General features: G+C 41.3%; 1 protein-coding gene across 1 annotated transcript; it reads right to left on the bottom strand.

Annotated features, from left to right (window-relative positions):
- Nucleotides 1-21267: 21267 nt before the first annotated feature.
- LOC306921096 (uncharacterized protein) lies at nt 21268-34221 on the bottom strand. Its single transcript, XM_079498209.1, has 5 exons — nt 33906-34221; nt 30235-30356; nt 29295-29379; nt 27665-28003; nt 21268-24662 (listed from the first exon to the last, which is right to left on the bottom strand). The coding sequence occupies exons 1-5, from the start codon at nt 34096-34098 to the stop codon at nt 24217-24219; spliced, it is 1185 nt and encodes a 394-aa protein (XP_079354335.1). The 5' UTR covers nt 34099-34221; the 3' UTR covers nt 21268-24216.
- Between the last annotated feature and the right edge of the window lie 37868 nt (nt 34222-72089).

The raw sequence follows: 72089 nt of genomic DNA, 5'->3' as shown, positions 1-72089 counted from the left end.
ATGGAAAGCTGAAGAGGTTCTCAAAGAGCCTGTTGGCTGTCTGGGTTAAGACACTGTCCATATGAGCCACAGGTCGTGGGTTCAAGTCCCGCCCATGTCCGTCTGCTCAACACATGTTTTAAAGAGTGAAGTCCAGAAGAACACCCTAAAACTGTGATAGGTTACAGAGAGCATGGTGGCTCCCTCTATTAAGACACTGGGTATATGATCCTCAGGTTGTGGGTTTGAATCCAGACAAGACTCATCATTTTTTTAAATCCTCGAAAATCATTAAAAACTACATACTATAGTATGCCGTCCGAAACCATGAACTATAGTATGTCGTTCTTTCATGATTTTCATCTTTTTTTCAAATCCTCCAAAATCACGAAAAACGACATGCTATAGTATGCCGTCCGAAACCAAAAGAGAAATGTATAACTTTGGCATGCTACTAGTCCTACATACTTACACCTAGAAACCCCATTCAAACCTATTTAGGTTCATCTTACGGTGGACATGTTTGCCTGAAAAGGAATCTTTGAAATGTTTCATAGTTTTAGAAATATAGTGCTTTAAATTTGAGAAATTTATAATGGCAGATAGTGGCATGTCAAAAAATCACTTTCACCTAGAAACTCCATTCACACTTTTTATAATTCAGCTTACTGTGGAGACACATGCTGGAACTTTTTACTTTGAAATGTTTTGTAGTTTCTGAGTTATTTAACTTAAACGCCCAATGCATTCTCAATGGCAATAGCACAAACTTTGGCATGCTACTAGTCCTACATACTTACACCTAGAAACCCCATTCAAACGTATGTAGGTTCATCTTACGGTGGACAGGTTTGCCTGAAAAGAAATCTTTGAAATGTGTCATAGTTTTAGAAATATAGAGCTTTCAAATTTTAGACATTTATAATGGGTCTCAATGGCAGCTCTATGGCACGTCAAAAAGTAACTTTCACCTAGAAACTCCATTCACACTTTTTATAATTCAGCTTACTGTGGAGACACATGCTGGAACTTTTTACTTTGAAATGTTTTGTAGTTTCTGAGTTATTTAACTTAAACGCCCAATGCATTCTCAATGGCAATAGCACAAACTTTGGCATGCTACAAGTCCTACATACTTACACCTAGAAACCCCATTCAAACTTATTTAGGTTCATCTTACGGTGGACATGTTTGCCTGAAAAGGAATCTTTGAAATGTTTCATAGTTTTAGAAATATAGTGCTTTTTAATTTGAGAAATTCAGAATGGGGGTCAATGGCAGATTTTGGCAATTAAATATTTGAGTGGGGTTTGAACCCACAATCTCCAGATCATGCAGCCAGTGTGCTAAGTCACTGATCTACTTGGTACCTGCCACAACACAGTCTGCTGTTCCCTTTGAGTACAACATTGATACAAAAATAAAATACAAAAAATAAAATAACAGGAGATTTGTCTATTGTTTCTTTTGCTGTTGTTTATCTCTAGACGTTCGAATGTTTATGAACCACAATGGAAACAAGTCTCTGGCTCTTCTGTCATTATCTATTCGGCCTTTTAAGAACAGCATGCACAGCGGCTCACTGGGTACAGAGCCTGCCTGGGAATCAGGAGGCTGCAGGTTCAAGTCCTGGCTCTGACATAGTGTCCCAAAATCATGAAAATATGACAAAATATATTATGACGTCCCAAACCATGGACTATAGTATGTCGTTTTTTCATGATTTTCATATTTTTTTCAAATCCTCCAAAATCATGAAAAACGACATGCTATAGTATGCCGTCCGAAAAAAATTATAACTTTGGCATGCTACTAGTCCTACATACTTAAACCTAGAATCCCCATTCAAACCTATTTAGGTTCATCTTACGGTGGACATGTTTGCCTGAAAAGGAATCTTTGAAACGTTTCATAGTTTTAGAAATATAGTGCTTTAAACTTGATAAATGTATAATGGCAGATAATGGCACATCAAAAAAAACATTCACCTAGAAACTCTATTCACACTTTTTATAAGTCAGCTTTCTGTGGAGACACATGCTGGAACTTTTTACTTTGAAATGTTTTGTAGTTTCTGAGTTATTTAAGTTAAACGCCCAATGCATTCCCAATGGCAATAGCAAAAACTTTGGCATGCTACTAGTCCTACATACTTACACCTAGAAACCCCATTCAAACCTATTTAGGTTCATCTTACGGTGGACATGTTTGCCTGAAAAGGAATCTTTGAAATGTTTCATCGTTTTAGAAATATAGTGCTTTTAAATTTGAGAAATTCAGAATGGGGGTCAATGGCAGATTTTGGCAAGTAAAGATTTGAGTGGGGTTTGAACCCACAATCTCCAGATCATGCAGCCAGTGTGCTAAGTCACTGATCTACTTGGTACCTGCCACAACACAGTCTGCTGTTCCCTTTGAGTACAACATTGATACAAAAATAAAATACAAAAAATAAAATAACAGGAGATTTGTCTATTGTTTCTTTTGCTGTTGTTTATCTCTAGACGTTCGAATGTTTATGAACCACAATGGAAACAAGTCTCTGGCTCTTCTGTCATTATCTATTCGGCCTTTTAAGAACAGCATGCACAGCGGCTCACTGGGTACAGAGCCTGCCTGGGAATCAGGAGGCTGCAGGTTCAAGTCCTGGCTCTGACATAGTGTCCTAAAATCATGAAAATATGACAAAATATATTATGCCGTCCCAAACCATGGACTATAGTATGTCGTTTTTTCATGATTTTCATCTTTTTTTCAAATCCTCCAAAATCATGAAAAACGACATGCTATAGTATGCCGTCCGAAGCCATGAACTATAGTATGTAGTTTTTTCATGATTTTCATCTTTTTTTCAAATAGTCCAAAATCACGAAAAACGACATGCTATAGTATGCCGTCCAAAAAAAATTATAACTTATGGCATGCTACTAGTCCTACATACTTACACCTAGAATCCCCATTCAAACCTATTTAGGTTCATCTTACGGTGGACATGTTTGCCTGAAAAGGAATCTTTGAAACGTTTCATAGTTTTAGAAATATAGTGCTTTAAACTTGAGAAATGTATAATGGCAGATAATGGCACATCAAAAAAACATTCACCTAGAAACTCCATTCACACTTTTTATAATTCAGCTTTCTGTGGAGACACATGCTGGAACTTTTTACTTTGAAATGTTTTGTAGTTTCTGAGTTATTTAAGTTAAACGCCCAATGCATTCCCAATGGCAATAGCACAAACTTTGGCATGCTACTAGTCCTACATACTTACACCTAGAAACCCCATTCAAACCTATTTAGGTTCATCTTACGGTGGACATGTTTGCCTGAAAAGGAATCTTTGAAATGTTTCATCGTTTTAGAAATATAGTGCTTTTAAATTTGAGAAATTCAGAATGGGGGTCAATGGCAGATTTTGGCAAGTAAAGATTTGAGTAGGGTTTGAACCTACAATCTCCAGATCATGCAGCCAGTGTGCTAAGTCACTGATCTACTTGGTACCTGCCACAACACAGTCTGCTGTTCCCTTTGAGTACAACATTGATACAAAAATAAAATACAAAAAATAAAATAACAGGAGATTTGTCTATTGTTTCTTTTGCTGTTGTTTATCTCTAGACGTTCGAATGTTTATGAACCACAATGGAAACAAGTCTCTGGCTCTTCTGTCATTATCTATTCGGCCTTTTAAGAACAGCATGCACAGCGGCTCACTGGGTACAGAGCCTGCCTGGGAATCAGGAGGCTGCAGGTTCAAGTCCTGGCTCTGACATAGTGTCCCAAAATCATGAAAATATGACAAAATATATTATGCCGTCCCAAACCATGGACTATAGTATGTCGTTTTTTCATGATTTTCATCTTTTTTTCAAATCCTCCAAAATCATGAAAAACGACATGCTATAGTATGCCGTCCGAAAAAAAATATAACTTTGGCATGCTACTAGTCCTACATACTTACACCTAGAATCCCCATTCAAACCTATTTAGGTTCATTTTACGGTGGACATGTTTGCCTGAAAAGGAATCTTTGAAACGTTTCATAGTTTTAGAAATATAGTGCTTTAAACTTGAGAAATGTATAATGGCAGATAATGGCACATCAAAAAAACATTCACCTAGAAACTCTATTCACACTTTTTATAAGTCAGCTTTCTGTGGAGACACATGCTGGAACTTTTTACTTTGAAATGTTTTGTAGTTTCTGAGTTATTTAAGTTAAACGCCCAATGCATTCCCAATGGCAATAGCAAAAACTTTGGCATGCTACTAGTCCTACATACTTACACCTAGAAACCCCATTCAAACCTATTTAGGTTCATCTTACGGTGGACATGTTTGCCTGAAAAGGAATCTTTGAAATGTTTCATCGTTTTAGAAATATATTGCTTTTAAATTTGAGAAATTCAGAATGGGGGTCAATGGCAGATTTTGGCAAGTAAAGATTTGAGTGGGGTTTGAACCCACAATCTCCAGATCATGCAGCCAGTGTGCTAAGTCACTGATCTACTTGGTACCTGCCACAACACAGTCTGCTGTTCCCTTTGAGTACAACATTGATACAAAAATAAAATACAAAAAATAAAATAACAGGAGATTTGTCTATTGTTTATTTTGCTGTTGTTTATCTCTAGACGTTCGAATGTTTATGAACCACAATGGAAACAAGTCTCTGGCTCTTCTGTCATTATCTATTCGGCCTTTTAAGAACAGCATGCACAGCGGATCACTGGGTACAGAGCCTGCCTGGGAATCAGGAGGCTGCAGGTTCAAGTCCTGGCTCTGACATAGTGTCCCAAAATCATGAAAATATGACAAAATATATTATGCCGTCCCAAACCATGGACTATAGTATGTCGTTTTTTCATGATTTTCATCTTTTTTTCAAATCCTCCAAAATCATGAAAAACGACATGCTATAGTATGCCGTCCGAAGCCATGAACTATAGTATGTAGTTTTTTCATGATTTTCATCTTTTTTTCAAATAGTCCAAAATCACGAAAAACGACATGCTATAGTATGCCGTCCAAAAAAAATTATAACTTTGGCATGCTACTAGTCCTACATACTTACACCTAGAATCCCCATTCAAACCTATTTAGGTTCATCTTACGGTGGACATGTTTGCCTGAAAAGGAATCTTTGAAACGTTTCATAGTTTTAGAAATATAGTGCTTTAAACTTGAGAAATGTATAATGGCAGATAATGGCACATCAAAAAAACATTCACCTAGAAACTCCATTCACACTTTTTCTAATTCAGCTTTCTGTGGAGACACATGCTGGAACTTTTTACTTTGAAATGTTTTGTAGTTTCTGAGTTATTTAAGTTAAACGCCCAATGCATTCCCAATGGCAATAGCACAAACTTTGGCATGCTACTAGTCCTACATACTTACACCTAGAAACCCCATTCAAACCTATTTAGGTTCATCTTACGGTGGACATGTTTGCCTGAAAAGGAATCTTTGAAATGTTTCATCGTTTTAGAAATATAGTGCTTTTAAATTTGAGAAATTCAGAATGGGGGTCCATGGCAGATTTTGGCAAGTAAAGATTTGAGTAGGGTTTGAACCTACAATCTCCAGATCATGCAGCCAGTGTGCTAAGTCACTGATCTACTTGGTACCTGCCACAACACAGTCTGCTGTTCCCTTTGAGTACAACATTGATACAAAAATAAAATACAAAAAATAAAATAACAGGAGATTTGTCTATTGTTTCTTTTGCTGTTGTTTATCTCTAGACGTTCGAATGTTTATGAACCACAATGGAAACAAGTCTCTGGCTCTTCTGTCATTATCTATTCCGCCTTTTAAGAACAGCATGCACAGCGGCTCACTGGGTACAGAGCCTGCCTGGGAATCAGGAGGCTGCAGGTTCAAGTCCTGGCTCTGCTATGTCCCAAAATCATGAAAATATGACAAAATATATTATGCCGTCCCAAACCATGGACTATAGTATGTCGTTTTTTCATGATTTTCATCTTTTTTTCAAATCCTCCAAAATCATGAAAAACGACATGCTATAGTATGCCGTCCGAAAAAAAATTATAACTTTGGCATGCTACTAGTCCTACATACTTACACCTAGAATCCCCATTCAAACCTATTTAGGTTCATCTTACGGTGGACATGTTTGCCTGAAAAGGAATCTTTGAAACGTTTCATAGTTTTAGAAATATAGTGCTTTAAACTTGAGAAATGTATAATGGCAGATAATGGCACATCAAAAAAACATTCACCTAGAAACTCTATTCACACTTTTTATAAGTCAGCTTTCTGTGGAGACACATGCTGGAACTTTTTACTTTGAAATGTTTTGTAGTTTCTGAGTTATTTAAGTTAAACGCCCAATGCATTCCCAATGGCAATAGCAAAAACTTTGGCATGCTACTAGTCCTACATACTTACACCTAGAAACCCCATTCAAACCTATTTAGGTTCATCTTACGGTGGACATGTTTGCCTGAAAAGGAATCTTTGAAATGTTTCATCGTTTTAGAAATATAGTGCTTTTAAATTTGAGAAATTCAGAATGGGGGTCAATGGCAGATTTTGGCAAGTAAAGATTTGAGTGGGGTTTGAACCCACAATCTCCAGATCATGCAGCCAGTGTGCTAAGTCACTGATCTACTTGGTACCTGCCACAACACAGTCTGCTGTTCCCTTTGAGTACAACATTGATACAAAAATAAAGTACAAAAAATAAAATAACAGGAGATTTGTCTATTGTTTCTTTTGCTGTTGTTTATCTCTAGACGTTCGAATGTTTATGAACCACAATGGAAACAAGTCTCTGGCTCTTCTGTCATTATCTATTCGGCCTTTTAAGAACAGCATGCACAGCGGATCACTGGGTACAGAGCCTGCCTGGGAATCAGGAGGCTGCAGGTTCAAGTCCTGGCTCTGACATAGTGTCCCAAAATCATGAAAATATGACAAAATATATTATGCCGTCCCAAACCATGGACTATAGTATGTCGTTTTTTATGATTTTCATCTTTTTTTCAAATCCTCCAAAATCATGAAAAACGACATGCTATAGTATGCCGTCCGAAGCCATGAACTATAGTATGTAGTTTTTTCATGATTTTCATCTTTTTTTCAAATAGTCCAAAATCACGAAAAACGACATGCTATAGTATGCCGTCCAAAACAAATTATAACTTTGGCATGCTACTAGTCCTACATACTTACACCTAGAATCCCCATTCAAACCTATTTAGGTTCATCTTACGGTGGACATGTTTGCCTGAAAAGGAATCTTTGAAACGTTTCATAGTTTTAGAAATATAGTGCTTTAAACTTGAGAAATGTATAATGGCAGATAATGGCACATCAAAAAAACATTCACCTAGAAACTCCATTCACACTTTTTATAATTCAGCTTTCTGTGGAGACACATGCTGGAACTTTTTACTTTGAAATGTTTTGTAGTTTCTGAGTTATTTAAGTTAAACGCCCAATGCATTCCCAATGGCAATAGCACAAACTTTGGCATGCTACTAGTCCTACATACTTACACCTAGAAACCCCATTCAAACCTATTTAGGTTCATCTTACGGTGGACATGTTTGCCTGAAAAGGAATATTTGAAATGTTTCATCGTTTTAGAAATATAGTGCTTTTAAATTTGAGAAATTCAGAATGGGGGTCAATGGCAGATTTTGGCAAGTAAAGATTTGAGTGGGGTTTGAACCTACAATCTCCAGATCATGCAGCCAGTGTGCTAAGTCACTGATCTACTTGGTACCTGCCACAACACAGTCTGCTGTTCCCTTTGAGTACAACATTGATACAAAAATAAAATACAAAAAATAAAATAACAGGAGATTTGTCTATTGTTTCTTTTGCTGTTGTTTATCTCTAGACGTTCGAATGTTTATGAACCACAATGGAAACAAGTCTCTGGCTCTTCTGTCATTATCTATTCCGCCTTTTAAGAACAGCATGCACAGCGGCTCACTGGGTACAGAGCCTGCCTGGGAATCAGGAGGCTGCAGGTTCAAGTCCTGGCTCTGACATAGTGTCCCAAAATCATGAAAATATGACAAAATATATTATGCCGTCCCAAATCATGGACTATAGTATGTCGTTTTTTCATGATTTTCATCTTTTTTTCAAATCCTCCAAAATCATGAAAAACGACATGCTATAGTATGCCGTCCGAAGCCATGAACTATAGTATGTAGTTTTTTCATGATTTTCATCTTTTTTTCAAATCCTCCAAAATCATGAAAAACGACATGCTATAGTATGCCGTCCGAAAAAAATTATAACTTTGGCATGCTACTAGTCCTACATACTTACACCTAGAATCCCCATTCAAACCTATTTAGGTTCATCTTACGGTGGACATGTTTGCCTGAAAAGGAATCTTTGAAACGTTTCATAGTTTTAGAAATATAGTGCTTTAAACTTGAGAAATGTATAATGGCAGATAATGGCACATCAAAAAAACATTCACCTAGAAACTCTATTCACACTTTTTATAAGTCAGCTTTCTGTGGAGACACATGCTGGAACTTTTTACTTTGAAATGTTTTGTAGTTTCTGAGTTATTTAAGTTAAACGCCCAATGCATTCCCAATGGCAATAGCAAAAACTTTGGCATGCTACTAGTCCTACATACTTACACCTAGAAACCCCATTCAAACCTATTTAGGTTCATCTTACGGTGGACATGTTTGCCTGAAAAGGAATCTTTGAAATGTTTCATCGTTTTAGAAATATAGTGCTTTTAAATTTGAGAAATTCAGAATGGGGGTCAATGGCAGATGTTTGGCAAGTAAAGATTTGAGTGGGGTTTGAACCCACAATCTCCAGATCATGCAGCCAGTGTGCTAAGTCACTGATCTACTTGGTACCTGCCACAACACAGTCTGCTGTTCCCTTTGAGTACAACATTGATACAAAAATAAAATACAAAAAATAAAATAACAGGAGATTTGTCTATTGTTTCTTTTGCTGTTGTTTATCTCTAGACGTTCGAATGTTTATGAACAACAATGGAAACAAGTCTCTGGCTCTTCTGTCATTATCTATTCGGCCTTTTAAGAACAGCATGCACAGCGGCTCACTGTGTACAGAGCCTGCCTGGGAATCAGGAGGCTGCAGGTTCAAGTCCTGGCTCTGACATAGTGTCCCAAAATCATGAAAATATGACAAAATATATTATGCCGTCCCAAACCATGGACTATAGTATGTCGTTTTTTCATGATTTTCATCTTTTTTTCAAATCCTCCAAAATCATGAAAAACGACATGCTATAGTATGCCGTCCGAAGCCATGAACTATAGTATGTCGTTTTTTCATGATTTTCATCTTTTTTTCAAATAGTCCAAAATCACGAAAAACGACATGCTATAGTATGCCGTCCAAAAAATTTTATAACTTTGGCATGCTACTAGTCCTACATACTTACACCTAGAATCCCCATTCAAACCTATTTAGGTTCATCTTACGGTGGACATGTTTGCCTGAAAAGGAATCTTTGAAACGTTTCATAGTTTTAGAAATATAGTGCTTTAAACTTGAGAAATGTATAATGGCAGATAATGGCACATCAAAAAAACATTCACCTAGAAACTCCATTCACACTTTTTATAATTCAGCTTTCTGTGGAGACACATGCTGGAACTTTTTACTTTGAAATGTTTTGTAGTTTCTGAGTTATTTAAGTTAAACGCCCAATGCATTCCCAATGGCAATAGCACAAACTTTGGCATGCTACTAGTCCTACATACTTACACCTAGAAACCCCATTCAAACCTATTTAGGTTCATCTTACGGTGGACATGTTTGCCTGAAAAGGAATCTTTGAAATGTTTCATCGTTTTAGAAATATAGTGCTTTTAAATTTGAGAAATTCAGAATGGGGGTCAATGGCAGATTTTGGCAAGTAAAGATTTGAGTGGGGTTTGAACCTACAATCTCCAGATCATGCAGCCAGTGTGCTAAGTCACTGATCTACTTGGTACCTGCCACAACACAGTCTGCTGTTCCCTTTGAGTACAACATTGATACAAAAATAAAATACAAAAAATAAAATAACAGGAGATTTGTCTATTGTTTCTTTTGCTGTTGTTTATCTCTAGACGTTCGAATGTTTATGAACCACAATGGAAACAAGTCTCTGGCTCTTCTGTCATTATCTATTCCGCCTTTTAAGAACAGCATGCACAGCGGCTCACTGGGTACAGAGCCTGCCTGGGAATCAGGAGGCTGCAGGTTCAAGTCCTGGCTCTGACATAGTGTCCCAAAATCATGAAAATATGACAAAATATATTATGCCGTCCCAAATCATGGACTATAGTATGTCGTTTTTTCATGATTTTCATCTTTTTTTCAAATCCTCCAAAATCATGAAAAACGACATGCTATAGTATGCCGTCCGAAAAAAATTATGACTTTGGCATGCTACTAGTCCTACATACTTACACCTAGAATCCCCATTCAAACCTATTTAGGTTCATCTTACCGTGGACATGTTTGCCTGAAAAGGAATCGTTGAAACGTTTCATAGTTTTAGAAATATAGTGCTTTAAACTTGAGAAATGTATAATGGCAGATAATGGCACATCAAAAAAACATTCACCTAGAAACTCTATTCACACTTTTTACAAGTCAGCTTTCTGTGGAGACACATGCTGGAACTTTTTACTTTGAAATGTTTTGTAGTTTCTGAGTTATTTAAGTTAAACGCCCAATGCATTCCCAATGGCAATAGCACAAACTTTGGCATGCTACTAGTCCTACATACTTACACCTAGAAACCCCATTCAAACCTATTTAGGTTCATCTTACGGTGGACATGTTTGCCTGAAAAGGAATCTTTGAAATGTTTCATCGTTTTAGAAATATAGTGCTTTTAAATTTGAGAAATTCAGAATGGGGGTCAATGGCAGATTTTGGCAAGTAAAGATTTGAGTGGGGTTTGAACCCACAATCTCCAGATCATGCAGCCAGTGTGCTAAGTCACTGATCTACTTGGTACCTGCCACAACACAGTCTGCTGTTCCCTTTGAGTACAACATTGATACAAAAATAAAATACAAAAAATAAAATAACAGGAGATTTGTCTATTGTTTCTTTTGCTGTTGTTTATCTCTAGACGTTCGAATGTTTATGAACCACAATGGAAACAAGTCTCTGGCTCTTCTGTCATTATCTATTCGGCCTTTTAAGAACAGCATGCACAGCGGCTCACTGGGTACAGAGCCTGCCTGGGAATCAGGAGGCTGCAGGTTCAAGTCCTGGCTCTGACATAGTGTCCCAAAATCATGAAAATATGACAAAATATATTATGCCGTCCCAAACCATGGACTATAGTATGTCGTTTTTTCATGATTTTCATCTTTTTTTCAAATCCTCCAAAATCATGAAAAACGACATGCTATAGTATGCCGTCCGAAAAAAATTATAACTTTGGCATGCTACTAGTCCTACATACTTACACCTAGAATCCCCATTCAAACCTATTTAGGTTCATCTTACGGTGGACATGTTTGCCTGAAAAGGAATCTTTGAAATGTTTCATCGTTTTAGAAATATAGTGCTTTTAAATTTGAGAAATTCAGAATGGGGGTCAATGGCAGATTTTGGCAAGTAAAGATTTGAGTGGGGTTTGTACCCACAATCTCCAGATCATGCAGCCAGTGTGCTAAGTCACTGATCTACTTGGTACCTGCCACAACACAGTCTGCTGTTCCCTTTGAGTACAACATTGATACAAAAATAAAATACAAAAAATAAAATAACAGGAGATTTGTCTATTGTTTCTTTTGCTGTTGTTTATCTCTAGACGTTCGAATGTTTATGAACCACAATGGAAACAAGTCTCTGGCTCTTCTGTCATTATCTATTCGGCCTTTTAAGAACATCAAGCACAGCGGCTCACTGGGTACAGAGCCTGCCTGGGAATCAGGAGGCTGCAGGTTCAAGTCCTGGCTCTGACATAGTGTCCCAAAATCATGAAAATATGACAAAATATATTATGCCGTCCCAAACCATGGACTATAGTATGTCGTTTTTTCATGATTTTCATCTTTTTTTCAAATCCTCCAAAATCATGAAAAACGACATGCTATAGTATGCCGTCCGAAGCCATGAACTATAGTATGTAGTTTTTTCATGATTTTCATATTTTTTTCAAATAGTCCAAAATCACGAAAAACGACATGCTATAGTATGCCGTCCAATACAAATTATAACTTTGGCATGCTACTAGTCCTACATACTTACACCTAGAATCCCCATTCAAACCTATTTAGGTTCATCTTACGGTGGACATGTTTGCCTGAAAAGGAATCTTTGAAACGTTTCATAGTTTTAGAAATATAGTGCTTTAAACTTGAGAAATGTATAATGGCAGATAATGGCACATCAAAAAAACATTCACCTAGAAACTCCATTCACACTTTTTATAATTCAGCTTTCTGTGGAGACACATGCTGGAACTTTTTACTTTGAAATGTTTTGTAGTTTCTGAGTTATTTAAGTTAAACGCCCAATGCATTCCCAATGGCAATAGCACAATTTTTGGCATGCTACTAGTCCTACATACTTACACCTAGAAACCCCATTCAAACCTATTTAGGTTCATCTTATGGTGGACATGTTTGCCTGAAAAGGAATCTTTGAAATGTTTCATCGTTTTAGAAATATAGTGCTTTTAAATTTGAGAAATTCAGAATGGGGGTCAATGGCAGATTTTGGCAAGTAAAGATTTGAGAGGGGTTTGAACCCACAATCTCCAGATCATGCAGCCAGTGTGCTAAGTCACTGATCTACTTGGTACCTGCCACAACACAGTCTGCTGTTCCCTTTGAGTACAACATTGATACAAAAAAAAAATACAAAAAATAAAATAACAGGAGATTTGTCTATTATTTCTTTTGCTGTTGTTTATCTCTAGACGTTCGAATGTTTATGAACCACAATGGAAACAAGTCTCTGGCTCTTCTGTCATTATCTATTCGGCCTTTTAAGAACAGCATGCACAGCGGCTCACTGGGTACAGAGCCTGCCTGGGAATCAGGAGGCTGCAGGTTCAAGTCCTGGCTCTGACATAGTGTCCCAAAATCATGAAAATATGACAAAATATATTATGCCGTCCCAAACCATGGACTATAGTATGTCGTTTTTTCATGATTTTCATCTTTTTTTTCAAATCCTCCAAAATCATGAAAAACGACATGCTATAGTATGCCGTCCGAAAAAAATTATAACTTTGGCATGCTACTAGTCCTACATACTTACACCTAGAATCCCCATTCAAACCTATTAAGGTTCATCTTACGGTGGACATGTTTGCCTGAAAAGGAATCTTTGAAACGTTTCATAGTTTTAGAAATATAGTGCTTTAAACTTGATAAATGTATAATGGCAGATAATGGCACATCAAAAAAACATTCACCTAGAAACTCTATTCACACTTTTTATAAGTCAGCTTTCTGGGGAGACACATGCTGGAACTTTTTACTTTGAAATGTTTTGTAGTTTCTGAGTTATTTAAGTTAAACGCCCAATGCATTCCCAATGGCAATAGCAAAAACTTTGGCATGCTACTAGTCCTACATACTTACACCTAGAAACCCCATTCAAACCTATTTAGGTTCATCTTACGGTGGACATGTTTGCCTGAAAAGGAATCTTTGAAATGTTTCATCGTTTTAGAAATATAGTGCTTTTAAATTTGAGAAATTCAGAATGGGGGTCAATGGCAGATTTTGGCAAGTAAAGATTTGAGTGGGGTTTGAACCCACAATCTCCAGATCATGCAGCCAGTGTGCTAAGTCACTGATCTACTTGGTACCTGCCACAACACAGTCTGCTGTTCCCTTTGAGTACAACATTGATACAAAAATAAAATACAAAAAATAAAATAACAGGAGATTTGTCTATTGTTTCTTTTGCTGTTGTTTATCTCTAGACGTTCGAATGTTTATGAACCACAATGGAAACAAGTCTCAGGCTCTTCTGTCATTATCTATTCGGCCTTTTAAGAACAGCATGCACAGCGGCTCACTGGGTACAGAGCCTGCCTGGGAATCAGGAGGCTGCAGGTTCAAGTCCTGGCTCTGACATAGTGTCCCAAAATCATGAAAATATGACAAAATATATTATGCCGTCCCAAACCATGGACTATAGTATGTCGTTTTTTCATGATTTTCATCTTTTTTTCAAATCCTCCAAAATCATGAAAAACGACATGCTATAGTATGCCGTCCGAAGCCATGAACTATAGTATGTAGTTTTTTCATGATTTTCATCTTTTTTTCAAATAGTCCAAAATCACGAAAAACGACATGCTATAGTATGCCGTCCAAAAAAATGTATAACTTTGGCATGCTACTAGTCCTACATACTTACACCTAGAATCCCCATTCAAACCTATTTAGGTTCATCTTACGGTGGACATGTTTGCCTGAAAAGGAATCTTTGAAACGTTTCATAGTTTTAGAAATATAGTGCTTTAAACTTGAGAAATGTATAATGGCAGATAATGGCACATCAAAAAAACATTCACCTAGAAACTCCATTCACACTTTTTATAATTCAGCTTTCTGTGGAGACACATGCTGGAACTTTTTACTTTGAAATGTTTTGTAGTTTCTGAGTTATTTAAGTTAAACGCCCAATGCATTCCCAATGGCAATAGCACAAACTTTGGCATGCTACTAGTCCTACATACTTACACCTAGAAACCCCATTCAAACCTATTTAGGTTCATCTTACGGTGGACATGTTTGCCTGAAAAGGAATCTTTGAAATGTTTCATCGTTTTAGAAATATAGTGCTTTTAAATTTGAGAAATTCAGAATGGGGGTCAATGGCAGATTTTGGCAAGTAAAGATTTGAGTGGGGTTTGAACCTACAATCTCCGGCGCGCGGCCGTCGCGTATTGTTTAGCTAAACGGCCCTAAACGAGGTCCCGTTCATTCTCTATGGTAGTGAATTTTCACTACGGGCGCAGTACCGCTTCCGGCCGCAACGTGGGTGCGGACGGCGGCCGCGGCGCTGTCCTAAACTTCGGTACCGATGTAATATATGTCTGGCCACAGAGTGGGTGTGGATGGGCTGGCTGTGGCGCTGTCCTAATCTCACTGCCGATGTAATATACGTCTGGCCACAGAGTGGGTGTGGATGGGCTGGCTGTGGCGCTGTAACTGAATGTCACTGCCAAATGCCTCTGTTCTTCTTCTCTCGAGTTATGTTTATCCTCTCGTCTCGTTGCCTGTATTTTGTCCTGCTCATCATCATCATCACCTTTGTGTTACTTTATCACAGCGAACAATCACATCAAGGTCTGTGAAATATTTTGTAATGAATAGCTGACTCTCTCGCGATTTTGGCGTTTACGTTTTATATATTTTTGGACGAGATTAATGCCTGGATTCATATATGTCTCTCTGCCTGTTTAATGTTTACGTCATATACATGAAGTCCCGAGCAGCAGCAGAAACTGACAGGTCGGTACAATGCATTGTCTCGACCACAGAAACGCCGATAAAGACGTGTAACATAATGTGTATACATTGACAGATTTTTTATTTTGCACGTCTTTGACAAAGGAAGGGCTGCTAATCGAATTAGCGTGTTAGCGTCATCGTAAACAGACGTTGTATGGCTCAATGGGGCACGAACAGATCACTTTCTGACTTGTCAAAGGAAACGTTTTAATGCTTATGTCTTGGTGATTTGGTGAATGTAGTGGATTAGTTTTTAGATCGATCAGGGATCTGTTAATTATGTACTGTGCTGAGCTGTTACTGTACATGGAGCTGAACCCTATAGCAACCAGCAGACAAAATAATAACGCACTGTATCAGTGTTTACTCCTGCTTAGACCCTACAAAAGACCCGATGTTATATTTCAGGGTGTAACATTTATTTGACTGAGTTTAATGGTCTGATTTGTTGAAAATAGCTGATCAACAAGCTCGTAGATCGCCTAGTTTCAAATAGCCGATGTATAGGCTTTATAGTTGCTTTAGCTGATGTTGATGCTATTTAAAAAACAAAACACAAAATCTGGGGGTCCCCGGACCCCTCACTGTGCTATTGGAAGCTATATTGTTATTATAGGTCAGTCAGTAAACACTGAAGTTGGTGCTTTCATTTAAGTACATTGATTCACAATACCAGAATGCACTTTTAATTATAATACATGAAGCAGACAGCCATGTGATTAAATCTTTAGCATTACACTGCAACCACACTGTGGTTAATATGTTTTATTCACAATGTAAAGTTATTGTACTCCTATCATGGTGTAGTCAAGCACAGTGGATTCATATCGTAATAGATCTGGGATGTTAACATGTTAACAGCAAAACTGTGTTCAATGAATTGCCTCATCAACTGTTATTGCTACTCCTAGAGCATGTTGACAGCTTAGTTATCTCTGTGTTATAATTAATGGGCTTGGTTGGTTACATTCTTTTATTAGACAAATGTAGAACAGTATAAGTACAGTCAAAACAATTCACATGCAAGTAAAGACATGGTGTTGCAAAGCAAAAAAAGCACTGGTAGAGTACTATCCGAGGTTCTGCCTCGATATAGGGTTCGAAGCCCTACAGCGCTGTGACCTGCTGACTGCCTCACCTTAGTCCTGTTGGTATATTTACATTAAATATGAAATGCACTATTTCACTAGAGTGTAAAGACGCTGTGTTCAGATTACCACACTTGAAACCCAAATATATTGTCTACCATACAACAACATAATTTGTGTGATATAGCAATGCAATTTTAATTGTCATATCAATATTTATAACACCCAGACAGCTAATGCAGTGTTTTCCAAACTGTGGGTCTCTCACTCAACAGTAAACAAGCCAACATACAGTTTAAGTGTACACTTGAGTTTTGGTGTTTAGTAAGAGTCATGACTGTACTTTTCAAGGTGTATACTGTAGCTTGCTGCAAGCAGATGACTGTCTTTTTATTTTATTTGATACTTTATTTAGTATTTTCAACAGTTGTAGACCTGAGGACGATTCTACAAGTGTCTTCTAAATCATGACAATTTTCTGAAAAATCTATGCTTTCATGTCAGTGGTGCTCAACCTTTTTCATGTCATGGACCCCCAGAATGATCTGTATTTCGCCGCTGACCACCATCTAAAAACGTGTGTCTAATATTTGCGCCACATTTTCAAGATTTTCCAAACATAGCAGATCTACAAGCTCATAGTGCGGCACTCGGTGCCGCACTATGAGCTTGTAGATCTGCTATTTTTCAATAGCTAAAGTATAACATAATCCTTAAAACACCAAAAGGGGTTCCCGGCCAGAATGGGTTAACCATACAACAAGTCCCTGTGCCCCTTTGCCACACACGCCCAGGAACTGCTTCACACAACACCAGCTGACACCGCCAAGGCTTCCTGGGTGATGGCGAGATGGAGGGACCAGTGGAAGGCAGCAGAACATCCAGGCTTCACCACTACATCAAGGATCCCACAGATGTTCATGGCCAGCCAGCACCTGCCCCGCATGGAGTGGACAACCCTCAATCGTCTGAGGACAGGTGTGGGACGTTTCAGTACAGCAATGCAGAAGTGGGGTCTGACAGATGTGTAGGCAGGGCAGGAGAGAGAGAGAGAGAGAGAGAGAGAGAGATGAATAGAGTATATAATTGCAATACATACAATCACTAGCAGGCAACTTTTATCTAATCTCACTTTTATTTGCACTGTTGCAAGGTCAACCTGTACACACTGCCCACGCTTGATGACTTGAATACATAGAACCAGAATGGAAACAAGGCCTGTTATCCTTTTAGCATTATCTGTATCTCTGTACTTCTTTGCAAACTATTCAATCAATTAAACAAACCATAAGAAGAATCCCTTCTGTATTTCTACTCAGCCGACACGTTTTGTGATTTGTGATTTGATGCATGAATTATAGGGACAATGCAGATCTTTCTAATCAAACTAACCGGTCATTTTAAAAACATTATGCTTTCCCTGCCTGTTTCAGGTGTTTCAGTTAACGAGTGAGTGAGTGGCAGACCTTGGTGACGCAGTGCAGGAGCTGGGTGCTGCCTTCATGGACGCACAGGTCAAAGTGTCCTTCTGGAGGCGAGGAGAAGGAGGGCCACCACATCACAGTCCACATCACCTCACAGTCCAACTGTCTGTACGCCTCTACTGTGCCTGAGGAACACACGCGTGCGCACACACACACACACACACACACACACACACACACACACACACACACACACACACACACACACACACACACACACACACACACACACACACACCAGTGTTGATAAAAACAAATGACTAAAACATTTTTCATAGAGAGAGAGAATGGACTCTGAATGGAATGGAATGGAAGCACCTTAAGGAATACAAATCATTGTGTACACTGTTTATACTCCTACACTGCTTACAGCAAATTACATCTGTATATAGAAATTCTGTTAAATAAACAAGCAATACATTCTTCATTTGTTTTATTTTTAGAATGGGATTTCAACTGCTGCTAGCCGATACATTTGCACTATATATTGTATCCCACATTTTTTTGATATTTTATCTATTTTCTAATACTATTTCTTTGTCTTTGTATGTATATTCCATTATGATGAATTCCTGTTCTGTTTTTTGTCTATATAGAAGTGTCTATTTGTACGTCTCTAAATGTTTTGATGAATTGAACATGGTGGACCCTGTTGGAAACAAGTGTAATGCTTAATTGGGTCATCCACTCACAGTTAACAGCCTTTGTATTGAGTTTGTGCTCTAAATGTACTGTAATTCTGCAAACTGTTAATACATATTTCAATCAATCAAAAAATATAAGAGTTGTGTAATTTCAGAGTTCAACAGAAATGTTTTGTTGCTGTGCTATGCTATGCTTTATAACAGCCACTAGATGGCAATGATGATGACTATACTACTGCTATATAGACCAATGGTTCCCAAACTTTTTCATGTCAAGGACCCCAAATTACACTAATTAGCCTGCGGACCCCCATTTGAAAACATATGCCAGGGACCCCCCATAAGAGATTATTATTATTATATATTTTTTACGGCTATAGCAGTGATTCTCAACCCGTTTAATTTCAAGGACCCCCAGTTTGACATGCATTATAGTCTAATTTAAATGCCATTTAATGGCATTTCTATATCTGGGCAATTTATATTTTCAAATCAATGTTAATTTAACTCTGAGAGTGTACAAATGGAACCAACGGGTCCATTTGGTTCCCTTTGTACACTCATTACACATTTGGTTACTAACTATCATTTAGCTGGGGACCCCCTGGAACTCCCTCAAGGACCCCTGAGGGTCCCCGGACCCCACTTGGTTATCTAGATGGAAAGAATTTATCCAAATTCATGAATTCAATCATAACTACTGACAATGTAAATATAAGCAGTATAGAAAATCAAGGGCAGAGAAAAATAAGTCACAGACACAGTGGTACAATTATAACTCAACATATTGTATTATTTTACATCCAGGTATGCCATTACCAGGCCGTTAACTGGTCAATAACTAACTTTAACTATGGATGCATCTTCCATGAGGGGGAATCGAACTCCAGTCTCCAAATCCCCTACAAAGAAAAGTGAAAAATTCTGATTGGGTGAAAAAGATGGCAAAACTGCCTGGCAACAAAGGCAAGCCTTCGTTTCATTGGCTGTCCGGCTGTGCCGACTATACACGACCGGCCGATCAGTGCAGCCAGTGTGCTAAGTCACTGATCTACTTGGTACCTGCCACAACACAGTCTGCTGTTCCCTTTGAGTACAACATTGACACAAAAAAAATAAAAAAAATAACAGGAGATTTGTCTATTGTTTCTTTTGCTGTTGTTTATCTCTAGACGTTTGAATGTTTATGAACCACAATGGAAACAAGTCTCTGGCTCTTCTGTCATTATCTATTCGGCCTTTTAAGAACAGCATGCACAGTGTCTTATGGGTACAGAGCCTGCCTGGGAATCAGGAGGCTGCAGGTTCAAGTCCTGGCTCTGACATAGTGTCCCAAAATCATGAAAATATGACGAAATATATTATGCCGTCTCAAACCATGGACTATAGTATGTCGTTTTTTCATGATTTTCATCTTTTTTTCAAATCCTCCAAAATCATGAAAAACGACATGCTATAATGCCGTCCGAAGCCATGAACTATAGTATGTCGTTTTTTCATGATTTTCATCTTTTTTTCAAATACTCCAAAATCACGAAAAACGACATGCCGTCCGAAAAAAAATTATAACTTTAGTCCTACATACTTACACCTAGAATCCCCATTCAAACCTATTTAGGTTCATCTTACGGTGGATCTTTGAAATGTTTCATATTTTTAGAAATATAGTGCTTTCAAATTTGAAAGGGGTTCAACTCCCTGCGGTGCCCTCAATTTGTTTTTACATGGTTCATTTTCAGCTCATCGTGTTGCCTTTTCATAGATGATAACCCCCAGGTTCTTTACTGTACTTGTACTCCCTACAGTTGGGTTACAAGTCTATTTAGGGACCATGCCCGAAGGGACTCTTGGTCCCATTTTCACTTCTCCTACCACCAAAAATGGCAGTTCTGGCTGAACTGTGCTGTCGGGTCAGTTCTGACTGAACTGTGCTGTCGGGTCAGTTCTGACTGAACTGTGCTGTCGGGTCAGTTCTCGCTGAACTGTGCTGTCGGGCTTTTGCGAAACTTGGCAATATAGTAGCACTCTACTTTTTTTTTTTTTTTGGCTCCCGATTCCAATCATTTGAAAATAGCGATTGGCCCTGATTTCCGATCGGACAACCTCTAGAGGGCAATGCCAAACGGTGAGGACACGGAGCCCACAACCATTGGCCAATGGGTGGCGCTATAGCACTCAACTGAAAATGCAAACTTTAAACGGGCATAGCTTATGAACCGTTTGACCGTGAGCAATACAACGTTGATACCATGTGTCGTGTTCTTTTGACCTTTAGATCACCCGCCATCTTGAATTGTATTTCTCTCCTATTTCGTTTTTTGTGATCAATTCATTTTTTATAGACTAGTAAAAAAGAAATATTTCACTTTATATGCACAATGAATCTACAATATATGAAAGTTTCACTTTTCAAATTATATTACAGGCAAAAAAAGTTTTACACAATATATTTTTTTAGATGCACCTGTAAGTGTATGACTGTATTCTTTCTTTCACTGCAAAACTAAACTCAAACTCAACCCAACTTTATTGACACATCACATGCTCACAAAGTGGGTTAAAATCTTTGTTGTACACAAGCTGCTCAATCATCAGTTGCCATTTCAAGAAAGGTAGAAAGCGATAAAGGAACAAACACACACACATGTAATATATACAGTATATTTGAGGTCATGAATATGCAACAATACTGTTAAATTTCAGTTCATGTAATGGGGGCAATAAAATACCCAATAGCGTGGGCCAATAATATGCAAATAAACTAGCATACAATACTATCATACAATATTTTTTAAAAACAATTAAAAAAAGGTTTCACATAGAATATTTAATTATTACAAAAAAAAAAAACATTTTAACAGTACTGTGTTGTACATCCATGACAACATCTTGTCATGGTTCATTCAACCAACATTGGCCAACTTCACAATTCCTCAGTCCAAAGTACCTAGAGAGTGAAATAAAGGTTTACAGTACCAATGCAATACCAGTTGGTACAACATTGCATTTGTTTTCTGCTTAAGGTTGCCCATTCAAATCTGTTACAGCTATTCACCCAGATTGAATTACATTGAATCCTGTACATTTTAAAAGTTACTTCCCATCAAAAGGAAAACAATTTGCTGAAACCAATAATACAAAATGTGTGTGTAGTACATCATTCGCGAACCTTTCCCCTGTTCAACTGGCGAGGAAGCCATTTGGAAAACCTGTTTTCCACCTGTTTTAAGGCAATTTTGTCTGTCTATTAAGTACTAACCCATTTAGGCCTGACGTCGAAATAAAAAAAACGTTCTCTCTGAAAGAATATATACCTATTCAAAGATTTGTGCCGCATTTTTACGATTTTTCAAAAATAGCAGACCTACCAGCTCATAGCGCGCCACCGAGTGGCGCGCTATGAGCTTGTAGATCTGCTATTTTTCAATAGCTAAAGTATAACAGAATGCTTGAAACACCAAAAGGGGTTCAACTTACTGGACACATCAACAGCTAAATAAAACGTTTCAGTCACGACAGGAGGTGGCTTTATACTTTCTGTAAATGCATCAATTGTACAGTGAATTTGAATCAGATTATGGCAAAAAGTTATTCTGAAATAGAAGTTTGTCGACCGAGGAATCACATTTGCAACTTTGCATTAAAAATATAGACAACCTTAAAGTGGCTGCGATAGTACACTTAGGTTAGAAAGAGTCCGGATGCATACCAACTTTACACTGTACCTGTAGGCGCACAGTGACTGAAATGTTTACTGTTTGTTAAATGTTTAAGGTTTACTAAGCCTTATCTTGTCACCGAACACACACACACACACACACACACACACACACACACACACACACACACACACACACACACACACACACACACACACACACACACACACACACACACACACACACACACACACACACACACACACACACACACACACACACGTGTCTCAGGGTAGTTACAGTACATGTTATCACGACACATAAATCAATCCTTGGCTCATATTCTTGTAAAATGTGACACAAAAATCTTATGTTAACTATAGCAACTAGTCACCGACTAGTCAATACATTCAAATGTTTTTTTCTTTTTTCAAAGAAGAACACGTTCAACAAGCCACTTTTCTCAATCATAAAAAAAACGAACCAATTTAGGAGCAAAAGCTGATCTTGAATCACAGTTTTCCAAAACCAAGTCATTGACTAGAGATGTCCCGATACTGTATCGGTATCGGGAAAAGTATCGGATCGGCTGTTATTTGTCAACCACCGATCCGACACAGGGGTAAGGGGTTGACACTACAGGTAAATAAAATGTTGGGTCATGTGGAGTTTGCTTTGGAGTTGCCCAAACTGCAAGTGCACATTTGAGTGAGGAGTCTGCTATAAACACAACACGAGATATATAGCTAGATAGCTATAAACACAACATGATATCACGACACTGGTATCGGTATTCTGTATCGGTATCGGCTAACACAGAAATTGAGGTATCGGGATCGGATCGGAAGCGAAAAAGTGTATCGGGAGTCGGGACATCCCTATGCAGAACCGATACTCAGGGCTAGAGTGGCCAGATGGTAACCGCCAGGTTCCCAGTTCGATCCCTGTGGGCTCCCCCAGAGTTAGAGTCGAAGTGTCCTTGAGCAAGACTCTGAACCCCTAATTGCTCCCGATGAGCAGATTTGGTTCCTTGCATGGTTTCCTCCGCCATCGGTGTATGAATGTGTATTTGAACATTTATGCACAATCTATGTAAAGCGATTTGGATAAAAGCGCTAAATAAATGCACCATTTCACATAATATGGCTCCCGGACAGAGAATACCATTGCTACTATGAACGTAGCAATGGTAGATGGATGTGTTACACTAGCCATGTGGACGTCTGGGCGATACCAGATTATTAACAGACCTTTTGCCAATAGCAATGTGCGAAAAAGGAGAAAAATATCACCTTACTTTTTTTTACCGTTTCATTTGATCTTATTCATCAATATCTTTGACAGAATCCCTTTCAGTCAGATTCAGTCATGATGTGGCATGGGGCGTCCCCTGCATCTACCAGTGACCTACTTATACAATTATACATACACACAAAATAAAACTAAATTATCTTCAACGTAGACGTAGGTCTGCTATTTTAAAAAAATCATGAAAATGTGGTGCAAATCTTTGAATATAGAGTGCCCGTTTGTAACTCAAATCTTTGCTTCTGGAGGTGGGGGGGGGGGGGTCCCTGGAACAACACATTTTCAGATGGGGGGGGGGGGGGGGGGGGGGGGAGTCGGCGGCCAAATACAGATAATTCTGGGCGGTCCTTGACGTGAACATTTTTGAGAACCACTGGACATAGAAACGTGTTTTTTTTGTCAGGAATTTTAGAAGTCATTTTGTAGAATCATCCCTCATGGTTCTAAATTAACGTTAGACCGCGTTAACACAGGTGCGTCTTCATGTGCCTCTCGAGGTGCGTTAACACAGGTGCGTCTTCATGTGCCTCTCGAGGCGCGTTAACACAGGTGCGTCTTCATGTGCCTCTCGAGGTGCGTTAACACAGGTGCGTCTTCATGTGCCTCTCGAGGTGCGAGGTGCGGGAGAAGCGACGGTAGCAGATGGGGCAGGTGAACGGCCGGAAGCCCGTGTGCAGCAGCTTGTGGCGCAGCAGGTGGCTGCGGCGGATGAAGCTCTTGCCGCACTGCTCGCAGTGCTGCGTGCGCTCGCCCGTGTGCGTGACCGCGTGCCGCTTCAGCTCGCTCTGGTAGGCGAAGCCCTTGCCGCAGAACTCGCAGACCACCTTGAACGGAGCGCCGTCGTTGTTGTTGTTGTTGTTGTTGCTCCGTTGCGCCTGGTGGTGGTGCTGGTGGCCGAAGATGATGCCTTCGTCCGAGGCGTGGTGGTGTCCTCCTCCTCCTCTCCGCAGCAGAGACAGGTCAGGCAGCATGTCGCACGCGCCTCCGTAGTCGCCCCCGGGGTACATTTGGTGGCCCGCGGCTCCTGCACATGGATGGGTGTCAGTGTTTCATTTAGTCATGGGGCTATATCTTGCACCACCCCTTAACCCTTATTCCTAAACTAATTTGCCATTTTCTTTTACTATTTAAAAAAAAAACCCTTGTAAAATAGTTCAAATAGCCGATCTACAAGCTCACAATGTCTCGATGTAGATCGGCTAGTTGAACTATTTTAAAATGTTTTTCAAAATAGTAACTAATAGTTGGAATACAACTTCATTTAGTTTTTTTAGTCATCTGAAATGTTTTAGTTGCTAGTCTAGGTTTAGTCGACTAAATACAGTATATGATTTTAGTCGACTAAATCTGCAGTTGTTTTTTTGTCGACAAGAATGCATTTTTGTGGTCCTTGGTGCCGCGTCGTAATGGGTGATTTTACACTCGCTATTTGCAGCATGCAACCAAGTGTAATATGACTACCGGTATACTGGATCTCTTGTCCACTAACTCAGGGGTTCTCAACCCGTGGGTCGCGACCCCTCGGGGGGTCGCCAAGTTATTTTAGGGGGTCCCCAAATTATTTTCAAAAAAAAAAAAAAAAAAAAGATTTTTTTTTAAATTTTATTTTCACGATTTTTCAAAAATAGCAGACCTACAAGCTCGTAGCGCGCCACTCGGTGGCGCGCTACGAGCTTGTAGGTCTGCTATTTTTCAATAGCTAAATTATAACATAATGCTTAAAACACCAAAAGGGGTTCCCGCCCAAAATGGTTTAAGGTTATTGTAGCAGTCAATTTATATTGGGGGTCGGGAAGGGGCGGGCGGGACATTGCCAAAGCATTTCCGGGGGTCCCCGGCCAAAAACGTTGAGAACCCCTGCACTAACTAGTACCTTCCTAACGTTTTAGTCAAATTTGTATGTGTTGACGAAATTGTCTCAGCTTTAGTCGTCATAGCTCCGTTTTCATTTAGTTTTTGTCAGTGAAAAAAAAGGTAGTCGACGAACATTTTAATATACCTGGATTAGAGATGTCCGATCGGCCCTTATTTGGTCATATCGGGTCATATCGGTATCGGCGAATATGCCAGTCTAACCACAGATCCGACACAGGGGTAAGGGGTTGACACTATGCCAGTCTAACCACAGATCCGACACAGGGGTAAGGGGTTGACACTATGCCAGTCTAACCACAGATCCGACACAGGGGTAAGGGGTTGACACTATGCCAGTCTAACCAGCGATCCGACACAGGGGTAAGGGGTTGACACTATGGCAGTCTAACCACAGATCCGACACAGGGGTAAGGGGTTGACACTATGCCAGTCTAACCACAGATCCGACACAGGGGTAAGGGGTTGACACTATGCCAGTCTAACCAGCGATCCGACACAGGGGTAAGGGGTTGACACTATGCCAGTCTAACCACAGATCCGACACAGGGGTAAGGGGTTGACACTATGCCAGTCTAACCACCGATCCGACACAGGGGTAAGGGGTTGACACTATGCCAGTCTAACCACCGATCCGACACAGGGGTAAGGGGTTGACACTATGCCAGTCTAACCAGCGATCCGACACAGGGGTAAGGGGTTGACACTATGCCAGTCTAACCACAGATCCGACACAGGGGTAAGGGGTTGACACTATGCCAGTCTAACCACAGATCCGACACAGGGGTAAGGGGTTGACACTATGCCAGTCTAACCAGCGATCCGACACAGGGGTAAGGGGTTGACACTATGCCAGTCTAACCACAGATCCGACACAGGGGTAAGGGGTTGACACTATGCCAGTCTAACCAGCGATCCGACACAGGGGTAAGGGGTTGACACTATGCCAGTCTAACCACAGATCCGACACAGGGGTAAGGGGTTGACACTATGCCAGTCTAACCAGCGATCCGACACAGGGGTAAGGGGTTGACACTATGCCAGTCTAACCACAGATCCGACACAGGGGTAAGGGGTTGACACTATGCCAGTCTAACCACCGATCCGACACAGGGGTAAGGGGTTGACACTATGCCAGTCTAACCACCGATCCGACACAGGGGTAAGGGGTTGACACTATGCCAGTCTAACCAGCGATCCGACACAGGGGTAAGGGGTTGACACTATGCCAGTCTAACCACAGATCCGACACAGGGGTAAGGGGTTGACACTATGCCAGTCTAACCACAGATCCGACACAGGGGTAAGGGGTTGACACTATGCCAGTCTAACCAGCGATCCGACACAGGGGTAAGGGGTTGACACTATGCCAGTCTAACCACAGATCCGACACAGGGGTAAGGGGTTGACACTATGCCAGTCTAACCAGCGATCCGACACAGGGGTAAGGGGTTGACACTATGCCAGTCTAACCACAGATCCGACACAGGGGTAAGGGGTTGACACTATGCCAGTCTAACCACAGATCCGACACAGGGGTAAGGGGTTGACACTATGCCAGTCTAACCACAGATCCGACACAGGGGTAAGGGGTTGACACTATGCCAGTCTAACCACAGATCCGACACAGGGGTAAGGGGTTGACACTATGCCAGTCTAACCACAGATCCGACACAGGGGTAAGGGGTTGACACTATGCCAGTCTAACCACAGATCCGACACAGGGGTAAGGGGTTGACACTATGCCAGTCTAACCACAGATCCGACACAGGGGTAAGGGGTTGACACTATGCCAGTCTAACCACAGATCCGACACAGGGGTAAGGGGTTGACACTATGCCAGTCTAACCACAGATCCGACACAGGGGTAAGGGGTTGACACTATGCCAGTCTAACCACAGATCCGACACAGGGGTAAGGGGTTGACACTATGCCAGTCTGCTATAAACACAATACGAGATATATAGCTAGATAAACACTATTCCCAGTCGGTGGACTTCAAAATAAGTTGAAGTTAATCTTTTTTTATTATAAATATTATTCTCTGGTATCGGTATTCGGTATCCGTATCGGCTAACACAGAAATCGTGGTATCGGGATTGGATCGGAAAGGGAAAAAAGTGTATACTATGGGCCTATCGGGACATCCCTAACCTGGGTGGAGCTGGAAGGCCAGATGTAGGGACGGATCGTCCTGATCCTCCAGGGAGGACGGCGGGTCGAGGTCGATGCTCTCCGGCTCCCTCTTGATGAGGATGCCCACGTCGTCGTCGTCGTCGTCGTCGCCCAGCTGGTCTAGACACGCCGCGATGTTGAGCTGCTGCTGCTGAGCTTCCGTGGGCTGATGGAGGTCGCCTGGATGGTGCTGCTCTTTGCTCTCCTCCGGAAGGTGGAACTGCCACTCTGCCGGGGAGCCCCCCATGCTCAGCTCGGCTGGGTGGTGGTGGTGGTGGTGCTGTTGTTGGGATACCAGCGGAGAGGCACAGGATTGTGCTGCAGAAAGAGAGATGATTGATGATGACAGTGATCAGAAAATCATGGCTATTCTGACAAGATAGTAATCAGAAACATGGTAAGGTAATGTTCGTCTGGCAGTTCATGACCTGGTTTAAATGGTGGAGGAATGGAAGGGTGGGGTTGAGAATAATGGACCGATTTCACCCAACACCGAATGGCACCCACGGTTGCGGACATGGGTGGAGGGTCCGACAGTGGAGGCATCAATATTGAGTGAAGTCTTGGGCAGAGTGAGTGAGGGAGTTGGGGCCGAAGATTTGATTTATTGCAGTCAAGTTGAAAATCCACACTCCTCTCAATTGGTCCGTCAACAAATAAAAACCCAAGGCATACAGTTGGAGGCCATCGATATTGTCCTTTTCTTTTTGCTGAGGTTTGCGTGATCTGCGCAAAAGGACAGTTAACCCATTTTGGGCGGGAACCCCTTTTGGTGTTTTAAACATTATGTTATAATTTAGCTATTGAAAAATAGCAGATCTACAAGCTCGTAGCGTGCCACCGAGTGGCGCGCTACGAGCTTGTAGGTCTGCTATTTTTGAAAAATCGTGAAAATATTTATTTCAGAAAACTGGAGGATTTAGAAGGATTTTTTAAAATTTTGAGGTCAGGCCTAAATGGGTCAAATGATAAGGGACAATATCGGTGGCACCCAACTGTATCCTACCACTGACCAAGTTGCTCAGTTTCTATAACTTTTTCATAATATTTGATATTGTGCCAATTCATGAGAAGAACATCATTTTTTAAATTGGCTGCAACAACAGAAAACACCGGTATTGTTTACCCATTTAGGACTGAGGCAGATTCTAAAAGAAAATGTCTCCCAAATCCTAAAGGTTTTCAGAAACAAAAACCTATGTTTCTATGTCAGTGGTGCTAAATTTTTTTCATGCCAAGAAGGACCCCCAGAATTTCCTGAATTTGGCCGTGGACACCACATCTGAAAATATGTTGTTCCAGGGACCCTCCCAGAAGCAAAGATTTTAGTTAAAAACGTTTGCTCTGAAAGAATATATATTCAAAGATTTGCGGCACATTTTCACGATTTTTTTAAAATAGCAGATCTACAAGCTCGTAGCGCGGCACTGTAGATCTGCTATTTTCAATAGCTAAAGTATAACATAATGCTTAAAACACCCAAAAGGGGTTAACATGATGATTGTCAGTGATGCGAATGACTGGATATGGACAACAATAACAATATTGGATAATAATAATAAGCCGAAATCATGTTTGAAATGAAATGGCTCTTCCTCTCCTGTCACACCTTTCTCCGCTGCCTTGTTGCCACGAAGTCGCTCATTTTTGACGGTTCCCAGTTCAGTTTTATAGTCCGACGGTGTCACACTTCCCTGCGCCACACAAACAAACAAACAAGCACAATATTGAGCATGCACAATTTAGACATTCTTTAATTCATTGTGCTCATAGAGTAGAGATGGAGCTCGATAACGGATACCCAAAAAAGAAAAAAAAAAAACCTTATTGAGAACCCAAAATCAATAAGCTATGGGCTTACCAAGCCTGTTTTAGAGCGCATAGCGGCCCATGATGTCATGTTTAAACAATCAAGACAAGAGGCGATCAAGAAATAAATGTAATCATCCACGCTGGCACAAACATGTCGGTCTAAAAGTGTATTGATACACCTGCCAACCAGCTGTCCGGGGGGGAAAAATGTAAAGTGGTAAAGAGGTCAATTAGAAAAGGTCAATCTGCATTATTTGAAGGCCCAAAAATAATACACTATACTGGTTATGTTCAGAAGTTATTGTCTCTCGTCTTTCCACAGAATAATAGAAAATGGTCGATAGTGGTGCTCGATAAGCCTGATCGATAAGGTGCTCGTTATCAATAAATAAAAATCACACCTGTGTGAAGTGAGGGGCGCTAACTAAAGTCTAAAGTTAACTGTTGATTAGGTGATGTAATGGTGATGTAAAACAAACGGTGTAAACAAACAGACAAAGAGACAATATGACGTAATGAGGCACATTATGACGTACATTTTCCCTTCATTGTCAACGGCGTTTACAAAACAAACATTGAACTAAAGACAAACATTAAACCTGTGTATAGGAGGGGCTTAGCGCCCCTCAAAAATAACGAGCTCCATCCCCAGTTCCACTCATAGGTAACCCATCATTATGAAATTCATAACATAAACGTATGATAAATCAATCAAATGAATTAACAGTAGAACATACATCTTCTTCGGTTTGCGTTGCGGCCACCACCTTGTTATGGCGCCAGCCAGCAGGGGGCGCTGGGGGACAGCGAGCTGCGCTGCTTTGTGTCAAAGCTGCCAGTAGACCTGCTTCGTTGTTTCCTACGACAGAGGAGTACAGTGATGGAAACAGGTTTTCAATGTAATGCCCAGGGCCAGGACCCAGGGGTGGTGTTTTAGATGGGACCCAGGACCAGGGGTGGTCTTTTAGGGCCAATATACACAAGGACGTCGCGGGCTGTTCCCCGCCTAAGTTTGTGAACGATATAAAATTTTACTGCGTCTACATTGTGGTTATGTTAATTATGTATGCTGTACACACAGACCGGTAAACTTTTTAACACGCATCTCTCTCTCTCTCTCTCTCTGTGACTGTGAGACTGACACAGACGCGGTCAATAATATATAGCATAAATAATAGGCCAAATATAACACTTTCCCACTATCTGTGATCAGCTCCTCACACACATAACTCCTCTCTCGTGCATGCCTGCTCGATCTCAGCAACTGTTTGCGTGCGTGCGGGCTGCAGATCGGCTATTTATGGAGAAGAAATGTATAGACATCATGTGCAAATATAAAATAGCTGTGATACTTATATGTAAGTGGTTATGGTGAAATAAACCATTAACACTGGTTAGTTTGGAGGGGGCGAGGGGACTATGACATCACCGTTTCAGCAAATTAGGCGGCATTTGCTATACACACGGAGACGAGAAAGTCGCGTCTCCAAACTTTCCCACTCTGGAAGGTAGTTTCAAAATTAGCCGTTTAAGTCCCCCAAAACGCCGTCTCCGTGTGACAAAAAGGGCAGATCGGCTAATTACTTGCCCGAGAAACACAGAAATCGTCCTCGTCTGTACACCACCTTAGATGGGACCCAGGACCAGGGGTGGTCTTTTAGATGGGACCCAGGGGTGGTCTTTTAGATGGGACCCAGGACCAGGGGTGGTCTTTTAGATGGGACCCAGGACCAGGGGTGGTCTTTTAGATGGGACCCAGGACCAGGGGTGGTCTTTTAGATGGGACCCAGGACCAGGGGTGGTCTTTTAGATGGGACCCAGGGGTGGTCTTTTAGATGGGACCCAGGACCAGGGGTGGTCTTTTAGATGGGACCCAGGACCAGGGGTGGTCTTTTAGATGGGACCCAGAGGTGGTCTTTTAGATGGGACCTAGGACCAGGGGTGGTCTTTTAGATGGGACCCAGGGGTGGTCTTTTAGATGGGTCCCAGGGGTGGTCTTTTAGATGGGACCCAGGTATTTTAAATGGGACCCAGGTCTTTTAGATGGGACCCAGGTCTTTTAGATGGGACCCAGGGGTGGTCTTTTGGATGGGACCCAGGGGTGGTCTTTTAGATGGGACCCAGGGGTGGTCTTTTAGATGGGACCCTGGTCTTTTAGATGGGACCCAGGACCAGGGGTGGTCTTTTAGATGGGACCCAGGTCTTTTAGATGGGACCCGGGTCTTTTAGATGGGACCCAGGGGTGGTATTTTAGATGGGACCCAGGGGTGGTCTTTTAGATGGGACCCAGGTCTTTTAGATGGGACCCAGGGGTGGTCTTTTAGATGGGACCCAGGTCTTTTAGATGGGACCCAGGGGTGGTCTTTTAGATGGGACCCAGGGGTGGTCTTTTAGATGGGACCCAGGACCAGGGGTGGTCTTTTAGATGGGACCCAGGACCAGGGGTGGTCTTTTAGATGGGACCCAGGTCTTTTAGATGGGACCCAGGTCTTTTAGATGGGACCCAGAGGTGGTCTTTTAGATGGGACCCAGGGGCGGTCTTTTAGATGGGACCCAGGGGTGGTCTTTTAGATGGGACCCAGGGACATTTTATGAGTCCTACTTCAACAACATTAGAGTACAGTAATGAATACAGTATTGCATCCCAGGAGCCAGGACCCCCGGAGGGTGACATGATTGCGTCCTTTCTCAATTTACTGAGTCTAAGGATGCAGTATGCACGCTGTAGAGCGCCAAAGTCCTGACGTCACTCGCTCATCCCCTCGATTCCCCTGGTTCACAGGAGTAATTTCTCTATGGAGAATAACATGGGGTGATCTTAATATCGTCTACTATAAGCATTGTGGTCCAAAAATAAACAAGCTGTCTCTGCGTTATTGTCAGGGAGGTGTCTCTGTATCGTTACTCATATGATACAGTCTGTTTCTAGCGAAAATGTAACTAATTCAGTAGCAGTAACATTAGCGTTTTCTCACAGTCAGTTGATTCTTCATATCCATATGAGTGAAGCGGCCTTGATGATTTGTTTATTTTTCAAACACAGTTCTTATATGAGGCGATCTAAAATCCTCCTATGGGGATTACAATGCAAATAAAAAGTACATGAACCCGTGGATTTGCGCCCTCTACCGATATTAACGTCAGACTTCGGTGCTCTATTTGCATCACTGCAGTGGTGGGAAAAAGTACTCCAAGATGTCTTATACACTTGAAAACATGTAATGAGACATTCTGCATAATTTCGATGCCAATACATTCGTACTTTTAGTCAAAGTACACATATTGGAAAAACAGGTAAACCGGCTTTGGAAATAATGAGGAAATAGCATGATGTTGGCTAACTTCAGGCGTTAAGATGGACTTTGATCTCTGCCAGGGCTGATGACGCATACTGTCCTGGCTATGGTACAGATAGACATGTTGATTGATTGATTGATTGATTGATTGATTGATTGAACATTTTATGAAATGACCAGGGTACATTTCAAACCAAAGCGCAGGTCAATGCAAACACCGCTACTTGAGGATAGACCCAGAAAAGGCACAAAGACTATGTTGGAATGTATTGTGATGATCATTAATTGCCTGTGTATATATGTATATCGTTGTATGTGTATTTATATATATACCTTTATTATATATATATATACCTTTATACTGAAGGCATGTGACCGGATGCCGGATGTGCCAATTGTGTCTGGCGTGTATATAATGACGTGAAATAAACACACTCGCTCTCGGCCATGGACTAAAGAGCAAAGGCATATCTATTCTCTGTGTCAATTTGTTCATCCTCTGTTAGTATGTATTTGTTCATCCTCTGTTAGTATGTATTTGTTCATCCTCTGTTAGTATGTATTTGTTCATCCTCTGTTAGTATGTATTTGTTCATCCTCTGTTAGTATGTATTTGTTCATCCTCTGTTAGTATGTATTTGTTCATCCTCTGTTAGTATGTATTCCGGCTAGCTCAGAACTACTGTGGATTTGACGCTATATGCGCTAGCTTGATTTAACAGACTATACATTTTCAATTCATCATAGATGCATTTGATCAAGTATGACTTTTGCTTTAGTATCATAGATACGAAAGCCAAAAGTCAGACTTCATTACGAAAGTCTTGACCCATGCAGGGGGGGGGGGGGGGGCAGGGCTATATATTGTTCATAATAATCACACACCACACACACACACACACACCCACACTTTTGATTGATAATTGAAATATGTATTAACAGTTTGCAGAATTGCAGTACAATTACACAAAGACTGTTAACTGTGAGTTACACACACACACACACACACACACCACAAAACGTGTGCTTTTGCATGTCCTGCTGCCTTAACTGCTCTTACAACCAGGCTTATTGCTACACAATAGTGTATTACTATTTCATTGGTGTAATACCTATCGTGGTGTTCCTGTGCGCCTCTTCGTGGGCAGGCTGGTGCACTGAGTGGTACCTGGTCTTCAGCTGGTCCTTGAGGATGACAGCAGCACAATAGTCACTGACCAGTTTGTTGATCTCCGACACGGCAGAGATCACCAGCTTCTCCATGATGGAGGACAGCTGCGAGTGGAAGATCAGCGTCTCTGACATGGTTGCAGAAACAGAAAAATATAACGGAACACCAGGAAACCAAATAACAGACCGATAACAGCAATTAACTGTAGTTTTTTTTATTATTATTTTAGGGGTAAAACACGATGCGCCGCCGCGGCCTGTGAGGTAAACACAGCCCAGACTGCCTGCTGGAAAATATGGCTTTTCTTGTTCTTTTGGAGTTGTACTGTCGGTTGGCAAACCAGTTAGATGTACATTACCGCCACCACATGGCTGGAGACAGGTAGTGCATGCATGGTGCTGAGAGGAGAGGAGAGGAGAGGAGAGGAAAGGAAAGGAAAGGAAAGGAAAGGAAATTGAATGCAATTATAAAGAATTAAGATTCATAATAATCTTATATTGTCACAGATCACAGTAAACAAGTGGGTGAAAGTCGATCGTTATGTGATAGCGAGAGTTCCCATCGTGTTATTTGTCCAAGAAACAATTAATAATATTGAGAGGGGGGTAGGAGATCAAGGCAATAACGAATTAGTAGGTAATTAGTGGTTATATTGTTAAGTAAAGTAAGTAAGCTGTTGTTAAAGATTGTTAAAGATGTCTCTTTTATTGCTTTATCCTTTTGTCTGATGGTCTGAGGACTTGACTTGTTTCTCTGGCAGCAAAACACAACATCGCTGACAGACTGTTGACCTGGATGTGACGTCATACACAAGACACTGAACCGAGGAGGATTTGAACCCACATCCTTCAGATCACAGACACAGCCTGGGCACACCTGAACTTCCATCAGCCCATGGGCACACCTGAACTTCCATCAGCCTGGGCACACCTGAACTTCCATCAGCCCAAGGGCACACCTGAACTTCCATCAGCCCAAGGGCACACCTGAACTTCCATCAGCCCATGGGCACACCTGAACTTCCATCAGCCCATGGGCACACCTGAACTTCCATGCCTTCAGATCAGACACAGCCTGGGCACACCTGGACTTCCATGCCTTCAGATCAGACACAGCCTGGGCACACCTGGACTTCCATCAGCCTGGGCACACCTGAACTTCCATCAGCCTGGGCACACCTGAACTTCCATCAGCCTGGGCACACCTGAACTTCCATCAGCCTGGGCACACCTGAACTTCCATGCCTTCAGATCAGACACAGCCTGGGCAAACCTGAACTGCCATGCACGGCCAAAAGAAGCTGTCTGCCAGCGTCTCTTCTGGGTTTTTAGACAGCTGGTGACAGTGAGCCTGAGTCACCATATGTTGTGTCCGTCCTGGATTTTCGGCTGTAAAAAATAAAAACTTTAAACCAACATAGCTCCTGAACTATACATCCGACAGAAACCATTCACTCCATCTTATGTTCGTCTTTGCACGATGAATTGATTGATATGAAGATTGGCCATGGTTCCATCATGTGTAGTGCATAGAAATCAAAATAAACACAACAAATGTAAGAATTCGCCTAAACTGGATCACAACAACTCCTCCCCCAGGCACCCTATTGATATATTTTTTCTAAAATTTACATTTTTACAATTTTCAAGATGTATAGTAAACAAATGTTGATGTTCCCAACTTGAAATATTGGCACATGTATGTTTAATCTGGCATATTGGTTGCCATAGTGAATTTCCACAAATACAAAAAAGATCATGTAAAATCTACATAAGGTCTTAACTATACATAATTCTGAGACAAATGTCCAGTTTTTCTGTTTCATTTTGGCATGAGGCATTGAGGGAGATAACAGGAACATTTATGGAACATTAATGCTCAATTAAATGCTAAAAGTAGGCAAATCAATTAAACATTAAATAATACTGAAATGAAAGTGACTTTACTTTGGAGGACAAGCATCTAGTAACTAACCCTTAACTAAACATTAATTAAACATTAATTAATAATGAAATGAAAGTGACTTTACTTTGGAGGACAAGCATCTAGTAACTAACCCTTAACTAAACATTAATTAAACATTCATTAATAATGAAATGAAAGTGACTTTACTTTGGAGGACAAGCATCTAGTAACTAACCCTTCACTAAAAGTTAATTAACTGGTAGTTAATTAAAGTTAATTAACTGGTAGTTAACCTGGGGGTCCTCCTGCGACCCCCAGGTGAGCCAGCCCAACATGCGAGACCCCCGGAAGTTTTAGAACCAGTTTCGGAGACCGAGTCAACTCACTAATCCTACCCACATATGAGCACCCATCCTGGGCATAGAACTGACCGATAATAACAGATCTACAAACACACCACATTAAGTAACAGGCTTAACTACTGATAGATTAACGGAGGTTAAGTAATGGTTAAGTAATGGGTTACTTAAGCATTAATTGATTGAAGAAGACAAGGAATTAATGATGATTTAATGATAGTTCATGATAACTAATGCATCACCCAAGCCTTAATTAAGCCTTAATTAAGGCCTAATTAGGCCTTAATTACATGTATGAATTTGTCCCTTAAAGTAAAGTGTTACCCCATTAAGAATGCATTGGGCGTTTAAGTTAAATAACTCAGAAACTACAAAACATTTCAAAGTAAAAAGTTCCAGCATGTCTCCACAGTAAGCTGAATTATAAAAAGTGTGAATGGAGTTTCTAGGTGAAAGTGATTTTTTGTACGTGCCTATAGAGCTGCCATTGAGCCCCATTATAAATGTCTCAAATTTGAAAGCACTATATTTCTAAAACTCTGAAACATTTCAAAGATTCCTTTTCAGGCAAACATGTCCACTGTAAGATGAACCTAAATAGGTTTGAATGGGGTTTCTAGGCATAAGTATGTAGGACTAGTAGCATGCCAAAGTTTGTGCTATTGCCATTAAGAATGCATTGGGCGTTTAAGTTAAATAACTCAGAAACTACAAAACATTTCAAAGTAAAAAGTTCCAGCATGTGTCTCCACAGTAAGCTGAATCATAAAAAGTGTGAATGGAGTTTCTAGGTGAAAGCTATTTTTTGACGTGCCTATAGAGCTGCCATTGAGCCCCATTATAAATGTCTCAAATTTGAAAGCACTATAAAACTATGAAACATTTCAAAGATTCCCTTTCAGGCAAACATGTCCACCGTAAGATGAACCTACATAGGTTTGAATGGGGTTTCTAGGTGTAAGTATGTAGGACTAGTAGCATGCCAAAGTTTATGTATAAGTTTCCCAAGGGAGTTGGGTTATGGAACACATTTTTCTGTGATAGTAGACACCTTTATGAACACATCTGTGAAAAAAGCTAGTGGTAAGCATTCTTTTGCAGATTTGCCACAACTTAAGCTAACTTTACCTAACTAAGAGCCGACTCCCATCCCGAGTTGTAACCCAATAGCACAAAATCGTAAATAATGTCAAACCTGATCTCACCCAAACACGGTGAAAAGGCACACGGATTGGCAATTCCGTACTTACAGTACTAGTGAAAGCCGCCTTATCTACACCTCCCGTATATATGCATGGATTTTGGGGTTTTCTAGTATAGGCGTATACTAGAAAAGCGTGTATGTACGGAATTGCAGTCCAAAGTATTTTTGTGAGATGGGTTGTAGGCAGCTGCAGTGAGGCTGTCTGGGGTTTGTGATGTCACAAGGTGAAAGGTCAGCTAGTTTCAGAACCAGTTGACTGAGGGGCAGTGGTGCTCATATTTGTTTTACTTCAACACCACAAGTACAAGAAGGTCCGGAATTAAAGGGTAAAAGTAGGCCTACAAAAGTATTGGTATCAGTAAAAATCACACCCGTGTGAACTGAGCAAGGTCTTATATAGTCTGATCAGCTATGTCAGTGAAGTCACACACTAACCATAGCAACCATGCTCGTTGTTTTGGTACGAACACGTGTACACGGGTACAAAGCCAGTCGTTGGAGTGGTTTTCACCACTCAAAAAAGTAGAAAATACTCACAAGTTTTGAACTGTATAAAAAATCACACCCGTGTGAACTGAGTGGTGTAAGGTCTTATATAGACTGATCAGCTGTGGTCTGACGTAATGTCTGACGTAATGAAATCACACACCCGTGTGAACTGGGTGACGATAGCAACCATGCTCATTTTTTTTGGTACGGACAGACTAACAAAGCCAGTTGTAGGAGTGGTTTACACCACTCAAAAATATTTGAAACTAGAACTGCACTCTGGCGAGTGCCTACTTGCTTGTTGCACAGGCGCAAGCAGAGCGCGCAAGTACTGCTGACGTATATGTCGATCAGTGTCGGGTGGATTAAAGGAAATGCCTCTATGTATTATGTATTTTGTAAGTTGATTAGCGGTATACTGTGGTTACTTTGCGTATGCGTATGTATCGTAGCAGCATATGACGTCAGGGTATAACTGGTATAACTAGCTCACTTATAGCATGTTACGTAGACAGCACTAGAATTGTGTGTGTGTGTGTGTGTGTGTGTGTGTGTGTGTGTGTGTGTGTGTGTGTGTGTGTGTGTGTGTGTGTGTGTGTGTGTGTGTGTGGTGCGTGCGCACAATAAGTGCCCAGTCTGTTGCTATCTGTGACAGTTTTAAATATTTGGAATTTTAGTCCATGAGCCGGACAAGTTTTCATTACGAAATGAGTGGGCAAAACCATACCTATATTAAATTGTTTAGAATGTCAATATAAGTAAATTAATATATGATAACACTTCCACAGGAGCAGCTTTTTCATATTTATCACACATTTTGTTATTTTCACCTATATACATGATGGGTGAATAGGATGAAAAAAATTAAGAACTAGTGATCACCATGAAACTTCCCTAGTTGATTAATTACATAAAAACAATGATTTATTGTATTACAAGTTTTCTGAAATTGTCTTTAAATATGCAAATTAGGCATTATATAGGAAAATATGCCTGATTTCACCTAACTTTCCCGAATCAATATTCAATCCAAATATTGGATTGAATGTTGACAGTCAACATTCTTATTTAATTTTGTTAACATGTCAAAGGTTTTAAACGAGGGAATATTCAATGTCCATATAGTAGCCAATGTATCATCTAACTATAAATGCAAATTCTGTCTGTACAGCTGTACGTTTGTAATCCATGTAACTCCAGAACCGTTCGCCCCACCTACTTCAAATTCGACACACGTGTTCCACACCCCCACAGGGAGTGCAGTGCCCGGTGTCGAGTTGGTCGGACCCATGGTTGTCCAGAACCGCCACAAAAGGCCTCTGCCCGGGCCACTGACATCACAAGGCTCTGCCTCTGCAACTCCATATTTGGGCATGCCTAAATACGGGTTCGTCCCACCGACTTCTGACATCTGCATAGACCCCATATTTGGGCATGCCTGACAAAGATGGGCATAAATGGTGATACCGCTGACATCACTTCTGACATCACGAGCTCAACAGCCAGCTAATAGATGGCAGTTACAGAATACAGATCACCTTTTTTACATGCCAATATGCCCAAAGGTACCCGAGACTACCGCAACTGGATGCGTGACGCACAACAACGTGCACGGAGAGCTGAGTCAGACAAAACACGAGATGCACGCCTAAAGCTGCAAGATCTGTGATTGGTGTCAAATTTGCACACTCAGTCCACGCATCACCCTGTGTCCAACCGACATCATCTATCCATTCACTCTGCCCCGCCAACAGTTTCCAGTCCGACCCTGCTTCGGCATGACTGTCAATATGTCTCAGGGCCAGACACTACACTGTGTTGGGGTCTTCTGCATGAGGGACTTCTTCAGCCATGGCCAGTTCTATGTGGTGGCCAGTAGGGTTAGCAAATCAAGCAGGCATTCTTGCTCGAGATGAAGAGACAAACAAGAAGTGCCAGTTTATCAGCAATGTTGTTTTTAAAGAGGTCCTTACAATATAAGTGCAGTGCCCGGTGTCGAGTCGGTCAGACCCATGGTTGTCCAAAACCGCCACAAAAGTCCTCTGCCCGGGCTCTGTGCAGGGCCCCTGCCCAGGCTCCCACGGACTGGTAAATTCAGTCCTTTATTTCCGAGTGATAATCAGGCCCTCTTCTTGGGGTTGGTTATTGCATGTTTGTAATTTGCACATTGATGTGCATTTCAAGCCATGTCAAGCACGTGCATCCTGGGAGCTTGCATTTTCGACTGCAGCAGCTGCAACACTACATCAGGAGCTGGAGATCCCTGCATCCATTCGACAGTGCGCCAACCATCATCATTTCTGGCCCAGCCATGCTGAACTGGGCTTGGGACTTGCAGGTGTTGTTGAAGACTCCCTCTCCAAATGCCAGCCTGGTAGTTGGCATGCATGGCATGCATGAAAAGACAGTCCTTGCATGGTGTCAGCTGGCTCGACTCAAGTGCCCCACGTTGTGCACAGAAAAGCTGGTTAGTCCGGGAGCCGTGGGGCTGAACGTGGTTTCGTCAGATAAAGTTTCTTTCTCAACTGATTCTTGTAGCTTGGGGTCACCTCTCACAAATTCAAAAGGGTGCCCAGTGATATCCCTTGGGCAAATTTAGTTATTAACCCCTTAATGCCTGAAATACTAACAAATCCCTGAAAATAAAGTTTTATGGTATTTCATGCGAATTACTTGGTCTAAATGCATCAAATTTGCTTTCTACATGCGGATTTGTGGATGTGGATAGGCACAATGTAGTAGATTTATGATGAATGCATTATTAACTAGAACTGCACTCTGTCGAGTGCCTACTTGCTTGTTGCACACAAGTAGGCCTGGCCTACTAGTGCGCAAGCAGAGCGTGCAAGTACTGTCGACCGCTACAAACGTTCAAATCTCAGCCTCTCTGTGAAAGAACGTTTGCAATATTGAATTATTAGGTTTAGCTATTTGCTACGTACCTTGCTTTTGGAGGAAGAAAAGTAGTATTTTGTATGGTAATGGTAAAGTATGGTAATGATTACTTAAGCCTGTTATGGCAGTGGTGTCAGATTACATACATGTATACATAGGGGCATTACCTTTAGTCCACCCAACACTGTAACATGTCATCGTTACGTCACCTTCAATAACCATGAATTACACCCTGGCATTGGTACATATATTCATCACGTCATATGCTCTGTATATGTCTATATGTATGTATATGTAATTTCTGTTGATTAGTGGTATAATGTGGTTACTCGGGTGGTCTGATGCGTATGTCCCTTTAATCCACCCGACACTGAAACATATCATTACGTCACCATCGTAAACCAATTATACCCTGGCATTGGTACATATCTTCATCACGTCATGGGACATACGCTTCGTAGCATGACGGAAAACATACCTGCACGGTCTGCTTCCGTATGTCCCGTGCCAGCATATGATGTCATATCATATGCTGCTAAGGGACATTGGTACATATCTTCATCACGTCATGGGACATACGCTTCGTAGCATGACGGAGAACATACCTGCACGGTCTGCTTCGTGCCAGCATATGACGTCATATCATGTACTGCTAAGGGACATACGCATCGTAGCACCTGACTGATATTACTTGCACGTTCTGCTTGCGCAAGTAATTCATGCATATTAACCCCTTCATGCCTCAAACCCCCAAATCCCATAAAATATATTGTTTAAATGCATCAAATTAGCTTTCTAGAGTGTTTATCCGCATGAGTGGATATGTACAATATATTTGATTTCAGAATAGGGCATTTTTAGATATTAACCCTGTCATGCTTAACACAGCAAAAGCCCATAAAATAGGCCTACAATAATTAATGCAAAAGCAACAAATTTGCATTCCAAAATAAATGCTTATTTGGAAGTGGTCATGTCCATCACACCTCCTTTCCTATGAATTAACTCGATCACTTATTACTTTATTACACTTATTACTTTTATTACTTCATTACACTTATTACTGCAGGTCTTTAGGGCTCAGTGGCCTGATAGATCTGTCTTTCCATCCGAACTACTCTCGGTCTCATGCTGGTGTAAGATGCCCATCAACATTTTGCCACAAAGATGTTTAAAAGTGGGGGATCTATACATTCTCAATTAATCTGTTGGTGGTAGTGCAGCTGGTTTGAAGTACATGCATGACCTTTCCCATTATTTTCTCCCAGACTAGTAGTCTAGTTTCCTCCATAGTTTCCTTAACGGAACAGGACCTGAAGGTCCAGAATGCACTTGCTGGAATGCCTATAGCACAAGATGAGTGTGGAAATCAGACCTGTTTGTAGCTACAGTGATTGGAGGAGATATATCATGATAGGACATGGTATTTCTAGCTGACCCCCGTCTCCCTGGCATCTCTGCTGACTGACCTGATCACAGTAATCACAGTAGACCTATATCTCGAAGATTAGGTAGACATCACTGTCAGACAGGTATGTGGTTGACATCAGCTGGATGGTCCAAAGGTCTGATCCATCAATGACAGTGACATCTGCATCAGCAGCATTCCTCCCGAAGTGACGTCTTCAATGTGGACAATCACTTCTTTTCAATGTACAGTATTTAAATAATCGATTTTCACTCATCTTCTAACACTGTGCTCATGCTTCTAATCTTTTTCTTTTTTCTTGGACTTTGTATTTCTACAACAAACAAAGTGCTGCCTCTTTTCCAATATGCATGTTCATATTTATACCTTGCTTATTCGATGATGCTGTTTATTATTACTGTTCATCGGTGTTGAGGACCCCCTCTAAAATGAGATGATGCATCTCAAGGGGCTTATCCTTTCAATAAAGGTATATACATTTGCATTCCATCCTCTGTGAACATGGCAGTTAAGACTGGTGCCAGCTCATAGGCAAGGCCATCCTCCACATGAACATCACAGTCACTAGACAGGAGTACGATGACCATTGAATAGATATAATTTAGGTCATATATATATTTAGTGTATAATTTGAATTGGATTTGGCTGTTGTTGCCACCATCTTCAACCTGAAAAGAAATATGCTACAGTTTCACTAATACAGATGGTAGAAAGCAGATTTGATACATTTGACTTGATTATTGTGCATACAATCTCATTCTCAAAAGATATATTTTATGGCATGTTGGGGTTTTCAGGCATGAAGGGGTTAATAATATGCATTAATAAATAATGCATTAATCATAAATGTTATACATTAATGTGACTAAATTTGACTGAGGGACTGCCATTGGATTTTTTTGATTTTCGTTTTTTCACGTCATATGAAAGCAGGGAATCATAGCTTCAAATTGGCGATGGCAGGCTCTCAGTCAAATCTGGTCACATTTATACAATGTGGATTGCATATCCACATTCATAAACACTGTAGAAATCAAAGTTGATGCATTTAGACCAAGTATTTTGCATGAAATACCATAAAACTCTATTTTGGGTGGATTCTTTTGTGTTTCGGGCATTAAGGGGCTAATAACAAAAAATGCCCAAGGGATATCACTGGGCACCCTCTTGAATTATTAAGAGGTGACCCCATGCTACAAGAATCAGTTGACAAAAAAACTTTATCTGACGAAACCACGTTCAGCCAAAAATCACCCTTTGGTTCCCGGACTAGGTGGCGTTATGTGTTGATGTCCTCATTCAGCACTTATTTTCAAATTATTCCATTTGTGTGCAGAATTTTGCATTAAAAAGCCATTTAAGCATATATGAAAGTATTGAATAATTAAAATGACTATTCCAATCAATTACCCTACTTGAATTATGCAGAAAGGTGTGATTATAGGTCTCTACACAATAATGGCTCAAACGTTGATCATATATTTTTGTAAGAATGTGTGTGGTAATATAGGTGTCCACATATTCAATGCATGATAACGACCACTAAGCTATGTGTCTGCAATGGTTATCATGCCAAACTGTGAAGTAGAGATGCACAACAAGTAAAAAAAAATCACACCAGCTTTGACCACCCATTTGATTCTATAGCTATGGCCCTGGCTCGTGTTATCACACTATAATAGTGTTTCTGATTATATCTCTAGAGTTACAAAACGTATAAACACATGTTACCACTCATATTAAAGCTTAGAATGGTGAGCAGTTTTCTATAGCCATTAGGAACAGGTTGGTTCTTAGCACACACTTCCAAAATGGGGATATTTGCAAGCCTTATTTTAAATTTCTTAGATGTGTGTGTGCAAAATACTGCATTAAAAGCCCATTTAAGCATATATGGAAGTTTTGTGGAAGTAAAATAACCATTCCAATCGATTCCCCATATTTGAATTATGCAGAAAAGTGGTTTCATTGGTCTCTGCACAAAGTAAGGTTCAAAAGTTGTTCATATATGTGTTGTCACAATTTGCATGTGGCAATATAGGGGTGCATGTATTCAATGCATGATAACTACCACTAAGCTGCTAGTCTGCGATTGTTATCATACAAAAATGTGAAGTAGAGATGTACAGCTAGTCAAAAATTCAAACAAGAATTTGCCCACCCATTTCGTAATTAACGCGCAAATTAGGGGGGTCTGGCTCATGGACTATTTGTCAGAACAAGTCTGAACGTGACTGTTTGGTGGACACTGGACAGGGACCTATAAAGTTGCCTCCTCTCTGTTTAAGGTCCACCCTTTATACCAAGACTCTTCTCTGGCTGACGTCTCTTCAACACTTTGAAACAGGTAACTATGCTTTTATGTTATTGTTATTATGACATGTAATGATTGATAGAGAATATACAGTAGAGCTGTCATTAAGACCTGATTCTTCAAAAAGCTTTCTAAATCATTCTACATAAATACTTACTAAATCGAGAGTTCTCAGACTTTTTGCTGCCAAGGCAAGGACCCCCAAAAATATACATCCATATAGGAGACGTTAGCTTTATACTTTTGGTAAACAGTGTACACACAATGGTTTGTATTCCTTAAGGTGCTTGTATTCCATTTGACATCCTTCTCCTGTCACAGCAGCTCACACATCTCGCTGCTGTGTTTGCACATTGTTGTACTTCACCCAACAGATATGGGAGTTTTTTGTCATTAGTCATGTTTTCAAACTGTCTTGGTACAGTGGGCAGACGGTTAGGAAGTGTAGCTCAGTCTCTACCTCGTTTTGTGTGCAGTGGGTGCACAGTCTATCTATCTATCTATCTATCTATCTATCTATCTATCATCATTTCAACAGTAGGCCTACACATCTCCTTGTTCCAAAACAAGGCCTTCATTGAAGATCAGCCGAACAACCCTCCCACAGACATACAGCTTAAGGACGTATTCCTCGTTACCCGGGAAAGTATTTAGCCGATCTGCCCTTTCTGCCACACGGAGACAGCGTTTTTGGGGACTTAACCGGCCCTTTTTGAAACCACCTCCCAGAGTGGCAAACTTTGGAGACTCGACTTTGTCGCATCCGTGTGTACAGCGAATGCCATATCTCTTTCCTGAGCCGGTGATGTCATGGTCCCCTCGCCCCCTCCAAACTAACCATTTGTTCATGAAGTGTTAATGGTTTATTTCACCATAACCACTTACATAAGTATCACAGCTATTTTATATTTGCACATAATGTCTATAAATTTAAATCTCTAAGTCACAATGCGTCACGCCGCCCCTCGTTGTGAGCTTTAAGATCTGCAAACTATGAATCTCATGCTTATGTAATGTATACTTTGTAGCCTATACTTCTGGCAGAAGAGGGTAGTTATGAGAATATTAGTAGGCCTATATGTAAAATCATTACAATTGTAATGAGTAATGAAATTATCAGCTGCAGTTGATTATGCATTCACATGCATTTTACAGGCCGTGCATAATATAGGCCATCTACAGGCCGGGCATGTGTACTACAGCTACCTCTGAGACCGCACCGATGCAACTCATTGCAACACGCAAGTCCTTGTGACCATGGTAAGTTGCGACACACACACACATGAAGTGAACTCACAAAATCACAATACAAACTCTGTGTGTGTGTGCGTGTGTGTGTGTGTGTGTCAGTGACGACGACTACGTGGGGGCTGCGGGGCTCGAACCCCCTTGATGATTTTAGGGTATTTCTAGTTTTTCTACATTCCTAACACCTCCCCCCGCCCCTGGGCATGCTCGGCCGGTCTGGGGGCGGGGGGTTGCCGGTCCTCCCTCAGATCCTGTGTGAAATGACCCAGCGAAAACGGGACCTTGGGGGGGGGGGGGGTCTGGGGGGGCATGCTTGCGTGGCGTGCCGACGATTACAAGAACACACACTGTGTGTGTGTGTGTGCTCACAATAAGTGCCCAGTCTGTTGCCATCTGTGACAGTTTTAAATATTTTGAATTAGTCAGTTTGGTGGACACTGGACAGGGACCACCCTTTATTAGCCTGGCGCAGCCACACTAAACCCGCCCCTATTGCATATATGCCAGGCCCAGCGCAGTGGTATATTAGTATCGCAACGCGAGGCTAACCCTTTATACCAAGACTCTTCTCTGGCTGACGTCTCTTCAACACTTTGAAACAGGTAACTAATGCTTTTATGTTATTGTTATTATGACATGTAATGATTGATAGAGAATATACAGTAGAGCTGTCATTAAGACCTGATTCTTCAAAAAGCTTTCTAAATCATTCTACAGAATTACTTACTACATCGAGAGTTCAGACTTTTTGGTGCCAAGGACCCTCAAGAATGATGATTTTTTTTGTTCAATTTCTTTACAAAAATGTTCCAAAAATAGCAGATGTACAAGCACGCAGAGTGGCACTAATTGTGCATGTGAGCTTGTATGTTTGGCTTCTCGCAAGAACCACCCACGCGCACAATGATGTCAATTTCCAATATATATTTTTTACTTCTTGGATCCAAATATTGTACGGTACTTTTACTCCACTACGAAAAGTTACTACAAAAGTTACAATCAAAGTTACTATTTTGATTGTTATTACCCACTTCACGTCCATGGGTAAGAGATCCAGTAGAACTAAACGACAAGTCATTTTATGTTTGGGTAAGCTCTGTAAATGTCAGACGTACTTGCTTACGCGACGCATTGTGAGCTTGTAGACTAGAGGGAAGTAGGGGGAGCACCCCCTCCCCCCAGGCACAGCCACCCCCCGGACAGGAGTGGGGAAAAAAATAATACAAAAATAATAATTTCAAACCAAAAGCCCTCAATGAATTGCATTGAATTGAATGGGGCTATGGGGTGTTGTGCTAATTCGCTTATTTCCATCACTCAAAAATCAATATTTCGATGGAAATAAGCAAATTAGCACAAAAACCCAACCCCCATTGAGGGCTTATGGTAGGGGAAATAGCCAATAATGCACTTTTGCACGAAATAATACCTGGACCTCTTTGGTGGGGATGTAACAACTACAAATAAAAGTAAGAAAGCCTTCTAGTATGGAATTCTCCTTTAAAAAAAACATTACTCTTGAAACTAACAAATGAGTGAGATAGAGGCAGCGAATTAACACATGATTGACCATGTTTATTAAGCTACTACTAATGAGACAAGACATCAGTTAAATGAGTTTGGGAACAGACGGCATGACACAAAAGACATATAGTGTACAACTATGCAGTGACAGTGAATAAAGGGAACTTGGAAAGACGGTCCTTTCTGACATATTCTGTTGTAATTATTTGTCTCATCAGCAAGAACTGAACAGTGATGGTGAAGAAAGAGAACTTTTGGAAAGACGTTTGCAGACAAACCACAAGTCATTTGACTAGACATTTCCAGCACAGACTGTAACTGAAAAGGAAATAACCTAAAAGGAACTGAACATTTCAACCATTTTGCCTTATCATCAAGTCAGGCGCAATCATCAGTATGTTAATCATAAATAATGTTTTTATTAGTATTATTTGATGTGCATTACACTTTTTTCATAATTATAGCCTACACATTTGAATTAGCGGTCTATAATAAGATGAAAAGGCAAGGGCTAAATAGATGTCATGCCCTTCTGTTCTTCTTGAATTAGCCCCCCTTTAAAATGTGTAGCACACAGGCACTATATGGCACATTATGAGTCCATTCGTATACATTTAGCCGGGCTAGCTATATATAATTATTTACCATTAATTTTGACCATTGTAATTTTGTAAAATTGATCAAAATGTCCATCACAAGCTGGCATGGTGATGACCCCTGGTCTGTTCATATAACTGGCATGGTGATGACCTCCTGGTCTGTTCATATAACTGGCATGGTGATGACCTCCTGGTCTGTTCATATAACTGGCGTGGTGATGACCTCCTGGTCTGTTCATATAACTGGCATGGTGATGACCTCCTGGTCTGTTCATATAACTGGCGTGGTGATGACCCCTGGTCTGTTCATATAACTGGCGTGGTGATGACCTCCTGGTCTGTTCATATAACTGGCATGGTGATGACCTCCTGGTCTGTTCATATAACTGGCATGGTGATGACCCCTGGTCTGTTCATATAACTGGCATGGTGATGACCCCTGGTCTGTTCATATAACTGGCATGGTGATGACCTCCTGGTCTGTTCATATAACTGGTGTGGTGATGACCTCCTGGTCTGTTCATATAACTGGCGTGGTGATGACCCCTGGTCTGTTCATACAACTGGCATGGTTATGACCCCTGGTCTGTTCATATAACTGGCATGGTGATGACCTCCTGGTCTGTTCATATAACTGGCGTGGTGATGACCTCCTGGTCTGTTCATATAACTGGCATGGTGATGACCTCCTGGTCTGTTCATATAACTGGCATGGTGATGACCCCTGGTCTGTTCATATAACTGGTGTGGTGATGACCTCCTGGTCTGTTCATATAACTGGCATGGTGATGACCCCTGGTCTGTTCATATAACTGGCATGGTGATGACCCCTGGTCTGTTCATATAACTGGCATGGTGATGACCTCCTGGTCTGTTCATATAACTGGCATGGTGATGACCCCTGGTCTGTTCATATAACTGGCATGGTGATGACCTCCTGGTCTGTTCATATAACTGGCATGGTGATGACCTCCTGGTCTGTTCATATAACTGGCATGGTGATGACCCCTGGTCTGTTCATACAACTGGCATGGTTATGACCCCTGGTCTGTTCATATAACTGGCATGGTGATGACCTCCTGGTCTGTTCATATAACTGGCATGGTGATGACCCCTGGTCTGTTCATATAACTGGCATGGTGATGACCCCTGGTCTGTTCATATAACTGGTGTGGTGATGACCTCCTGGTCTGTTCATATAACTGGCATGGTGATGACCCCTGGTCTGTTCATATAACTGGCATGGTGATGACCCCTGGTCTGTTCATACAACTGGCATGGTGATGACCTCCTGGTCTGTTCATATAACTGGCATGGTGATGACCTCCTGGTCTGTTCATATAACTGGCATGGTGATGACTCCTGGTCTGTTCATATAACTGGCATGGTGATGACCCCTGGTCTGTTCATATAACTGGCATGGTGATGACCTCCTGGTCTGTTCATATAACTGGCGTGGTGATGACCTCCTGGTCTGTTCATATAACTGGCATGGTGATGACCTCCTGGTCTGTTCATATAACTGGCATGGTGATGACCTCCTGGTCTGTTCATATAACTGGCATGGTGATGACCTCCTGGTCTGTTCATATAACTGGCATGGTGATGACCCCTGGTCTGTTCATATAACTGGCATGGTGATGACCTCCTGGTCTGTTCATATAACTGGCATGGTGATGACCCCTGGTCTGTTCATATAACTGGCATGGTGATGACCTCCTGGTCTGTTCATATAACTGGCATGGTGATGACTCCTGGTCTGTTCATATAACTGGCATGGTGATGACCCCTGGTCTGTTCATATAACTGGCATGGTGATGACCTCCTGGTCTGTTCATATAACTGGCATGGTGATGACCTCCTGGTCTGTTCATATAACTGGCATGGTGATGACCTCCTGGTCTGTTCATATAACTGGCATGGTGATGACCTCCTGGTCTGTTCATATAACTGGCATGGTGATGACCCCTGGTCTGTTCATATAACTGGCATGGTGATGACCTCCTGGTCTGTTCATATAACTGGCATGGTGATGACCCCTGGTCTGTTCATATAACTGGCATGGTGATGACCTCCTGGTCTGTTCATATAACTGGCATGGTGATGACTCCTGGTCTGTTCATATAACTGGCATGGTGATGACCCCTGGTCTGTTCATATAACTGGCATGGTGATGACCTCCTGGTCTGTTCATATAACTGGCGTGGTGATGACCTCCTGGTCTGTTCATATAACTGGCGTGGTGATGACCTCCTGGTCTGTTCATATAACTGGCATGGTGATGACTCCTGGTCTGTTCATATAACTGGCATGGTGATGACCCCTGGTCTGTTCATATAACTGGCATGGTGATGACCCCTGGTCTGTTCATATAACTGGCGTGGTGATGACCTCCTGGTCTGTTCATATAACTGGCATGGTGATGACTCCTGGTCTGTTCATATAACTGGCATGGTGATGACCCCTGGTCTGTTCATATAACTGGCATGGTGATGACCCCTGGTCTGTTCATATAACTGGCATGGTGATGACCTCCTGGTCTGTTCATATAACTGGCATGGTGATGACCTCCTGGTCTGTTCATATAACTGGCATGGTGATGACCTCCTGGTCTGTTCATATAACTGGCATGGTGATGACCCCTGGTCTGTTCATATAACTGGCATGGTGATGACCCCTGGTCTGTTCATATAACTGGCATGGTGATGACCTCCTGGTCTGTTCATATAACTGGCATGGTGATGACCTCCTGGTCTGTTCATATAACTGGCATGGTGATGACCTCCTGGTCTGTTCATATAACTGGCATGGTGATGACCTCCTGGTCTGTTCATATAACTGGCATGGTGATGACCTCCTGGTCTGTTCATATAACTGGCATGGTGATGACCTCCTGGTCTGTTCATATAACTGGCATGGTGATGACCTCCTGGTCTGTTCATATAACTGGCATGGTGATGACCTCCTGGTCTGTTCATATAACTGGCATGGTTATGACCCCTGGTCTGTTCATATAACTGGCATGGTGATGACCCCTGGTCTGTTCATATAACTGGCGTGGTGATGACCCCTGGTCTGTTCATATAACTGGCATGGTGATGACCTCCTGGTCTGTTCATATAACTGGCTTGGTGATGACCCCTGGTCTGTTCATATAACTGGCATGGTGATGACCCCTGGTCTGTTCATATAACTGGCATGGTGATGACCCCTGGTCTGTTCATATAACTGGCGTGGTGATGACCCCTGGTCTGTTCATATAACTGGCATGGTGATGACCCCTGGTCTGTTCATATAACTAGCATGGTGATGACCTCCTGGTCTGTTCATATAACTGGCGTGGTGATGACCCCTGGTCTGTTCATATAACTGGCATGGTGATGACCCCTGGTCTGTTCATATAACTGGCATGGTGATGACCCCTGGTCTGTTCATATAACTGGCGTGGTGATGACCCCTGGTCTGTTCATATAACTGGTGTGGTGATGACCCCTGGTCTGTTCATATAACTGGCATGGTGGTGACCCCTGGTCTGTTCATATAACTGGCATGGTGATGACCCCTGGTCTGTTCATATAACTGGCGTGGTGATGACCCCTGGTCTGTTCATATAACTGGTGTGGTGATGACCCCTGGTCTGTTCATACAACTGGCATGGTTATGACCCCTGGTCTGTTCATATAACTGGCGTGGTGATGACCTCCTGGTCTGTTCATATAACTGGCGTGGTGATGACCTCCTGGTCTGTTCATATAACTGGCGTGGTGATGACCTCCTGGTCTGTTCATATAACTGGCGTGGTGATGACCCCTGGTCTGTTCATATAACTGGCATGGTTATGACCCCTGGTCTGTTCATATAACTGGCATGGTGATGACCTCCTGGTCTGTTCATATAACTGGCGTGGTGATGACCTCCTGGTCTGTTCATATAACTGGCGTGGTGATGACCTCCTGGTCTGTTCATATAACTGGCGTGGTGATGACCCCTGGTCTGTTCATATAACTGGCATGGTTATGACCCCTGGTCTGTTCATATAACTGGCATGGTGATGACCTCCTGGTCTGTTCATATAACTGGCATGGTGATGACCTCCTGGTCTGTTCATATAACTGGCATGGTGATGACCCCTGGTCTGTTCATATAACTGGCGTGGTGATGACCTCCTGGTCTGTTCATATAACTGGCGTGGTGATGACTCCTGGTCTGTTCATATAACTGGCGTGGTGATGACCCCTGGTCTGTTCATATAACTGGCATGGTGATGACCCCTGGTCTGTTCATATAACTGGCATGGTGATGACCCCTGGTCTGTTCATATAACTGGCGTGGTGATGACCTCCTGGTCTGTTCATATAACTGGCGTGGTGATGACCTCCTGGTCTGTTCATATAACTGGCATGGTGATGACCCCTGGTCTGTTCATATAACTGGCATGGTGATGACCCCTGGTCTGTTCATATAACTGGCATGGTGATGACCCCTGGTCTGTTCATATAACTGGCATGGTGATGACCTCCTGGTCTGTTCATATAACTGGCGTGGTGATGACCCCTGGTCTGTTCATACAACTTGCGTGTGGAGAGAGGGAAAGTAAAAGCCACTTTCCCCGCGTGAAAATGCATGAAAATGCGTGGGCACGCGCATTTTGCGGCGCACGCTTACACGTGCGCACCCCTTCCTAAACGTTCAGTACCTCCTACTGTAAATACCTTCCTGTGGCCCTGTGTAGATCTGCTATTTTCAGCATCAACCAGGTGTAAAATCAGGCCTTACGACACCACTCACAGCTCATGTGATGACACACAAATGGGGAGCAAACGAATTTGCAGGGGATCCTTTAGGGGGCTCCAGGGGGTCCCTACCTAAACGTGTTGATACAGCGTCGTAATCAGTATCACTTCAACCCAATATGATGTACATCGGGATTATGAAAAAAATAGGCGATCTACAAGCTCACAACGTTGTGTGCTTGCTATATATATATATATATATATATATATATATATATATATATATATGTGTGTACCGATGAGACAATTTGGCCAATATCGATATCCGATATAATTAATTGCTATTATGGCCGATAACTGATATAACCGATGTTGATATGATCTCATTATATATTAAAAAAATATAATTCTTTTGGCCATTCTGAAAAAAGGCTGAATTTGAAAAAAAGCAATGCCTCTTTATTCCAAAACTAGGGATGCACCGTTATTGAAATGGTGGCTCATATCCCAATAAACAGCTTGAATGTAGTATTTTTTTTTTAAATGTTCCAACTATTGACTCTTTCGAAAGCTTCCCCAGAAAACACTGATATAATTTGCAGCCTTCATCGTCACAAAAGGCTTTTTCTGGCTTTTTTAAATGTATTTTTCACATAATTATAATAAAATTAAATATCTGCTAAATCCGATATATTATTTTACCGATTACAGATTAATTGGTGTGCCGATTAATCTCCCATCACTAATTGTTTGTTCCAAAACAAAGCATGTATACCTTATATTAATTGTTTTGTTACGTTTAGGTTTCAGGACGATGGAGAATATGACCACACCTGCTGTTTATCACGATGCTGGGGCTAAGGATGAAGAATATGACTGGGATAAATTCTTCAAATCCGTCGACATCATGTCCGCGGTCATCTACAGCCTGGTGTGTGTGCTCGGCGTGTTGGGGAACGGTATGGTCATCTGGGTGACGGGCTTCAGGATGAAGAAAACCGTCAACACCGTTTGGTACCTCAATCTCGCTGTAGCCGACTTCCTGGCTACAGCCTTCCTGCCCCTGAACATCACACAGAGAGCTCTGGACAACCGCTGGCCTTTTGGCTGGTTCATGTGCAAAATGGACAGTATGGTTTTCTATATGAACATGTATGCCAGTATCTACATTCTGGTGCTGATCAGTGTGGACAGATGTGTGAGTGTGGTTTGGCCATTGACCCAGAACCACCGCACCGTCAGAAACGCATCCTTGGTCAGTCTGGGTGTCTGGGTGATGGCTTTGGCTCTCAGCATCCCTCACGTAATCTCTAAGGAGTTGGATTTTGGATTGTGCTGGGACTATCCTGAACCCCCCCTGGTCATCACTAACCTCCTCGTGGGATTCGTGTTTCCCTTCTTCGTCATCGTCTCCTGCTATTCTGTCTTCATCTACCGGATCAGGAAGATCTACCGGATCAGTAGGAGCTCCATCAGATCAAGTCGCCCCTTCAAGAACGTAGCAGCTATTATCGCCGCGTTTTTCCTGTGCTGGACCCCCTTTCACATCATACGACTGATTTATGTTGTGGTGACAAAAAAAGGTGAGACACTGGGTGTTGTGCTCGAGTTCGGGGTCCCCATATCCCTCACCCTGGCGCTTCTCAACAGCTGCCTGAACCCGCTGCTGTACGCGTTCATGGGTCGGGATATCAAGCAGTTCTGCGGGTCCATCCTAGAGCATCTGGAGAAAGCCTTCGCTGAAGATCAGCCGAACAACACTCCCACAGAACAACAGCTTCAGTAGGTGTCCACATGAGGACGTATTCCTCGTTACCCGGGCAAGTATTTAGCCGATCTGCCCTTTCTGCCACACGGAGACGGCGTTTTTGGGGACTTAACCGGCCCTTTTGGAAACCACCTCCCAGAGTGGCAAACTTTGGAGACGCGACTTTGTCGTCTCTGTGTGTACAGCGAATGCCGTCTCTTTCCTGAGCCGGTGATGTCATAGTCCCCTCGCCCCCTCCAAACTAACCATTTGTTCATGAAGTGTTAATGGTTTATTTCACCATAACCACTTACATAAGTATCACAGCTATTTTATATTTGCACATAATGTCTATAAATCTCTAAGTCACAATGCGTCACGCCGCCCCTCGTTGTGAGCTTTAAGATCTGCAAAACTATGAATCTCATGCTTATGTAATGTATACTTTGTAGCCTATACTATACACACAGAGAAAAGGCTTCAGAACACACAGAGAAAAGGCTTCAGAACCCACAGAGAAAACCCCAGACCACAGAAAACCCACTGAATGTTCAAAGTTCAGGTTTTTTGGATGTAACTATGAGGTCATACAACCTAAAAGAAAAACCTTCAATGTTTGAGTTCTTATGTTTTCGCCTCCTTTTATTCCTCCATTTATGAATAACAACAACACCATAATATGGAGCTTTATGCAAAATAATTGTTTCACCATGTCAATAAAGTTACATCTTTACACTGTAAACCAGTGTAAAGTGTTAATAAATATTCTTAATTCAGATTTCAGATTGTGTCATTATTTTGTACACACGGTCATAAACAGTGGTGGAAGAAGTACTCGATACTTTGAATTGTAAGTAAAGGTATAGCAATACCACAATCTAAAGATCCTCTCCATCCATCCATCTTCAACCGCTTATCCGTAGTTGGGTCGTGGGGGCAACAGCTGCACCCGAGAGCTCCAGGCTTCCCTCTGCAAGCAAAGATACTCTGTTACAACTAAAAGGCCTGTGTTTCAAATGTTATTAGTAAAAGTGCAAGTATTGGCATCAAAATACTGAAAGGTTTGAAAATAGCCTATATGTATAAAATAGGGCTGAAGTGGTTAATGTATGTCTTCAAAGTAACTAGTAACTAAAGTTTTCACATAACTAAAGGTACATTTGCTTCTGAGACGTATAGTGAGTAGAAGTAAAAGTATTTCAATTTGGAAATACCTCAACATTGTACTTAAGTACAGTACTAGAGTAAATGTACTTAGTTACTTTACATCAGTTGATCGAAAAATATTTGATCCTGTGACACAAAATAGAACTTTGATGTCTCCCCGGGACCCAGACTATAGTGAAAATAGCAGATCTACAAGCCCTGTAACAGTGGAGGAATATTTTTACAATAGTCACTGTACGGTTATAATTAAACTGTGCCTTTTCAAGGCTTTGTTTAACTCACCCACCGTAAGGGAGCTGTTAGATGATAACTATTTACAATTTACAATTTAGGCATTTATCAGACGCTCTTAATCCAGAGCGATTTACATTAAGCAAGAACAAAAAAGCATGGGAATACATCACATATATAAAAAGCATTTATCATGAAACATGCGTAAGCTAAGAACGTATAACTAGAACATATCTATATAATGACACTACATATAAACTATACATATATACTATACTATGCTATACATATGTACTATGACGTGCTATGACTACATACAATGCAATTATAGTGCTGTCTACATAACATGCTAAGTGCTATCTAAGGGGCTAGGGTAAGTGCTATGGGCCATGATGGAGTCTGAAAAGGTGGGTTTTCTGACTACGGCGGAAGATTGGGAGTGATGCTGCAGTTCTGATTGCAACAGGAAGTGCATTCCACAGTTTTGGAGCCAGAAGGGAAAAGAGTTTGGGACGTGTGGAGCGTTGTCCCGGCGTTTTTAGTGAGGGTACCTTCAGCTTCAGGTGTAAACTTCAGGTGTAAACTCCAAAGATATTACACTCACTCACTCACTCACTCACTCACTCACTCAAAATATGTCATAATGTCCGCAAACAACCAACTTGTCTTTTTTCCATCTATTTTCTAGTAAACACACACATTCACGAAACATACATTCTTCTACTATAGTGTGTACATTTAAGTCCTACATGTCGTTCTGACCCGTGCTCTAGTAGATAGCATTTGGTAGCAACAAATCGTATGCTATTAGCTAAATATGATAGCAACGAGTTGAGAGAGTCAGTCAGGTAATTAACTGTAAACATAGAAGAACAATATACAAACTATTAGTTCACAGATGTAGCGACTGCATAAACGTAACATAATGACTGCAGAACAGTTGAAGACATATAATAACACATGTATAAGCAATAGCAGGGCTTCTCTGATCACCAACGTACACATTTGATATGATATGATATGATATAGTAGGCTACTATTGTCAGTTTGCACTGAAATTTGTCTTTTTTAGCCCTCCGTTAGCTTCCGCCACTAGCATCCATAGGCCTCCCATTGTAGAAACAGCGGTACACGTGGTATTTTACAATGGCTGGGAGGTGTAGGCAGACCCGATAAGCTGGGGCCTCGAGTGGCTTATTGCTTTTCTAAAACGGTTACAAACATATAGCAATATTAACCTAATAAAACTATTAAATTCACAAAAGTAGCTACGCTTTGAGCCACCAGAGCGAGCCACATCACTTCCTTGTTTTGCAAGTAGACTATGTGACGGGAGAATAGCCCTTGATGTCTTTACGGGGCTGCCTGGAGCCACACATTCACAGTCATATGAGCCGGGCGGTGCTTAGACGCCCGAACGGCATGGGTTCGTAAGGCAAGCGCTCCCCTTCCCCAGTACAGCTACAGAGATGCGGAATCAGCTGCGGATGATATAAAGTGATTGAAGGTGTGGTTTATCGGTGAAATTTACAACGGTCACGTGACGGTAACCAGCCAATCAGAATCAAGTATTGGGACTAACCGTTTTCAAAAAAATATCTGCCGGCAGAAACTAGACGCACCTGCAGCAGAGGAGCCTGATTAATGTATTATACATTGTTGTGTTTAATCTCATAGTATCTGTCTTGAATGAATGGATAGTTTATTTCAGTCATTATAGCATATAGGCCTATACATAGATAATTACAACAAACCTTCGGTCCAAATAAAACCGAAAAGGTGTAGGCTGAAGCCGTAGCTCATAATGCCTACCCTTTTTATCTGGTATTATAATAATACAAGTCATAACAAAAGAACAAACAAATAACAAACCTTCGACACAACATACAAAACAAAGGGACATTTGGTCGCATCAGTTGGTTTCGATAATGAGTTATAAAAGGTTTCTAATAAACGTTTTATATTTCTCACCTATATTATCTTTAAACATTGTCTTAACCCATTTTGGGCGGGAACCCCTTTTTTATGTTGTACTTTAGCTGTTGAAAAATAGCAGATCTACAAATTCATAGCGCAGCGCCGAGTGCCACGCTACGAGCTTGTAGATCTGTTATTTTTTGAAAAATCATGAAAATGTGGCGCAAATCTTTGAATATATATTCTTTCAGAGCGAACGCTTTTAATTCAAATCTTTGCTTCTGGGGGGGAGGGGGGGGGGGGTCCCTGGAACAACATATTTTCACATGGGGGTCGACGGCCAAATACAGATAATTGTGGGTGTCCTTGACATGAAATATTGAGAACCACTGATATAGAAACATTAGGTTTTTCAGAAAACTGTCATGAATTAGACTTTTTTAGATTTTTTTAAAGGCCGGGGTTCTTTAGGGGGTTTGAACAGAAACGCAGCAGCATCGATGTTTCCTGTCCCCCTCACTCTCGTGGTCAGCTCTCCAGAGCGCTGTCGGTCTCTTGTTAGTTTCACACCTGCCATCTTCCTGCCTGTACGAAACAACAGTTTTAAAGTTGCCCACCCCTGAACCACACTGACGTATTATTACACATCCTGTCCTCAGTATAGAGCTCTGAGACGCCGATCGAGGCTTGTTCAGTTGAAGAGTGCAGTCTGGATATCAGCAGCACCACAACCATGCTGTAGCTATACTGTCCTACACACAGTCTGGATAACGGCAGCACCACAGACATATACTGTAGCTACTGTCGGTCCGACACACAGATATGGATAAAACATGGATACTGGTCTACTTGCTGTGGAGCTCAGGTACAGTCGGCACTTTATAGTTTTAACTCCTGTTTTTTGATTGATTGATTGATTGATTGATTGATTGAAATATGTATTAACAGTTTGCAGAATTACAGTACATTTCAAGCACAACTCAATACAAAGACTGTTGCAGGGACTCAGGGAGTGTGTTTTAATGTCTGTGTGTGACAGTAAAGGCTGTGGAGTATATGCAGTTCTGAGATATGGCACTGACTATGCAGAATACTATAATGTATTACATGTAATATATATATATATATATAGTACGCACGCACATGCACGCGCGCACACACACACACACACACACACACACACACACACACACACACACACACACACACACACACACACACACACACACACACACACACACACACACACACACACACACACACACACACACACACACACACACACACACACACACACACACACACACACACACACACACACACACACTTTTTCAACAGGAGAGAGAGAGAGATTCTCCTCTCTCCACCTAAGCGCTGCTTAGTGTTTCCAATTGTCAGTATAGGCCTATACTTTACCTCTACTCGTCTCGGAGGCAAATATTGTACTTTTGCTCCACTACAATTATTTGACAACTTTTATAGTTACTAGTTATACTTTGTAGATCTGAATTCGTATTATTACAAAACATGCATTAAGCACTTCAGCCCTATTTAGGGTGAGGGGGGTGAGAGGGCCTGCTACTAGCCACAGTGGCTGGTGGTACGAGCCCCCCCCCCCCCCCCCCCCCCCCCCCCAATTTATCACTTAAGTTGCTATTCAAAATTCATAATATTCGACCATATAGGCCTAATACTGCCCTGACACAATGTGGGACAGGGTCTCCATTTGTGGGACGCCTGAACATTCTTGGAAACGAGGTACTGTCCCACGCAAAGGGGGACATCTGGTCACCCTAGACCAGGGGTGGGAAACTGGCGGCCCCCACCTTAACTTAATGTGGCCCTTAGGTTAATGTCAGAATACTGATATAATATTGGTTTCAAAACTGCCTCCCCCTGGCCAGCCGGGGCGCCTGATGGAGGGGAAAGGAACTGGTTGGAATAACGTGTTCCTTCCACGCGCTACGTCCAACCAGGGAAAATTAACTATATTAACATCCCTAGTAGGCTACATTGTTAAGGTTTTTCTCAATTTGTCTATTTAGGAAAAGATAGCAATTAAGTTTACTTTGTGTTGATGTTGTCAATATGTGTATTTTTGTGTATGTACTAGTGTGCACTGCAGGATCGGGGCCCGTCCCAAAGATAGCCTGTATCAGAGCCAGCCGCTAATACGCTTCGCCACTGACCGGACTTTTACTTGCAGTATCGATATTGATGATTTTACTTAAAGCGCAAATAACATGCATTTTAAAACTACTTTTAATATTTCATATCATATTGTCTATGTTATTTCTAATGGTTTGAGCCTCAATCACCACTCTGATATAACCAGGCCTTGTCATTTCTTGCTGGACTTTGAAAGCTGTTTTAGCTGCAGTACCACAATGTCCTGAGGTGGTGGGGGTGCTGATATGCAGATTATTTAATATTTGAGTCATTATAATACTGATGCTAGATAAAACCAGGCTTGTTTCCATTCCATGCCAGCTTGGAAAATCAACAATGGTGGACATTGTAAACAAAGTGGAAATGCAAATTTGGAACTGAAGACTGAAGAAGAGGAGGAATTATACAAAGTAGGGTGACATTGATGACATCACGATGAGGCCAAAATCAGTTGAGCTGTTCCTGAGAGCAATTTCCATTAAAGCACCTATATGATATGAAAGCCTGATTGTTCAAAATTGGTTATTTGTGGGGATAGAAAACACATATGGGAGCCGCAAAAACACAAAACATTTTTGAAAAAGTTGAATTTTATGTTATAGGTCCTTTAAGTAAATACATGTAGTAGTTTTTCCACCACTGCTCTCTACAGAGACAACAATCACACCTCAAAGATCATGGATTCTCTGTTGACCTTTAACTCGAGTCCCACAGCTTGCTCTACTCTGAACCCAGAGAAAGGCAACCTGGCATATTCATCAGGACAAAGTTAGCTCTAAATTAGCTAAAGATGAGAAAGATGACGTTGTTGTATAGGCTTGGTTGTGGATTTGTGAAACAGAGTTTGTGTCATGATTTTGTGGTATACGACATTTTACAATTTAGGCATTTAGCAGACGCTCTTAATCCAGAGCGATTTAGATTAAGCAAGAACAAAAACATGGCGATACATCACATACATAAAGACTATAGTTGTGATGAATCATAAGCTAAGAACATAAGAGTGGAATATCTATATAATTAAACTAAAGTATGCATATCCTACTATATAGTGCTATGTCTACATAAAATGGCATCTAAGTTACAAACGTTGAGCGTTTGCATTCGCCTGTAAGGTCGTTGGGCTAGGGCGAGTGCTACAGCAAGGGCTGTATGGGCCAAGATGGAGTCTGAAAAAGGTTTTCAGACTACGGCGGAAGATTAGGAGTGAGTCTGCAGTTCTGATTGTAATGGGAAGTGCATTCCATAGTTTTGGAGCCGGAAGGGAGAAGAGTTTGGGACGTGTGGAGCGTTGTCCCGGCGTTGTTAGTGAAGGTACTGCCAGCTTCCCAGCGTTGGCTGACCTGAGTGCGCGGGAGTGTTTGTGGGGTTCGATCAGACTTGCAAGATATGGGGGAGCCATGCCTTTGGTTGCTTTGAATGCCAGCATCAGAGTTTTGTAATCTGTGCGGGCAGCGACCAGGAGCCAATGGAGGGAGCGGAGAAGGGGGAGGGGCAGCTAGCGACCGGGAGCCAATGGAGGGAGTGGAGAAACGGTGGAGACGTGAGAATTTTGGCTGGTTGAAGACCAATTCGGATGAATTGGAGAGGCTTACGTGCGCATGCCGGTAGGCCAGTAAGGACGTGGTAAGATTTGGCCTGATTAGTATTGCTGTTTTCTACTCCAGGGGTTCCCAAACTATGGTGCGTGCACCCCTTGTGGTGCGCAAACGCCTTCTAGGGGGTGCGTGACATGAAAAGGGTAATGGCGGTTTTATGGTGTTATTTAGCAGCACAAACGGCAAAATCGGGTAAACCACTGTTGTAAGGAGATGTATAGACCAGCTACAGCAGCTGCATGTCTCTCAGTGCACTGACATTCTGTGATTATTTGCCAGAATCATATTACATGTTTTTTTATAATTTTCGGCCAAATACAACAAGACATAGCGCTGGGGTGCATCAGCTAGGTCAGGAGGTAACAGGGGGTGCATCAGCTAGGTCAGGAGGTAACAGGGGGTGCATCAGCTAGGTCAGGAGGTAACAGGGGGTGCATCAGCTAGGTCAGGAGGTAACAGGGGGTGCATCAGCTAGGTCAGGAGTTAACAGGGGGTGCATCAGCTAGGTCAGGAGTTAACAGGGGGTGCACGGACAATGCGGAACGAAAACACAGTGCAGAGCAAGTTGTAGTCCAAACAAACCCCCCCGTCCACTTGCATTGGGCTCAATTTCCCAGAAGCCCTAGCAGCCCAGATGATGACTTGATTTCCGGTTTCATCATCATAACGTGACGGCCTCGTCACCAGGTCCCGGATAAATGCGCTGTTTCTTTTTAATTATTTTAAAACGGAAAATTAAACGCATTAAACAAATGTCGGGGATAGCGTTTTACGCGCGGTGGAACCCTGGATTAAACAATCAGCGGCCATCAAACTGTTAATATACACTTTAATCTATAGACCAAGGGTGGACAGCCTTAGGCACGGGTGCCAACATTGGTACAGGGATCGGAGGGTGATCACTGGCACACTGGCATAAGTGTGAGAGAGGTTATTTTTATTTGTATTCAAAAAAGTTTAGTCAACAGTTAACTCATTTTGGGCGGGAACCCCTTTTGGTGTTAGCATTATGTTATGCTTTAGCTTTTGAAAAATCTATGTGACCTACAGGTCACATAGAAACATAGCTTTTTCAGAAAACTGTCAGGATGTAGAGGACATTTTTAGAATCTGATCTCAGGTCAAAATGGGTTAAATTAAGTCCCCTCACATCTATATGCAAATTACATCCTGCACATAATTCTACATTAATTCAAACTCCTGTATAGCTGTATAGCCCATATGGTCATGGACAATCAAAATCAGTTGGAAATATTTAATTTTAATGTGGTAATCTGGTCATACTGAAAACCTAAATTCATGATTTCAGTAGCTTACAGTCACATGCTGACAACCAGACAACCTGCATCCCCCAGCACACACACACACACACACATGCACGCACGCACGCACGCACGCACACGCACACACTTGTGTTTCCTCATCATCGATGTTTCCTGTTCTCTCTCTCTCTCTCTCTCTCTCTCTCTCTCTCTCTCTCTCTCTCTCTCTCTCTCTCTCTCTCTCTCTCTCTCTCTCTCTCTCTCTCTCTCTCTCTCTCTCTCTCTCTCTCTCTCTGTCAGCTGTTCAGAGGAGCGTTGTGCGCCTCTTGTTTGTTTGTGACTTCCTGTTCTGTGAGTAAGAAACACAGTGAAGCTACAGAGAGAAGTGAAACTATAGCAGCCATGTTTTCACCTACAGGTCACTTCTATGAAGTAGAACTATACTATAGCAGCCATGCTTTCACCTACAGGTCACTTCTATGAAGTAGAAGTAGAACTATACTATAGCAGCCATGTTTGCACCTACAGGTCACTTCTATGAAGTAGAACTATACTATAGCAGCCATGTTTGCACCTACAGGTCACTTCTATGAAGTAGAACTAAACTATAGCAGCCATGTTTTCACCTACAGGTCACTTCTATGAAGTAGAAGTAGAACTATACTATAGCAGCCATGTTTGCACCTACAGGTCACTTCTATGAAGTAGAACTATACTATAGCAGCCATGTTTGCACCTACAGGTCACTTCTATGAAGTAAAACTATACTATAGCAGCCATGTTTGCACCTACAGGTCACTTCTATGAAGTAAAACTATACTATAGCAGCCATGTTTGCACCTACAGGTCACTTATATGAAGTAAAACTATACTATAGCAGCCATGTTTGCACCTACAGGTCACTTCTATGAAGTAAAACTATACTATAGCAGCCATGTTTTCACCTACAGGTCACTTCTATGAAGTAGAACTATAGGCTACTATAGCAGCCATGTTTGTACCTACAGGTCACTTCTATAAAGTAGAACTATACTATAGCAGCCATGTTTGCACCTACAGGTCACTTCTATGAAGTAGAACTATACTATAGCAGCCATGTTTTCACCTACAGGTCACTTCTATGAAGTAGAACTATAGCCTACTATAGCAGCCATGTTTGCACCTACAGGACACTTCTATGAAGTAAAACTATACTATAGCAGCCATGTTTTCACCTACTCACTTCTATGAAGTAGAACTATACTATAGCAGCCATGTTTTCACCTTAAGGTCACTTCTATGAAGTAGAACTATACTATAGCAGCCATGTTTGCACCTACAGGTCACTTCTATGAAGTAGAACTATACTATAGCAGCCATGTTTGCACCTACAGGTCACTTCTATGAAGTAGAACTATACTATAGCAGCCATGTTTGCACCTACAGGTAACTTCTATGAAGTAGAACTATACTATAGCAGCCATGTTTTCACCTACAGGTCACTTCTATAAAGTAGAACTATAGCCTACTATAGCAGCCATGTTTGCACCTACAGGACACTTCTATGAAGTAGAACTATAGCCTACTATAGCAGCCATGTTTGCACCTACAGGACACTTCTATGAAGTAAAACTATACTATAGCAGCCATGTTTGCACCTACAGGTCACTTCTATGAAGTAAAACTATACTATAGCAGCCATGTTTGCACCTACAGGTCACTTCTATGAAGTAAAACTATACTATAGCGGCCATGTTTGTGTTACACACTTCAATGAATGAGTCCATATCAGTGTGGTTTGAGTTTATGACCGTTTTACTGGACATCAAGGAACTGCAACAAGACAGTTAAACACACACAAATTGAGTGAGACATATGTTCTGTCCAGCTTGTGTCACATTCACCAAACAGGATGTATATGCTTCCTCATTGTCTGACTGGCAGAAACATGCTGACTCACTGGACATAACATAATACATAAATAACATCACATTCAGTTTAAACAAAATAACAAAAATACATGACACCAAATAGTTCTGTTATCATAATAGCATACCACTATCACAGTGAGTTGGAATTATATAAATAACATCAGACAGTCACAGTAGCAGCTTGGGGCCTCCTGCAGTCACTATCACAGAGTTAGCATCTAGAATTAGCTGCTAGCTAAGCTACCAAACTGCTAGGCAGAACATGACTACAGTACTCTACAACATTGTGGAGACACACGGCCACCTTTTCCACTATCAACATATCCCCTGTTCATATGCTACCTTATATGTCTAAATTAACCCACATTCTTATATCTCACCTGCAACAAGACAGTTAAACACACACAAATTGAGTGAGACATATGTTCTGTCCAGCTTGTGTCACATTCACCAAACAGGATGTATGGCTTCCTCATTGTCTGACTGGCAGAAACATGCTGACTCACTGGAGTATATGGCCCCCTTGTGGCTTAGAAGAGCTATAGCTCTGTTTTGTTCTTGGCAGGGTCGAAACACAGTGACTATTGGTATTTGAGACTGACATTACATAGAACAATGACAAAAATGAAATACACTTATGCATGAACTTTTATCTTTTTAACTATTTGACTTGTAATCCCATGAACTACATTATGGACTTGAGTAAGAATGAATTATAATTAAATAAACAACCAAAAAATAGGGGGTGGCTTTTGGCTTATCCTATATTTGCACCTACAGGTCACTTCTATGAAGTAAAACTATACTATAGAGACACACGGGGACTACAAATTCCACGCCCCCAAATGAGACAGCGTCCCCACTTCTGGTCCGTTTCAACTGTGTACTGCAGCTGCCAATGCAATCCCTATGAGAGGCATCATAAAATACCCTTATTTCACTGGTTCATTACTGAGGCTGTAGCGATTTATTTTGTGTTCGAATAATGTGTCCCATATGTTTTATTTGTCCTTTTTAATGTCATATACCTGCCATCTCAATATACAACCCACAATGTACTATAATATACTCCATAAGATTGTAAAGACTGCTAGCATCGGATATATTGAAGTTTCCCTGACGTATGATTTGTACGTCACGCATTAATCCTTATAAATACCGCTAGATGCGGCATTCCCCAGCGACGGATCGAGCGACCACGACGAGCGTGACAGAGTCCAGCGTTGTAAACGGTTAAACGGCCGGTCTTCATCATGCCTAAAGTGTGCTGCGTTCCTCTTTGTAAAAACAACAAAGAAAAAAACCCAGACTTGATGTTTCATCAACTTCCAGCTGATCATGAAAAGAGACAGAAATGGCTGCACCCATCCACTAGTAAAAAATATGTGAAACCATCCAGAAGACGTTTGTGAACTCCACAAGTGGTGGAAATTAAGTATTCAAGTGAAGCTTATGAAGGTATATGTCACAGTGAAAATAGCCTTGAAACTTATGATAGTCAGTCATGACGCAACTTCACCCTGTCTTTAGTGCCTTGCTACATTTACAACGTTTAAGTGTACATAAGCGTTCAGATTTCAAATATAAAGTGCTCACCCCCGGAGCTACGGATGTTATACATTTGCACGTTTATTAACACCTGTGTAGTCCTTATATTGTTCAATAAAAAGCATTTTTATCCGACGGCTGGCCAATTTCAATTTTTTTTGCTATATGCTTTCAATACGTGCCCTTATCGGTTGGGAGGTGTATTGCACTCATGCATTATTATAACCTTTATAGAAAATGGTCACCGATCGGATTAAAATGCATTTTCTTGAACAATACGGGATGCACGGGTGTTAATAGCAGCCCGTTCAAAATTCTAACATCCGTGTCCCCGGGGGTGAGCACTTTATAGGCTATTTGAAATCTGAACGTTTACAAATGCACATAACTTAGCCAGGCGCTCAAAACAAAGCAAGTCACGCCACGACGCACGTGAAGGACGAGCGTCATGTGAACCATTAATCCTATCCTACTGAATATGATATAGATTGACAATATCAAGAAGTCAGGCAAAATCATCTGAGGAGCATATGCTGCTATATAGGATTACACAGACTGAAATTGACTGCCTGAAAAGTAATTTATTATATTATTCTTCATGCATGAAGCTCCCAATTCCCGTGAAATTGCAATATATTGGCTATATAAATAAATAGCCCATATATTGTAATATGTATTAAAACTGTAATAAATAAGATAGATTCTAATTGATATTTTATTATCTATAAACCTGGAGAATCCACTAGATAGTTGACAATATCTGGATATTGACACTCCTGGCCATTTAGTTGGGTCATTTTCCCAACTACTTTTAGGCAAATCATATGGACAAATTGATAATCCAACAAGTTTTATTTTTTCTTTGTACCGTCGGAGCTCCGCGGCAGGTAAAGAATTCATATACGCCTGCATGTTCACACCATGCACCACAAATACGGATAATGTATCTTCAAACTCGGCGGCGCTTGGAACGTCACTTATAAGCGACAGGTAATCAGTCTGTCAACTCAGCTCCGTTAACATTATGGGTAACTCATTCAAGTGGTAAATTAAATGTGAAACAAGTCATCTATTGAGAAAACAAAAAAATATGTTGACAAAGACACTTCATACATTTGGAAACATATTTTTATTCAAATCAATATAGTCTTCAGTTCATGTTGTATTATTTTAAAAGTAGGCTAACTACAGTGGAATTTCAATTGACTTCTATGGGCTGGCATGCAGTACACTGGTCTAACAGCCATGTTTGCACCTACAGGTCACTTCTATGAAGTAGAACTAAACTATAGCAGCCATGTTTGCACCTACAGGTCACTTCTATGAAGTAAAACTAAACTATAGCAGCCATGTTTGCACCTACAGGACACTTCTATGAAGTAAAACTATACTATAGCAGCCATGTTTGCACCTACAGGACACTTCTATGAAGGAAAACTATACTATGGCAGCCATGTTTGCACCTACAGGTCACTTCTATGAAGTAAAACTATACTATAGCAGCCATGTTTGCACCTACAGGTCACTTCTATGAAGTAAAACTATACTATAGCAGCCAAGTTTGCACCTACAGGTCACTTCTATGAAGTAAAACTATACTATAGCAGCCATGTTTGCACCTACAGGTCACTTCTATGAAGTAAAACTATACTATAGCAGCCATGTTTGCACCTACAGGTCACTTCTATAAAGTAGAACTATACTATAGCAGCCATGTTTGCACCTACAGGTCACTTCTGTAAAGTAAAACTATACTATAGCAGCCATGTTTGCACCTACAGGTCACTTCTGTAAAGTAAAACTATACTATAGACCAATTATTTGTTTACAAACATTGGAATAGGCCTATCTCACAGCCCGCTTTCCACGCCCACTTCCGGTAGATAGTGGTGTCATTTAACATTAGGCATTACACTTTTTTTCTCTGGAGAATCTAAGTACATTTCCTAATGTTAAAATGTCAAAGACCGATAATAATATGAAGAAAACACAATGGTATAACAACTCAAATAAGTAGAATAAACCTTACCTTTACAAAACGGTAGTTTGTGGCTTGTGAAAATACCTCTTTTAACATGGTAGCCTATGGACCGAAAAAAACAATTAACACCACTAGCTCTAAAAGGGGGCGTAAAAAGGGGGCGGGGAAATGCTGTGAGATAGGCCTAATTTGGGGAGCGCTGGTTTCAGTCCATTCAATCTCTCTTGTGTGTTGGCAAGTGAGATGGAATACTGGACAACTCACCCCGGTGCTTGCCCGTTTTTCCTCCCGGAATTTTCCCCAGTGAGGGGGATAAGTTTGTAATATGCTATTGGCTGTTTGTATTCTTTTTGGACAAATATAAAAAGATACTCCTGTGGAAAGGCTATATTATTTTACTTATATTGACCCTATAAACAATTTAGTATTATTTAGTATATGTAAGATTTTTCCCACTCAAATGGTACCTCGTCAGATAATCCCCATATAGCCTACAACAACTTCTGTGAACAGACTTCACTGTAGTAGCTTTTCATAAATTATATTTGTACTTAGGCTGTCTGCTGTCGTGAAAGTTTATAGTTAGATAAATTCAAAGTCCAGCCGTCTGCTGTCCAGCCTCTCCCACCCCTCACTGGGGAAAATTCCGGGAGGAAAACAGAAAAGGGGTGAGTTGTCTTGTTACCGTGAGATGCACCCTAGCAGACATTTATACTTCAAAGCGCAACAGTATTGCGCACAGAGAACAGCTGATATACAAGCTCACATCGCATCGCGGATGTGACTGTTGTGAGCGTAGAGGTCTGCGTGCATGACACCATCGCGGGACGAAGCATAGATTATATGGCTGCAGGTGCGCGTGCAGCCATGGACAACATGCTGCAAAGACAACCAGCATCCCCCCAGCGCACGCACACGCACGCACGCACGCGCACGCACGCACGCACGCACGCACGCACGCACGCACGCACGCACGCACGCACGCACGCACGCACGCACGCACGCACACACACACACACACACACACACACACACACACACACACACACACACACACACACACACACACACACACACACGTGTTTCCTCATCATCGATGTTTCCTGTCCCATCTCTCTCTCTCTCTCGTGGTCAGCTGTTCAGAGGAGTGTTGTGCGCCTCTTGTTTGTTTGTGACTTCCTGTCCTGTGAGTAAGAAACACAGTGAAGCTACAGAGAGACACGTGGAAACATGAGGAAGTGAAACTATAGCAGCCATGTTTGCACCTACAGGTCACTTCTATGAAGTAAAACTATACTATAGCAGCCATGTTTGCACCTACAGATCACTTCTATGAAGTAAAACTATACTATAGCAGCCATGTTTTCACCTACAGGTCACTTCTATGAAGTAGAACTATACTATAGCAGCCATGTTTGCACCTACAGGTCACTTCTATGAAGTAGAACTATACTATAGCAGCCATGTTTGCACCTACAGGTCACTTCTATAAAGTAGAACTATAGCAGCCATGTTTGCACCTACAGGTCACTTCTATAAAGTAGAACTATACTATAGCAGCCATGTTTGCACCTACAGGACACTTCTATAAAGTAAAACTATACTTTCTAAAACGGTTAGTCCCGATACTTGATTCTGATTGGCTGGTTATACCGTCACGTGACCGTTGTAAATCCCACCGATAATCCACACCTTCAATCACTTTATATCATTCCCAGCTGATCCCGCAGCTCTGTAGCTGTACTGGGGAAGGGGAGCACTTGAGTGCCTTACACACGCTGGCCGTGAACTTCTTTGCCCTTTTTACCATTTTGAAAAATATTTTTGAATAGTTAAAATAGCCAATCTACAAGCTCACAACATGTTGAAGTAGAGATCGGCTAATTGAACTTTTTAAATGTTTGTTCAAAATAGTAAAAAGTAAAAAGTAAAAAAATAAGTTTAGGGATAAGGAGTTTAGCACTGACGCAAATATAAGAGCCCAATATCTCATTAAGACACCGAGACATTCACCTTCATTATCCACAGTGATCTATGATGAAGACATTGACATTATCCACAGTGATCTATGATGAAGACATTCACATTATCACAGTATATATGACGAAGCCATTCACATTATCACAGTATATATGAAGAAGCCATTCACATTATCACAGTATGATGAAGACATTGACATTATCCACAGCCTCTATGACACACATACATTTTTACATTATTAGTTTTTGAGCAATGTATGTATGTATGTATGTATGTATGTATGTATGTATGTATGTATGTATGTATGTATGTATGTATTTGGTTAAAATGGGTAAGGTTTTAAAAAAAGGCAAAAGCATGCTCTGTTGCACTGGCCTAAAAGTGGGTCCTCTAAAACTGCTTCAACTTCTGAGAATGTGTTTGGTTCATTAGCCACCAGATGGCATACCTTATAAGTATGTATGTCTGTATGTCTGTATGTCTGTATGTATTTAAAAGGGGGGCTTTTTGTAAAATCCCAGCCTACAATACCTTCATATATTTAAAATCCAATGTAAGGTTACCAGTGAAGGGCAACCTGCCTATTCACTGGGGACTATGCAAGTGTATGTATGTATGTATGTATGTATGTATGTATGTATGTATGTATGTATGTATGTATGTATGTATGTATGTATGTATGTATGTATTTGGTTAAAATGGGTAAGGTTTTAAAAAAAGGCAAAAGCATGCTCTGTTGCACTGGCCTAAAAGTGGGTCCTCTAAAACTGCTTCAACTTCTGAGAATGTGTTTGGTTCATTAGCCACCAGATGGCATACCTTATAAGTATGTATGTCTGTATGTCTGTATGTATTTAAAAGGGGGGCTTTTTGTAAAATCCCAGCCTACAATACCTTCATATATTTAAAATCCAATGTAAGGTTACCAGTGAAGGGCAACCTGCCTATTCACTGGGGACTATGCAAGTGTATGTATGTATGTATGTATGTATGTATGTATGTATGTATGTATGTATGTATGTATGTATGTATGTATGTATGTATGTATGTATGTATGTATGTATGTATGTATGTATGTATTTGGTTAAAATGGGTAAGGTTTTAAAAAAAGGCAAAAGCATGCTCTGTTGCACTGGCCTAAAAGTGGGTCCTCTAAAACTGCTTCAACTTCTGAGAATGTGTGTTTGGTTCATTAGCCACCAGATGGCATACCTTATAAGTATGTATGTATGTCTGTATGTCTGTATGTATTTAAAAGGGGGGCTTTTTTGTAAAATCCCAGCCTACAATACCTTAATATATTTAAAATCCAAAGTAAGGTTACCAGTGAAGGGCAACCTGCCTATTCACTGGGGACTATGCAAGGCAGAGGCGTCCACCCCCCTGAGTCCAAGTTAGACTAGACCGCATACCTAAACCATGGTCCGAACCCATCCTCTAAAACACAATGGCAAAATGGATATACTTGGTAAAAAATGGACATTAATAAAACAACCTAAAAGAGTAAAAGTTCACAGCAAGGTCTGGATACAATTTATTTAATTGAACAGAAAGATGAACATAAAAATGAATGAGGTGTGAGTGTACTATGTGGGTGTTTGATAGTCAGCTTCTTTCATTTAGACCAGTGGGTGTTACTGTTTGCAATTTATTAATCCATCTATGCTCCATTAGTTTCCGCTGTCCACTGGTCCATCGGACTCCACATTCCAGACCTGAAACGATGAGGTTAGCAATGGGATGGGATTGAAAGTGTGTGTACAGGGTAGTGTGTAGGTCTGCTCGTTTGATGTGATATAGGTGTTGTTTGAGGCGTGTTTCTAATGTGTGACTGGTTTCTCCTATGTAATGTTTATGACATTGTGTGCAGGTGATGATATAAACTATATTGGGGGTGGTCAGAGACAGGGGATCCT

Source organism: Electrona antarctica (assembly GCF_951216825.1).
Source record: "Electrona antarctica genome assembly, chromosome: 4".
In the NCBI taxonomy this organism is placed as follows: Eukaryota; Metazoa; Chordata; class Actinopteri; order Myctophiformes; family Myctophidae; genus Electrona; species Electrona antarctica.
Note: the sequence above shows the minus strand (reverse complement) of the source record. Positions and strands in the feature narration are given on the sequence as shown.

Bases quoted from the DNA above. Each gene is read 5' to 3' on its own strand.
- LOC306921096 (XM_079498209.1), bottom strand. From the start codon at position 34,098: ATGTCAGAGACGCTGATCTTCCACTCGCAGCTGTCCTCCATCATGGAG. The intron at 29,380-30,234 runs GTATGTTCTACT...TGTGTGGCGCAG, and splicing joins CAACGCAAACCGAAGAAGAT to GGAAGTGTGACACCGTCGGA. The intron at 24,663-27,664 runs GTTAGGGATGTC...ATCCATGTGCAG, and splicing joins GGCCTTCCAGCTCCACCCAG to GAGCCGCGGGCCACCAAATG.